The sequence below is a fragment of the Drosophila miranda genome (assembly GCF_003369915.1).
Source record: "Drosophila miranda strain MSH22 chromosome Y unlocalized genomic scaffold, D.miranda_PacBio2.1 Contig_Y2_pilon, whole genome shotgun sequence".
Taxonomy (NCBI): domain Eukaryota; kingdom Metazoa; phylum Arthropoda; class Insecta; order Diptera; family Drosophilidae; genus Drosophila; species Drosophila miranda.
The window spans coordinates 9,806,922-9,879,010 of record NW_022881614.1 but is presented as its reverse complement, the minus strand read 5'-3'; the positions used below and the strand labels follow the sequence as shown (position 1 = coordinate 9,879,010).

General features: G+C 44.8%; 3 pseudogenes; 1 reads left to right on the top strand and 2 right to left on the bottom strand.

The window, feature by feature from the left end:
* The first annotated feature begins 1,880 nt into the window (after nt 1-1,880).
* LOC117193339 lies at nt 1,881-3,484 on the top strand (annotated as a pseudogene).
* Nucleotides 3,485-15,592: 12,108 nt separating this feature from the next.
* Nucleotides 15,593-25,220, bottom strand: LOC117193008 (annotated as a pseudogene).
* A 20,815-nt stretch (nt 25,221-46,035) lies between these two features.
* On the bottom strand, nt 46,036-61,857 carry LOC117193005 (annotated as a pseudogene).
* Nucleotides 61,858-72,089: the final 10,232 nt, after the last annotated feature.

The following is a 72,089-nucleotide window of genomic DNA, read 5'->3' as shown; positions in this document are numbered from 1 at the left end:
ATATAACAAAAGGTTCATTAACTTAAGAATATAAAATACAATTCATAGCAAAACTGAGCATTTTTACTCACGAAGGTCAACATTTCCATTCAATACGAAATTAATGATCATTACCAAATTCAAACACTTTCCTTGACGAGCTCGTTGGGCCCAATGAACTGCTTCGGTAGCTGTGGAACAATATTTATTATATAAAAATAGTAAAGAATTAAAGAATGATATTTTGGCCGACATTGCCAGAGTGAATCAAGGCTTAACATTGAGTTGATTAGGAAAGGACTTAAGACATATGATAAAGAAATTAATTCTATAGGAAAGATATTCCTTAATATAACTGTATATTTTTATATGATTTTACATTTAAAGTCAAATTTAATTGAAGTGCAAACACAAGAATGCAAGCAAAAGAAAAGAACAAGACAAAGCAAAGAGAATGTCGATGATCAAATTAATGCACGTTTATATGTGTGTGCATACGCACGCATATGTCCGAATTCTCTTCGAACGAAAGCTCGCTCTTGGCGTGTGAGCTATCACGCTCTCCCTTTCATTACGCTGCACCGCTGCTATACCCTGCTATTTCGCGGGTATGTTCGTACTCACGAATCGATGATCACATGTTGTCCACGACCCAGGTCACCCTAAATTCCGATTCCTGATCTTGTATTCACATCTTCTGCACAATTTTAGCTGACATAAATTTTCACTTTAATTCCTAGGCGTTGTCGATTCCGCATCAAGGATGTTGAGTTGCATCCCGCAAGACACGCTTATAGGACATTCAAAGGTCGATACAGATCGTCCGTACAACGGAAACGCTGGTAATTCGAAGCGGCCAAAAATAAGACACTGGTGGTTGCGTGGGGGGGTTAGGCGTGAGAGCGCCAAAGCACGGCAGACCTCCAGTGACCAAGAGATTCTGTAATAGATTCGGAATTCAGTGAATGTACCAAACCTGCTTTCCTCTATAATCACCTTCTTTTTCTCTACGTAGCACTTTGCACTTTCACCACACAATATAGCTTGATCTTGCTTTTTAGTCGATTCTCCGCCGACTTGCAGTTATTTAATTTGGTATGTATTATGTAATACAGGGACACGTGAACTTCCACTAGAGTTTGGCACTATTGGCACAGGCACAACCGAAGTGTTTTGGGAGAAAAATTGAATTGATCCGCGTGTTCACCGTCGCTGTCGGCTTAAGCGGCATAGACGAGCTTTAACGGGACCCTTCCATGGAATTCGGTCTCGAGAGACGAAAAAGAACATTCGAGCAATTAAAGCTCCATATTCGAAGTAGCTGTTTTTAAAGCCTTGGTGTTCGAACTAATCAAGTTGGCGCGTCATTTGAATCTGCTTTATATCTGGGAAATTATTAGGGAATTTAATCTGGGTTTGCTTCACTGGCCACTACAACCTTTGCCATTAGCTTGGCCACTAACAATGCCCCTTGTAACTCTAAGCGTGGCAATGATGTTACCCTAACTTGGGCTACTTTGGACTTGGCCGTTACCAGTCGCACCGAAATTCCTCCCCCTTCATCCCTAACACGAGCATAAATTACGCCGCCGTAAGCTCTGTTGGATGTGTCAGAGAAACCAAACAGTTGCAAAGTGCATGGGTCGGCCGTAATTGGAATTGAGGATCGCGGAATTGAAAATTTGTCAATTAGTTTCAGTTCTTCTCTATATCGAAGCCATTGAGTTGCGTAGCTTGCTGGTAACTCCTCGTCCCAATCCTGCTTTAGAAGCCAAAGTTCCTGAACAAAGGTCTTGCCCAAGATCAGCAAGGGACTCAAGAACCCTAACGGATCAAACACCTGAGCCAATTCGGACAGCACTGATCGCTTCGTGGCGATTGCGGAGACCTTTATGTTAAATTAACCGTTAGAGTTGAATTAATTTTTAGCGTGGCTTTTTCACACTTGTTGTTCGTTTAATTGTTGCAGCGCCATGAATTGGTCGCTGATTATTTCCATTTTGATCAGTTGCCTGCAGGGCGGACAGAGTGCCTTCGACGCAGACTGTCCCACGCTGGCCGACGGCGACAGCCTGTCGCAGACACAGCTACTGGACCGCCTAACGCACGGCTGCCGATACGACCGTCTGGAGCGGCCAATCACCTACACGGAGACGGGCACACGCCTCCCGGTGGACGTCTACATGCGAGCCTACATCTACTTCATGCAGAACCTGGAGGCCCACGATCTGCAGTTCAAGATCTACGCCCTGCTGCAGTTGCGCTACCTGGACCCGCGGCTGAACTTCCGTAACGTCAGCCCCAAGCGGCGGCAGCCCATCCTGGGGGAGCAGCAGCTGCGCGACTCTCTCTGGATGCCGCACATCTTTCTGGCCAACGAGCGTGACTCCAGCATTCTGGGCACCACGGAGAAGGATATTCTCACTTCCATTTCGCCGGATGGGACTGTCATCGTCTCGAACCGCATCAAGGCCACGCTCTACTGCTGGCTGAACCTGAAGAAGTTCCCCTTTGACGAGCAGGACTGCTCTACTGTGCTCGAGAGCTGGATGTACGATACCTCGGAGCTGGTACTCCACTGGGAGCAGATAACGCTTGGAACAAGCACCATGCTGACCTTCATAACGCTGGCCTCGGCGCAGGGCAAAACGCTGCCCAAAGTGAGCTACATCAAGGTTTCGGAGGTGTGGTTCCTCGGCTGCACTATCTTTATTTTCGGCAGCATGGTGGAGTTTGCTTTTGTGAACACCATCTGGCGCCGCAAGCAGAATGTGCCCGTCAAGAAACTCAACAGCAAGCACATCCTTAAGTCTACTCTGTCGCCCCATCTACTGCGCCGCCGCAGTCACGCCCGGTCCCGCTCCTTCTCGGAAATGGCGCGCTAGCCGGACACCAGTTCGCTGGCCGGGGCTGGCTTCAACAACTATCTGACCGTAAATTTACCCATCACCACGATCACAGAGGGTCAGGTGTTGGGCCAAATGCGGGAGGGCTTTAAAAGCGAGAAGCGGAAGACCAGCGGCCAGGCAATGAGCGCCTCTGGCCAGAAATTGGATATATCCTTTGTGGAGAGCGCCTTTGCTCGACCACCACTAGGTGGTGGCCTTGCACCGGGGCAGTCAGCGGCGGCCGTCAGCGAAACGGCCAACTCTCAGATGTACAACAACAATCGATCCGAGGGGGTTGGCATGGGCGCTGGAGCGGAGGAGATGGATTTTACTGGCTGGACAACGCTGACATCTCAGGAGATTGCCATGTGGATCGATAGTCGTGCTCGTTTGGTATTCCCTGTGGCCTTCCTGGTGTTCAACATGTTCTTCTGGACGTTTGTCTACTGCATTTGATGGTTTAAATTTTTTTTAAATTTACCCTAAAAGTTCTGTTGGTTCCATAACATTTTTTGTTTTTTTATGTACTTTTCAAGTGTTTGTGTACTTAAAATACTTTATATTTGTGCTTCTTTGTGCCTTGATTATATCAATATATTTTGTATAATCGCTTCTTATTGCTAAAAAAAAAAAAAAAAAGCAAAATTGGAATTTGTCCTCTAGACTTGACCAATATATCCCCAAAGTTTTAGCTGCGTCCTCTGTTTTTAGCATCAGGGGCTCTAGGCTGGTGTTGTTGTCCATTCCTTGATAATTGCTGCGCCATTTGTGCAGCTCGAACTTTCCTAGCCCTAATAACTCGGTCACTTGTTCTTTCAACTTTGTCAGTTCCTCTTTTGATTCGGCTCCACACAGCATATCATCCATATAGAAACTTCGCTTAACTGCCTCTCTAGCTAACGGAAATTTTTCCGCGTACCTATCGACCAAGTAATAGAGGCAACGTACTGCCAGGAACGGCGCCGAATTTGTTCCATAAGTGACCGTGTTTAGGCGTAGCACCTGGATAGGATCCGAAACGTTGCATCGCCATAGAATGCATTGATAGTTTCTATGTGGTTCCGCAACCAATATTTGACGGTACATTTTCTTTATGTCGGCCGTAAGGGCGTATCTATAGAAACGGAACCTGGTCAAAGTCTCGAACAGATCAGGCTGCAACGTTGGACCAACCAAGGTTGCGTCGTTCACTGACCTGCCGTTGCTAGATCTACATGAGGCATCAAATACGACTCGTAACTTGGTCGTCAAATCACAACGGGCCGAAACCGGGCTAAGTGTGCTGGGCTCCGAGCGAGCTTGGCGGCCGTCTCTACCTAACCTAACCTACCTTGGTCGTCAAACTCTCTGGGCGAATAACCGGATGATGTGGCATGAAGTATTCGACCTTTTCTTGTCCGGCGGGCTCTATTGCCTTTAAATGCCATAACTGGCGATATTCTTCAATAAATTGAACATATTGTTCCTTCAGCGCTTGGCTACGATTTAACCTCTTCTCTAAATTCAAGAACCTGGTAAGTGCGATTTGATAAGTTTCGCCTAACTCAACTTTAGGATTCTTAAAGGGCAGAGCTACCACTAAATGTCCTGAGGCCTCCTGCTTAACATGCGTCACAAAACAATCTTCGCACTGTTTTTCTTCCTCAGTGAACTTATTTACTGTTTAAGGGACTTCTTCACACTTCCAAAACCTTTGTACGAGCTCTTGCAGCTGATCATTTTTCGACACCTTTCGTTCAATGTCAGTTGCTAACAGTGCAAGTATTCGACCTTTTCTTGTCCGGCGGGCTCTATTGCCTTTAAATGCCCTAACTGGCGATATTCTTCAATAAATTGAACATATTGTTCAATTTCGTGAAGATTTCGTGAATTCACCTACGACGACCCAGCCTAACAGAGACTTTTGAAGCCTTGGAAGGTGTGCTCCTAGTTTTATTTGCCCTGCTACAATTAGCTTGAAAAACAATGTGACTCCAACTAGCATGTCAATATCTTCCCCGGACTGAAATGTAGGGTCGGCCAGCGTAACTCCCTTGGGTGGAACCCACTCCGAACAAATTCCTGAGCTTGTTGGGTTATACTGAGTTATTTCCTTCAGCACACAGAAGTCCTCGGTAGTTATATATCTGGTGACTCTAGATTTAAAAGTCGCTTGCACCTCTCCCATAACTTGAGATGTTGCATTTCCAATACCCCTGAGTTGTATGACTGAGTCGCGCATTTCTAGACCCGAGCCGAGACTATCCTAGCCGTCAGAAAATTTAATTGACTACCGGAATCTAACACGCACCTGCAATTGCGATATGCTCCGTCTATAGCTTTGATTTGAACTACAGCGGTCGCAAGAAAGTTGGTGGATGATCTAGACAATAGGGACTTTGGCTCTTGCAACTCCTGCCCTTTGAGCCCCGGCTCATTGGCAACAATAGGTATCTCTCGATGCAGAAGTTCATGATGCGGCTTGCTGCAAATCCTACATCGCGGACCATTACAGTTTCTAGTTGTATGTCGCTTGCTAAAACAAATCAGGCACAGCGAATGCTTCTTCGCCTCATGGTAACGTTGTACTGGTGATCGTTCGTTAAACCTTTGACACCCTTTCAATCCATGGGTACCAGGACAACCGTAGCAGCCATTGCTGCCTATTGTTGCAGCTAAGGTCGCATTTTTCATCTCACCTTTACCACTGGGTCGGGCTCCATTGCCTCGCCGAACTTCCCTATTTGCCATATTGACTCCTCTGTTTATCAGAAACTGCGATAACAATGACCACGACGGTAACTTTTGGGAATCCCACTCAACTTCCCACCTATCCATTGTATCTTCATCAAGCTTTGTGCGAATCAGATGGAAAATTACTGCATCCAGAATCTCCTTATCGTCGCTTAACGACTTGAGTGCTACTAATTGGGCATTTACATTGTCTACCAGCACTCTCAGTCCCTCTGAGTCGGGTCTTTTTAGCCGCCTTAAGTTGAATAACTCCTGTACATGTGATTGCAGAATAACTGCCTTATTGTCATAGCGATCTTTCAATAATCGTAGTGCCTTGCGATAATTAGGCCCTGTTAATTCCAAACCCTCAATCGCACTTAACGGTCCAGCTCCTAACGATGATCTCAAATGAATAAATTTAGACAACTCATCCAATTCAGAGTCTGATTCTATTAGAGTAGCAAAGGTGTTGTACCAGCTGGTCCATTCCGTAAACTTTCCAGCGAACTCAGGCAGCTTTAGCTTGGGAAGTCTCGATGAACGAGACACCTGTGTGCTATTTAGAAGATCACCTACATTGGACTGCCGCCGTCCCCTATTTCCAAGACAGCTTAGTAACTTGGCCTTTAATTCGCAATAAACCTCCTCAGCTTCATAGCGGCTTTCATATTCGCTGGCGTCCTCGCTATCGTGTTCAATTTTAGCCTGAATGTTGCAGAACTGATTAAAGTTTGTCTCAATTAGACTTAACCTGGCTTCCAGCTCCGCAGCCGTCATGGAGTCGCTATTTTTTTCGATATAGACCTTGTTACGGACAAAGGAATTCATTAACGCCGTTCGAGAAGTGAGCACCTCCGCATCTTTACCCTTTCTAGGTGCCATTTGCACTGACTATTTACACCGGTGTTACCCTTGACAATTTAACAATAAAAAATACTCAATATTGGCATGAGTAAGTAACACGGTACCAAGTTTAGCCACTCTATTCAATAATCGGCTAACTTAAAATTCTCACTACACTGCCCAATTTAATAATTGATCAACAATTGACCACTGTGCGCCACTGTACCAAAACGACTACAAAGTTAAATCAATGTCAACTAGCAATTACTGTTCTTTAGGTGCCGGCTTGTAACTGCATATATATGCAAGTATGTATGTGCCTTGCTTCAACGTATAGCAGTGCACGCAATAGGCTGTATGTGTGTATGCAGATACCTAAGCGCTCAAGCTAACTGTAATTGTAATCTGCTTTCTACACGAGACCCCGCTTACAGAACAATTAAAGCGCAGAAGTCTCAAAGCCGCGACCACTTGACACTAAAACAATTGTATTGTTTTAAGATTATTCACACACATCGAATTGGAACTAAACATTCCTGCAAGAAATATTAGATGCTCAAAGCAGTTCACACTCACAATTCGATACCGAAGCCGCTGTCGCACTCGCCGTCAGCCAGACTCAGGGTGAAATATTTATTGAGTTCCAGTCGTGAACTCCATCCGGTAATTGAACCTTCTCCAAAGGTCCCTGCTCGGGCGCCAAATGTACGAGCTAAGTCCCTCCAACAGTTTTCCAGTGGAATCCGTCTACACAATTAAGACCTTCCTTAATTCGCTCGATGTAGTTCCTTGCTCGTTCGTTTTATTTCGTATGTCTCTTAAATCTAGTTATCATAATTCAGATCGTTTTGGCTCGATACTATGGATACTATCGATTGCGCTTCTTTATATGTACATAATGTAACGCGCCAACTTCAAATTAATTCACAATTTTAGTAATATTTACATATTAATTCAAATATTCAAATTGTTAACCTTTATAAAGTAATTTAATCCTATATTCTATTAAGGGACGTCAACAGGTTACTTCTGGGCACAATTACGTTTTCTTGAGACCACAACACAAAGACCAGATATGAGTTAAAGTTTTGAAACAACACCTCCATTTCTTCAGACTATAGGACTATAGTTCTATAGGATATGGGTGGTAGGTGGTAGTTTCTTCATATGTACATATGTATGCTCCAAACTGTTCCAAAATTATCCAAAAAATCATTGTCTAGGTTTTTTTTTACGATTAAGGAGCATTAAGGCTGTTCTAATACTCTCTGAACCGCTCCTGTTGAGGCCTGCTTCGTGTTAAATCTCCGCCTTCGCATTGCTTTTGACCTGAGCCGCTGACCGCTTTCAACGCCTGAACGTCGAGATTAAACAGAACTTCTTTAGGAATATTAAACAATGTTCATGTCTTAAATTATAAGCTACATTCAATTGGATGTACTAGCCAAAGCGATCCATTTGTCAGTACTCATATTCTGCCATTAAAGAATCATTTATGGCAACAAAAAATGCACGACGGAATTGTTGCACTTCTTCAGTGCATACACATATCTGCCACACATATTACATGCTTACATATACACACATATACGTATATATGTATGTATACTAAATATGTATATTTCTAGATTCCCTGGAATGGAGGCATCGAACAGGCGAACAGCAAGTGACGCTGTCAGCAACATTTGCGAGGCTGCTACCTCTCCGTGCTGCCTCTCATTTTCTCATTTCGTTTCGCAGCAGAATTCTAGCTGGCGGCAAGTTTGTGGCAGTTTCTGTTGTGGCACTTGAACCATGTCACACCCGCACATACACGCAGACATTGGCCACCATTTTTCACGTTGCAGGCACAAAAATTGACTTGTGACGACAACTTTATGAGGCACTGAGAAAACTGGAAAAAAAAACGAGGGGGAACGTTGTGAGTTGCTGCGGACACTGCAACTCTACGGTTATACCCGATACTAAGTCAGTATGGCTCTCCTCCGGCAGACGCCGCTAATATTAAACGACACGACAAAGAGTGCGTGCGAGAGAGACAGAAAATCAGTCTGAGCGTGACGTCGGGCGCTGCGTAGACACAGGAGTAACAGGAGTGCGGATACCAAATTTGGTTACTCTAGCCTTAATAGTCTCTGAGATTTTTGAATATCCCCAGATTTTCGTCCTTTGGGGGGCGGAAGGAGGTGTGGCGAAATTTTGAAACAAACTCGTCTCGGTCCGATATATTAGGAGTGTGGATACCAAATTTGGTTGCTCTAGCTTTTGTAGTCTCTGAGATCTAGGCGCTAATGTTTTACTCTAAGCAAAGCGGCTATGCTACGTGTGTGTTAGAGAGAGACAGGGCGAGAAAAAATGAAATTGTTTTCTTGATGCTGGCTATAATAATAATACGATCCAATTCAGATTACGCAGTCTTAAAGATATGGTCATTCTCTACAATTCTACGTTTTTGGGTTTCTCATATCTTTAAAATTGTGGATGCCACAGATTTTCGTCCTTTGTGGAGGCGGAAGTGTGCAAGGCGAAGTTTTAAAATATTTTTGTAGCAGTGACATATCACAGAAGTCTGGATCCAAAACATCGTTGCTCTAGCTCTTATAGTCTTTGAGCACTAGGCGCTGAAGGGGACGGACAGACGGACGGACGGACAGACAGACAGGGCTCAATCGACTCGGCTATTGATTCTGATCAAGAATATATATACTTTATGGGGTCGGAAACGATTCCTTCTGGACGTTACACACATCCACTTTTACCACGAATCTAATATGAGTATCGGGTATAAAAAATCAACTGCACATGCCCCATATACCATATATGTACATACATATGTACAAACGATATATAATTTTATGTGAACCTTAAACTTTTGACGCTTGCTGCAATAAAGAAATATTTAAATTTCCATTTTTACGACTACTCCCCCAATAACACTTATAGTTCGTTTTTTGATGGCCATTTCTAGAATTCTAGGCCATTTGGGATCCAAAATGACAAGGAAAGCTGCGGCAAATGAATTAGTATATAAAGTTTATACTCCATTAATGCTGAATATAAATGGAGCCAATAAACGTCTACAGTTTTATGAAGTGGATTGGATATTAATTTTTATAACAGGTTGAGTTCCACTGAAAATCTATGGGATCTATTGGAGAAAGCTACAACAAAATTGAAAAAAAAATAATCAGTCTATTTTCTATTTCCGCTAAATCTAAGCGAAGGTGCATCAATGTGTCAAATGGTTTGGCATTTATTATTATTATTATAGGGGAGGTTCAACCGATAAAAAGTAAAACATATATTGGAAATAAATAGGAACAACTTGAATGGTATTTTTGAAGATTCAAAAGTAGAACTACAACAAAATTTAGTAAAAATTAGTATAATCTTTACTATTCCTATGTTCACGTTTCTAAAAAATTATGGATTCTAAAGATTTTATTATATTTTTCTGGCATATTTGTCAGGTTAATTAAAATAATTGCTTGTAGGAGGGCGGATCACCGGAGCGGCTTTCCAGCGACGAGTGGGAAAATATCCAAAAGAAGAAGTCAGAGTTGTTCCAATAAATATGTTCCTTGTATTTCGGTATATATGTATGTGGACTGTAGGCGCGCGTATGTGCACGACGACAGCTTGTAGCGGGGTGGGAAACGTAACTAAAACTAGGCCTTACGATCTATGCTCCATGATGGCTTGAGCGCCGGGTGGATCGTGGGTCGTAAAGTCTCCCGAGCGCCCCTCCGAGCGCGCGAGAGCGAGTTGAGACCGGAGCGCACGAAGTTGGCACAGTGCGCGGCAATCGTCTGCTGCTGGCCTGGACAGTGTCGTTCACGGAAGATAATCAAAAAGTATTTTTAGCCGGCGGTAAATCACTTATTGCTGAAGGGCTTGGTAAAGTTCGGTGATAGATCCGTTACGCTGGAAAAGGTTATCTTGGTACCAGATTTGCAGTACAATTTTATATCGGTCACAAAACTATTAAAACATGGAAAAAAAGTTGTGTTTGAGAAAAATCAAGCGATGATTGTTGAAAACGGATAAATAGTTATAAAGGCACATCTGGAAAATGGATTGTTTATGGTTCGGGACAATCAGGAAAAGTGTATGAACATTGTAAATGTTGAGGCAGATGCATTCAAATGGCACAATAGGTTCGGCCATGTACATTTTGACGCATTAAAGGAAATGGTTAACAAGGAGATGGTAATAGGTCTCAAGGGCATATACAAGCCAAAACAAGTGTGTGCAACATGCGCAAAAAGTAAAATTTGCGTGCAACCATTTCAATTGAGCACAAACAGGTCAAAGGGCGTTCTAGACTTAATACATCATGATGTATGCGGTCCAATGCAAAAGCAGTCAATAGGAGGCAATCGATATTTCGCCACATTTATTGATGATTGTTCAAGATATGTATCAGTAAGTTTCCTAAAAACCAAAGATCAGGTTTTCGAGTCTTTTAAAGAATTTAAAAGTCAAGTTGAGTGCCAAACTGGGAGAAATGTCAAGGTTTTACGAAGCGACAATGGCCGAGAATACATATCAAACGTTTTTGATAATTACCTAAACCAAAATGGAATAAAGCGAAACTTAACAGTGCCATATACACCTCAACAAAACGGAGTTGCAGAAAGGGCCAACAGAACATTGGTAGAAATGGCAAGAAGTATGCTGCTGCATGCTGGGTTAAGTGAATGCTATTGGGCAGAAGCGATTCGAGCTGCCACGTATTTGCGAAATAGAGTGGCAAGCAGCTGCTTGAGCGGGGGGACACCTTTTGAAATATGGACATGTAGAAAGCCAGTGGTATCGCATTTCAGAGTTTTTGGCTCAGTAGCGATAGCTCTAGATAAAACAAAGAAATCAAAGTTCGCACAGAAAGGCTTAGAGTATATAATGGTGGGCTACTCGGATACGGCCAAAGCATACCGTTTGGTCAGTAAAGAAACCAGGAAACTCGTAGAGAGTAGGGATGTCATTTTTGTAGAACCTGAAGGGTGCATGTTCCAATGGCATGGCATCAATTGAGGTTCAACAAAACCAGGACTCTGAACCCGAAATGGATAGCGAGCAATTTAAAGATCCAGAAAAATGAGCCAGAAAATCAGGAGGAGATTAGGTCTAGTAATGACATTCTTGTAATTCCAGAACCAATAAGAGGACCAGGACGCCCAACCATAGTACGGACGGGCAAACCAGGACGACCAAGGAAGCAGTATCATATGCTCAATGCGATACTGGCAGCAGACGTACAAGTTCCACAAAACTACGCACAAGCTGAACGGTCTACTGAAGGCGAGATATGGAAAGCATCAATGAAGGACGAGTACGAATCTCTCGTGAAGAACGGCACGTGGTCACTTACTAAATTGCCTAGCGGGAAAAAGTCCGTTGGATGCAGATGGGTTTACGCAGTTAAGTCCAATCCGGATGGAAGCGTGAACAGGCTCAAATCACGTCTGGTGGCGAAAGGTTGTAGCCAACGCTACGGGATCGACTACAAGGAAACATTTGCACCAGTTGTACGCCACGCAACTATCAGGTTGATAATTGCACTTGCAGTCGAACATGGTCTCCACCTACATCAAATGGATGTTGTCACGGCGTATCTCAACGGCGAATTGGAAGATGAGGTTTTTATGAGACAACCTGAGGGCTTCATCAGCGAAGTTCACCCAAATCACGTTTTGAGGCTTCACAAAAGTATATATGGCCTAAAACAATCAGGAAGAGTGTGGAACTCTACGTTGGATGCAACGCTGAGACGCATTGGTTTTATACCGACTGTCAACGAACCCTGTCTGTATTGTAAGCCAGGTAAAAGTATGTGTCTAATAGCTGTCTACGTAGATAACATTATTTTGGCGTGTAAGGACCTAGATGATATATCTGATATCAAGATAAAGATCGCAGCAGAATTTGATGAGGTTGACATCGGGTCTATGCAATACTTTTTAGGTATTGAGGTGAAACGTGAAGGCAGTACAGGTGCGATTTCAATCAGCCAACGGAAGTATATTAGAGAGTTGCTCGAAGAGTACAATTTGAAAGATTGTCGACAGACGTCCACGCCTCTTGAAGCTGGTTACCAGGTGGCATGCAACAAAGAGGACTGCCGCAGGGTCGACATCACATCGTTCCAAAAGCTAATTGGAGAGTTATCTTATCTTGCTGTTATGACTCGTCCGGACATTGCGCATTCGGTGAACAAATTAGCACAACGTAACAAGGATCCTCATTCCGAGCATGAAGCGGCAGCCAAGCACATCCTTCGATATTTGGCAAAAACTATCGACTGGGAGATATGCTACACAAAGCAAGGAAAGGCAATTGAGTGTTTTGTTGATGCAGATTGGGCAAGTGATATGACGAACCGAAAGTCATTCACTGGCTATGTATGCATGTTGGCAGGAGGAGCGGTTTCTTGGGAGTCAAGAAAGCAATCGACGGTTGCCCTCAGTTCCACGGAGGCAGAGTACATAGCCTTATCATCTGCAGCAAAAGAGGCGATATACTTTCGCAGCCTACTGATTGACTTGAAGCTGATGTCCAAGGAGTCAGCTATTCAGATGTACGGCGACAACATTGGAGCACAGCAGCTTGCTAGAAACTCCATGTTTCATGCACGTACAAAGCACATCGACGTCAAGATACATCATATTCGAGAGGTTCTCAAGAGAGGTGAAGTCAACATTGCGTATCTGCCAACCGATGAGATGATAGCAGATGTCCTCACAAAGAACTTAGCCAAGGTTAAGCACCATAAATTTGTATTCGCATTTGGTTTAAAAGATCGTTTATAAGTGCTTGACATGTTATTGAATATTAGTTAAGTATATTTAAAGTTTGTAAACATGCGTTGTGTTGAGGAGGAGTGTTCAAAGTGACCGCCACGATAATTAGATATTGATCTCTAACAACACTGCGCATGTGCCCTGCTGCATATCGATGTTCTCATATCGATATTCTTCTTTCGGCGTCTGTCTCTTGCGTATGTTACTCGGAAGCACATATAATTCTGTATACTGATCTTCTGCTGTCTTACAAATAAAATAACTTAAACATCAATCCACAATCGCATAAAACTCAAGGTTTCGCCACCAATTAATCATTATTTCTTACCTCTTATAAGTACATCCGAATATGCACAAATATCAATTGCATTTTGAAGACGGCAGCTCTGAAAGAATGGAAAACGGCTTTCTCGATGCTACCTCTGTTTTCAGGATATTTAACCTATATATGTTTAGAGAAACTTTTCTTTGATATCTATTGTTTAGAGAAATGTTATATATCCCATGGTTTTAAACATTTTTGTTCTACTAACATCTCTATTTAAAGGTTGTTTGTAGGAGGGCGGATCACCCGAGCGGCTTTCCAGCGACGAGTGGGAAAATATCCATAAGAAGAAGTCAGAGTTGTTCCAATAAATATGTATGTTCCTTGTATTTCTGTATATATGTAGGTTGTAGGTGCGCGTATGTGCACGACGACAGCTTGTAGCGGGGTGGGAAACGTAACTAAACTAGGCCTTACGATCTATGCTCCCTGATGGCTTGAGCGCCGGGTGGATCGTGGGTCGTAAAGTCTCCCGAGCGCCCCTCCGAGCGCGCGAGAGCGAGTTGAGACCGGAGCGCACGAAGTTGGCACAGTGCGCGGCGATCATCTGCTGCTGGCCTGAACATCCTCCCCCCCCCCCTGCAGGATGCAAAGCCCAACCGGCGTCTATGGCTGTGTGCATGCACCGGATACGATCCATCCGAACACCGTGCTCTGGGCCACAGGAAGGCCGTCCTTGCGTGCCAGGAACCCGGGTTGGATCACTTTCGGGTAGACGTCGGCGCCTAAGACCAGAGAGATGGTGGCTGGTCGATGGAATTGCGCATCTGCGAGCTTCAGATCGTCAAATCGAGGTCGGATCGGCATGCGGATGCGCAAACGGGGCTCGACCTTCAGGATGGCTTCCAGTCGGAAGTCGCCCGTCTTGGTACGAATGACCGCGGTGCACACCTTCTCGTTGCCGACGCGCGTATTAGGTATCTTGAAGGCGGAGGCCAATGAGTCGTCAATGCAGCTCACCGGCGTGCATGGGTCGATGAGCGCGCCCGTTTCGAAATCCTTCGAGCCCGTATCCAGGACCACCAGAGCCGTCGGGAGGATATTGAGGCTCCTATGTTGTAGAAGGGAGCTTACGGAGGAGACTCGAAAACGATGAGGTCGCGGTTCCTACGACCGGTCGGCTGACGGGCCGACGAGGACGGCGCTCGGCGTGAGCCGGCGTAGATGGCGGCGGTGCAGCCGGGTCTGGACGGGCTGGGCGACGAGGGCGGCGTCCGGCGTGGGCCGATGTAGCTGTCGACTGTATTCGCGAGGCTGAGCGGGCTGGACAGCGAGGCGCGGATATGTGGAGTAGCGTGTGGTGGTTCTTGCCACACACCCTGCACAGCCCGCCACTGAGGCAGTCCTTCCCGGAGTGCTGGTGCGCCAGGCAGTTGGCGCAGTATTTGTTTCTCAGGACGGCTCGGAGCCTCTTCTCAGGGCTCAGGCGCAGAAACACATGGCAGGTCCGTAGCGGGTGTATTCCTGAGCAGACTCGGCAACGGTAGGTGCCTCTACCCCGTGGACGCCGGCTCTTCCCGGTGCGGTTGGCGCGTGAGCGTGGGGCCATGTCTGGATACGATGAACTAGGAGGAAGGAAAGTGGTCGAAGAAGTATTAGTAATGAAACTTGGAGCTTTGGAAGGTACATTCGCGTTATTGTTGGACGGAACTAGGGCGTTCTACTGGGAGGAGAACGACCTTTACAACAGGCCTTTTAAGGACCCCGCGGGCAGTAAGGATATCTACCACACGGACTCTGTCGTCAGCGCCGGGATACACGGACTGGACTCTCCCGAGCCGCCATTCATTGGAAGGCAGGTTGTCTTCTTTGACGACAACCATATCCCCAACCTGGAGGTTTGGCGTCGGCGCCTGCCACTTAGTGCGCTTTTGGAGCTCTTTGAGGTATTTCTCTTTCCACCGCTGGCCAACGTATTAGGGGAGCGCCTTTAAATGCTGCCATCGATTGATTATTGATTTAAGGTCACCCTTTATTTCGGGTTCGGCCGTGGACATCAAGGGTCCCCCGGTAAGGAAGTGCCCGGGAGTAAGGGGCAGCAACTCAGTTGGATCTTCGGACATCGGCGAGAGCGGCCTGGAATTAAGGCATGCTTCGATCTTTGCGAGAAGCGTGGAAAGCTCTTCGAAAGTGTACTTCCGAGTGGACGTGGCTTTGTAAAAGAGAGTTTTGAAACTCTTCACCCCGGCTTCCCACAGACCTCCCATGTGTGGAGCTCCTGGTGGGATAAAACGCCACGAAACCCGGTGATGGCTGTACGCATCAGTTATCGAGCCCTTGAATGCTTCTAGGAAGTCACGGGAAAGCACCTTGGCGGCACCAACGAAAGTTTTGCCATTGTCGGAGTGAATGCGCTGCGGACACCCTCGTCGTGCGACGAAACGAGCGAACGCTGCAAGAAATTTCTCGGTCGTGAGATCCGACGTGGGCTCCAAATGGATCGACTTCGTGGAAAAACACACGAACACACACACATACCCCTTGGTTATCAGGCACGCTCTGCCTGTGTAATTCCGTATTTCGAAGGGACCCGCGTAGTCAATTCCGGTGTGCGTGAACGGTCTGGAAAAGGACGTTCGTTCCGTAGGAAGATCACCCATCATTTGGGCTTGCAACTTCTGTCTGTGGATGACGCATACCTTGCAGGAGTTTACCACCCCCTTCATGAGTTTCTGAACCTTGGGAATCCAGAACTTGGATCGGATAAGTCGCACCATTAGTTGGTTCCCGCCATGAAGAGTTATCCGGTGGGTGAATTGCGCGAGAAGGCGGGATAGCCGGCAGCGGTACGGCAGAATAATGGGATGCCGTTCGTCGTACTTCAGAAAGGTAGAAGTTGCGATACGGCCGCATGCTCTTATGAGCCCATGTTGGTCTAGGAACGGGTTCAAATTCAGGATAGAAATTGACCTTGGCACTGGCCGCTTCTCGCTTAGGCAGTGATACTCTTGGGAGGATTCCCTGCGCTGAGTCTCTAGGATAAGAGTGCGCTCAGCTTCGGTAATGTCTTCGCTTGCAAGGTGGTCCTCTTGTCCGGTGACCAGCTTCCGGCAGCGTTTTGTGAAGCGAAGGACATAAGCACGGACTCGCAGGGCTCTCTCCAGATTGGAGAACCGATCGAGGAAGTCTTCGGATGGGCTCGGTGCACAATGAACCTTCAGAGCACGTTGCTCGAGGGTTATCACGGGATCGTCCCCGCCTTGGGCTGGCCATTGATGCCGGGGCCCTTGCAACCACGCTGGTCCGTGCCACCAGAGTTGGTTCTCGACGAGCTCCTGTAAGGATACGCCCCTGCTGGCGAGGTCGGCGGGATTTTGTGCGGACGGAACGTGACCCCAATTCTCGACCCCGGTGGGTTGCGAAATTCTGGTCACTCGGTTGGCCACGAAGGTAGTCCAGTGGCAAGCAGGCTTTTTCAGCCAGGACAGGACTATAGCGGAATCTGTCCAGAAGTAACAGGTTGTAGGTGCGCTTGGCATATTTGGCAGGATAGCCGTCGCCATTTCGGACAGCAGCACGGCGCCGCACAGCTCTAACCGGGGGAGTGATACAGTCTTAACGGGTGCGACTCGTGTTTTCGCGGTAAGCAACTGCACCTTGACCAGGTAATCAGTCTCGATGCGTACGTAGATCGCCGCACCGTACGCCTTTTCGGACGCATCGCAAAATCCGTGATGCTCGACACTTACAGCTGGTTCGGAGCCAATCCACCTTGGAATGCGGATCTGGTCGAGAGCGGAGTAGCTCCGCAGAAAACTCTGCCAGCACTGACGCATCTCGGTCGGAAGATCTTCGTCCTATCCCACTTCTTGCAACGAGATCTCTTGCATGAAGATCTTTGACCGGACAATGAAAGGCGCCAACCAGCCCGCAGGGTCGAACAACCTTGCTATCTGGGAAAGCACCGCTCGCTTGGTATTGGATGCCGTAGATGCCAGTTCTGGCGGAACGAAGAAGAAATCGTCTGTTGTCGCCTTCCAGCGAATTCCGAGAGTCTTGGCTGTGCGTTCTGCCTCGAGTTCAAGGAAGTCGGTGTGAAGGAGATGGTCATTCGGAATGGTTAGTCAGGATATCCTTGTGGTTGGACGTCCATTTTCTCAGTGGAAGCCCGGCAGAACTCAGGGCGGCCTGTAACTCGCGGATAGCTAGTTGAGCCTCAGTGGGAGAGTCTGCTCCCGCTAGGACGTCGTCGACATACATACAGGACCGAATGATGTGACTGGCTCTTGGGAATCGGGATTGGACATCGTCTGCAAGCTGTTGCAACACCCGGATGGGAGCACAATTGACTCCAAAGGTGACAGTTTGCAACTCATAGTCGCGTATCTCGCCCTCCTTGTTGCGAAACAAAATTCGATGGAAGGGGGTGTGCTTCGGATCTACCCAAATCTGCCGATACATCTTGGTGATGTCAGCATTGAAGACGTACCGGTAGTAGCGCCACTTCAGGATCTGAAGGGTTAAGTCGGACTGGAGAACAGGGCCGGGGTGCAGAAGGTCATTCAAGCTGATACCGTTAGTCGACGGGCTGGATGCGTTAAATACAACGCGGACTTTCGTGGTGGTGCAATCAGGCTTGAAGACAGCGTGGTGCGGCAGGTAGTAGGTTGAGGACCCATGAGTCGGAAGAACTTCTGTCATGTGTCCAAGCTCTAGGTATTCTTGGATCACGGTGTCGTACTGCTCTTGTAGGGGACCGTTTCTTTTCAAGCGATTTTCGTTTCTTAGGAACTGGGCCAGCGCGGTTGCCCTTGAATACCCCAGATCTGATCCGAGATGATCTGGGTCGCGAAACGGTAACGTGACGACGTATTTCCCGCTTGGCGTTCTTGACGTAGTTGGGAGGAAATTTCTTTCGCAGTACGAATCCGACTCGCTTTCTATTTTAGTAGGAATGTCCTCCACCTCCCAAAACTTTGTGAGGAGTTTGTCTAACGGAGTCTCTAGCTCGGTGGAAATTTGCGTGGAGAAGGATGCGACCCTGCCTTGTACCGTGTTTGGCACTGGGCCTGTAAGAACCCATCCGAAAATGGTCTCCTGTCCGAGGAGAGATCCACAGATGTTCGGCTGTGAGCCGCTCAAGAGGATGGATGGAAGGATGTCGGCACCAATCAGGACATCTTTTTGTGAGCTTGCGTAAAATGTCGGGTCTGCCCATGGCAGGTTCGGCAGGTCTCGCAACGAGTGTTGCGGGATCGGATGGGAGGGAAGGCTGCCTGATAGTTCCGGCAGGACATAGGCTGTGGCGTCCAAGTGTAAGCCCGGCTTAGTCGGGGAGCGGATGGAAAAATGGCAGAGCTTCTTGGACTGAGCGGATATGGTCTGATTGAGGCCCGAGACCTGTGCCTGGGCGAGTCGGAATGGCAACTTAATGATCTGGAAGAGACGTTCCGTAATGAACGTCGCCTCGGAGCCCGGGTCGATTAGAGCGCGGGCGCGAAAGTTTGTCCCCAAGTGGCAAATATTAATAATAGCCGTGCCCAGGAGTACCGCCCTCTTGCCGGAGGCGAAATAGTTCTGAACGCTAGGCTGAGCTTCGGCAGGAGTCGGAAGTGGTACGGAGTTGGGCACGGATTGGCTGGAAACTGGAGTGCCACGGTGCAGCAGCGCATGATGCCGGTCTCCACACGTGTTGCAGTTGTGGGCGCTTTGGCATTCACGAATGTGGTGACCTCTTGCGAAACAGTTTAAGCAAAGCATTTTTTGCTTAATATAGCTGGAGCGAGCATCAGCAGACTGAAAAGGATCTTCAGCTGGGCTTTGAGTATCAGCCTCTTGTTTTGGAAACGCTCACGGAGGGCGCTCCATGCGGACGCGAACCCTTCGTTCGTGAGTTGAGCCTGTGCCACTATGTCGTGGGCCTCACCGCTTGTTTTTTTGTTGAGGTGGAACAGTTTTTCTACTGGAGCCAACCTCGGGTTCTCTATATATATGGCGGTGAACAGGTCTCGGAACGTGGGCCACTGCTGGTAGTCCCCACTGAAAACATCAGTGTCACATGGAGGAAGACGGCAACCGCCGGAAGTCGGCACTTGAATGGCCAGTTGAGGCGTGTGAGGGACAGTCGGGGATTCGAGCTGATCGTTCAGTTCGGCAAGGCAGACCGTAGACCGCGTAGCAGTCATCGTACATCCCCTGGACGTCAGCTGCCCCCTCTGGATCTACTTTCGTTATCGCCTCCACACAGGCCTCGAACTCCGCGTCCACCTTCGCCCACAGGCTTCGGAGTTGATCTCGATGGACTTGGGAGAGCGAGCGGGTTGGTGTGCTAGCATCTGGAGCTCTGAGCTTCTGGTCGAAGCGTGTCAGTCTGCTTGCAGCCAAGGCAAACTTAGACCGTGCGGAACTGGCGACCGATTGGGCCATAGTCCATAGTCCAAGGCCAGAGTCGCAAAGCAGGTGAGCGGAAATGGAGAAGTGGAAGTTGTGAACGACGAACCGTGGTTATGTGGCCTTGGCGGGATTTATCGCGAGTATTTATATAGTAGAAGTCGGGCACCGTGGCCGGAATATATAAATATAAAATACTACGATCAAATAAAAAACAAAGGGCCAACCAAGAGCGACTAATAAGGATGAGCAATGATATTGATGCACAAGGTACCCCTATATAGAGTCGGTTGCAAACGAATGTTGAAAACAATATACCCTCGAAGTGCTGGGTAGCGCTACACTTGGCGTTCCGTTACGGTCAAGCGCGGCACCGAAAAATATTCTCCCACCAACAACAGCGCAAGCAACCGGTGGAGAAGCGAAAGCGAAAGGAAAAACGAAACGAATGCACCGCTGCTTCTGCTTGTATGTGTGTGCGTATGGATGTAAGTGCTATGTACCGTGGCTTGGGTTGACGACCCAACCTTTTGGCGAGATGTAAAACAACGGTTAAAACGGTGGATGACCGTTTTATATGCAATATGTATAATTTTAAAATGCGAACGTATGTATGTAGGTTAGGTTAGGTTGACCCGGACGGCCCTCAGAGGGGCCCCACATAGGCCAGTATGGCCCTTAGTTGTCCGGATAGGGGGGGTATGAACCGTCGCGGCAGTGTTTAGTGGGTTTTGAAGTCCTCGAGGATCGAGGTATTTTTCGCATAGGCCAGTAGTTGCTGTGGCGTCCTCTTGGAGGCATCTTCCAGTGATGCCAGCACTGGGGCGCCCAGGTACTTCCTCCTTGCCCTTAAGAGAGCAGGACAGTTGCAGATGAGATGTTCCAGTGTTTCGGTTGCCCCAGGTTCGTCACATTTCCTACAACTGTCTCTGTTTGTGATGCCTAGCTTTGTTGCATGCGCCGCAGCCAGGCAATGGCCCGTTAATATTCCCACTAATAATCTGCAGTCCTTCCGTGGTAGGTGCAGCAGGTAGTGGCTGAGTTTGTCATTGCGTTCCTTGCACATGATTTTCGAGGTTCTGCAGGCGGTGGTACTCCTCCACCTACATTCGGTTTGTGATCCGGCCTGCTTTTCTAGATCGCTTTGCAGCGTTCTGAGGGAGACAGGCACGTTCTCGGTTCTCGTATTCGCCAGCCCGACGCCTTCCTTAGCTAGTACGTCCGCCGTCTCGTTCCCTTCGATGCCCTGGTGGCTGGGAATCCAGTAGATCCGCACTGACTTTGTCGTGCTTAGGGTATCTAGTGCCTCCCTGCTCGCCAAGACATTTCTGGAACTGACTGCGGACGACTGCATGGATCTTATCGCCGCTTGGCTGTCGACGAATAGGTTGACCGCATCGTGTGCTCTTTCAGTGAGAAGAGCGACTTCCGCTGCTTTCCTGATGGCAAAAACCTCTGCCTGGAATATGCTACAATGGTCCGGTAGCTTATATGACAGCCTTATCTCAGGGTCTGTACAGTATAGGCCCGCTCCTACTCCTCCGTCCATCTTGGAGCCGTCCGTATATATATTGAGGTGCTCCGTTTGGTCTCTTCCGATTTTCCAGTCTTCAGGTCCCAAGGATGCAGTTGTTTTTACGTCGAGGCATGTTTGGGGGTCATGTAATCAGTTGATCTGTTCATTTCCCTTCCAATTGAACTATGCCCGTATTCTTGTGGCGACATATTTCCTGAAGCGATGAGGCGTTGTGCTGCCTTTCCTGCAGTCAGACGGGCGTGGATGTCTAGGGGTTCGATTCCAAGTAGGGTTTCGAGTGCTTTTGTTGGGGTTGACCTCAGCGCCCCTGTAATACAGAGCAAAGCCTGTCGCTGAGTCCTTTCCATAAGCTTATGATACGTTTTCTTTCCAGTAGCTTGCCACCACACTAAGACTCCATACAGCAGAGTTGGTCGCACCACCGAGATGTAAATCCAATGCATCAGAGCCGGAGATAGGCCCCATGTGCTGCTGAGCATCTTCTTGGATGCATAAAGCGCAATGGTGGCCTTCTTCACCCTTTCCAATACATTGGGTTTCCATGCCAGTTTACTATCCAGTACTGTGCCCAGGTATTTGACTTGTGTTTTTGGGGTTAGCCTAGTTTGATTGATCTTCGGGGGGTCCATATCGGTACCTTGTACCTCTTGGTAAAGAGGATGAGGTCCGTCTTGTCCGCGTTGATACTGAGTCCTACTTCTTCCGCCCACTCGCGTATCTCCCTGAGTGTTCGTTGCATTAGTGAGCTGAGGGTCGATGGGCAAACACCCGTAATAAGTATGCTTATGTCGTCCGCATAAGCTGTTATTATTGGGGCCTTCCTTTCGTATCTCTTGATGAGGTCGTCGACCACCAGATTCCACAGGAGGGGCGACAGGACTCCACCCTGGGGTGTGCCTCTGTGTGCCTCTTTCACCATGGAAGCGGTGCCCCACTCTGATTGCACCCGTCTGCAACCTAGGAGGTTCCTTATCCACAGGTTGATTGCTGGGTGTGTATTAGTTGCTACCAGGCAATTTGTTATTGCTTCCGTAGCCACGTTGTTGAATGCTCCGGAGATGTCCACGAATACTCCCAGTGCATACTCTTTATTGTGAAGGGCTTTCTCAATGGTAGCTACTACCGAATGTAGTGCGGTCTCCACCGATTTCCCTTTAGTATAGGCATGCTGGTTGGTTGACATCAGTCCCCCTACCTCATTTCTGATGTGTAAGTCCAGCAGCTTTTCTAGCGTTTTTAATATAAAGGAGGTAAGGCTTATCGGTCTATAGTCCTTGGGACTCGCATGGCTGCACTTTCCTGCCTTTGGGAGGAAGACAACTCTCGAGGTTCTCCATTGGATAGGGATATAGCCAGTACTTATACAAGCTGTGAATATTGCGGAGAGCCATGGGGTAATCGCCTCTTTGGTCACCTGCATCATGGCTGGGAATATCCCGTCAAGTCCTGGTGCTTTTGTGCCCGCAAAGGAGTCTATTGCCCAGTGGATTCGCTTGGTGGTTAACAAATCTGTTGGGGGTGTTGTTCCTCGGTTGCTAGGTCCTGGTGCTCTTTGGCATCAGCGACCTCGGTGCAACCAGGGAAATGTTCCTCCATTAGTGCTGTTAGGGCTTCGTCACTGCCCTCTGTCCACTGTCCGTCATCTAGCTTTAATTGGCTTTGTATGGTAGGCTGCTTAGAGAGCAGCTTCCGTAGCCGTGCGGTTTCTGGTACATTCTCGATGTTGGAGCAGAAGGTCCTCCGCGAGTTCCGTTGTGCTTTACGTATTTCCTTCTTGTAGCTCCTGAGTAGGAGTCTGTATTCCTCATAGACGATCCCTTCGTTCGCTTGTTTGGCGATCTTAAAGAATTCCTTGAGGTTGTCCCTTTGAAGAGAGAGATCCCGGCTCCACCAGAGTGGCTTGGACCTCTTCTTCGTCCTCGAGGGTTTGCACGATGTGTGGTAGGCGTCCAGCAACGCGTTGGATAGGGTCTCTAGAGACTTTTCTATGTCCTCCGCGGATTTCACTGTGCCCGGACTCGCGAGCTTCGAAGTAACTGTCTTTTTAAACTTTTCCCAGTTTTTATTCCGGGGGTTTCTATAGACTATTACCTTCGAAGAATGTTTGAAGTCGCACTTAAACTGAATGTACTTGTGATCTGAGAAGGAGGGGCTTTCAAGGACCCTCCAGCTAGATACCGTAGTACTGTTTCCCGTTGCTAGTGTTAGGTCTAGCACGTTGGATGAAGTCGGACCCACGAAGGTGTGCTCCTCCCCGACGTTTGCTATATATAGATAAGTATAAAGTATAAAGTCTAAGAGTGACTCACCTCTATCATTGATGTCGGTGCTTCCCCACACATTGTGGTGGGCATTGGCATCCGTCCCGATGACGAGTTGATAGTTTTTGGTGCCGGCTTCTGTCACCAGGCTCCTGAGTTCGTCGGGTGGTGCGGGTCTGTCGTGAGCCATGTAGCAGGAAGCCACCAGAAGGCGCTTTTCATCGCTTTCGTATGTATGTATATGTAAGATAAATATATATGTGGTGCCGTATGTGTGGATCGTGTCTTATTTTTGTTGGCAATATAATTAGTTAAATACGGAGACGCAGTGATTTATTTTCTTTATTTATAAAACCGAAAACCGATGAAACGTTGAGCATGGAAAAAAAAAACAACAAACTAATTGCAAGCATATGAATTTATGATTGTTGTCAGCCGCTTGGATTGCGTTGCGATGTGTACATGTGCTTGTATGCATGTGCATATGTCAGCAACCAAAGCTCAGCTGGTAGCTGGGAGAGGTAGGAATATATACACTGGATCGGAGGTTGACCGCAGGAGCTTGCTCGGATCAAATTAAACCTTTGGAGAAGTAGGTGGCCACAACCGTTGGCAGAACGAAGTATGGTTTAATTTGGAGCTAGAGCGAGAAATGAATACCTATGTATGTACATATGTATGCCACGGGTACGCGGACTGGGATGGAAAACTCGCACAAAATCACTGCCCTGGTGTTGGGCTTACTTATCTTGAACTTAGAGCGATCCGCCGATGCTGGCTGGGGTAAGCTTCTCCTTATGGGGAAGGCGAAGATCCGGCTCGAAGGACCAATGCTTGTAGGAGGGCGGATCACCGGAGCGGCTTTCCAGCGACGAGTGGGAAAATATCCAAAAGAAGAAGTCAGATTTGTTCCAATAAATATGTTCCTTGTATTTCGGTATATATGTATGTGGACTGTAGGTGCGCGTATGTGCACGACGACAGCTTGTAGCGGGGTGGGAAACGTAACTAAAACTAGGCCTTACGATCTATGCTCCATGATGGCTTGAGCGCCGGGTGGATCGTGGGTCGTAAAGTCTCCCGAGCGCCCCTCCGAGCGCGCGAGAGCGAGTTGAGACCGGAGCGCACGAAGTTGGCACAGTGCGCGGCAATCGTCTGCTGCTGGCCTGAACAATAATAATGATCTCTAAATGGACCTCCTGTATTCAGGCCGTTATATAAGCCCCCGCCAACCGATGAACCGTCAAAGGGCCCTTCCGTATGGCCAACGCTTCCAAAGGGTCCTCCTCCCGTATGTGTTCCGCTTAAGAGGTCCGAGTTTTGGCTCTTACTCCCAAAAGGTCCGCCCGTGTGGCTGCCAATTATCAAGCCGCCGCTTTTCTGTGCGTTTTGGAAGTGTCCGCCACTCGTACCCCCCAAAATCAGTCCAGCATTCAGGTAATTTGTGGCAAAGGGACCGCCGGTCTTAGTTCCAATGATCAAACTATTTCCGGACGCCAAAGCCAGCAGCAGCAGTATCTCAACAGCGACAACCGATCCCATCTTGATCTCTAGAAATACGCGACTGATGACCGAGCGAATATGTCATCGATGAGACGAATCTCATATCAGAAATACATGAACAACAAAGCCCCTGGCGAAGCTTTTTCGATCGGAGAATGAGCAAACCTGTACCCCATTGAGCTTTAAGCTTGACAAAGTGAATTTTGAAGCCCGTATCGGGATGAGACCTCCACCCATAAATTGCCATCAAAATAAACAAAAAGAAAGTGTAACTTTTGCCATGAATATAAATACGTGTCCGGACACGTTCCGGACGCTAGAACTATCCCAAGAACCCGCGGGCGGGCATCCGTTAATGGCAAAAATATGAAGCCTGAACTCTGGTCGGGGTACGCGTTTTTGAAGGAAGGAATGCGCCGCCGAGCTGCATATTAATTATAAAAGATTCCGCTGCCAGAAAGTTAAATATTTTTGCCTCACCTTCAGCTTCAAAGTGTGGGCGTGTAGGGGCGGAAAATAAGTTGCCAGCAACTTGACGCACATTTGTCACATGCCACCGTGAAAAGGGGTTCCTTCTACAGGTGTCTTGCCACACACCCTCCCCTTTCTTGCTCTCTTGTGCTCTTGGCTGCCACTGATATATGGCTTTTTAAAATTAGTCCAAGTGCGGAATGTCTGAACGGTGTAAAAATTGGCAAGAAATTGCGAAAAAGTGGGAGGGTTGGGTTGGGGCCTTAGGCTTTGAATTTTGAAGTTAATCGAAAATCACTTCATCTAAAGGTTTGGTAGAGTTTTGGGAATAAGCATTCTTGAATATAAAACTTTTACTCGAATCACCCGTACAATATGTACATATATATGTACATACATATATGTATGTATGTACCCGGGCATAGTATATCAGAAAGGGGTCTTTCTTCGTAGGATAATGATAAAAACTTCAATCAATTATATTTTTATACCCGATACTCAAAATGAGTATTGGGGTATATTAGATTTGTGGTAAAAGTGGATGTGTGTAGAAGGAATCGTTTCCGACCCCATAAAGTATATATATTCTTGATCAGCATCAATAGCCGAGTCGATGGAGCCCTGTCTGTCTGTCTGTCTGTCCGTCTGTCCGTCCCCTTCAGCGCCTAGTGCTCAAAGACTATAAGAGCTAGAGCAACGATGTTTTGGATCCAGACTTCTGTGATATGTCACTGCTACAAAAATATTTCAAAACTTCGCCCCGCCCACTTCCGCAACCACAAAGGACGAAAATCTGTGGAATCACATTTTTAAAGATATGTAAACTTTATAGCACGGTTTTATTATATGTTCTTCTTTCTTGATCGGCGTATTCGAATGAATGTGTGTTGGCATATCGATACTTGTCCAATGTCATCGATAGTATTATAAGAAATACCAATGTACTCGATATATCGATACTTGTCCTCGACAGTACTTGTCCTCGATGAGTAAATCTTAAACTAATATTTAAATCTTATAAACTAATATTCATATCTTACATTCGGGCAACCTGACTACAGATCGCCCACGATCTACACACTAAGGCATACAGTTGGTTAAACATTTCTTATTCGGTATTGTCTTACTTAACATACTATTTCATCGATTAACAACATGAGACCATGGTTTTATCCTTACACTTTACCCAGGGTTTGAGCCTTGCTGGTTCTAATATACTTCGGAATGGCATTTGCGTCAACTGACAGTCCTCAATGTCGACAACCTCATAACGATCATTATCCAATACTCTATTGATTCTGCACGGTCCTCGATACTTTGGAGCGAACTTCTTATTGATCCCCGGTGTTGTGTCCACATGCCGGACTGCTACATAGTCACCAGGTTCATACTTTAATGGGGCTCTATGTTTATGGGCATACATCTTCTCATTTCTTTTCTGCGACAACCGTATGTTCTCACTTGCTATTTCTCTTATAGTTTCCAACTCTCTAAGTTCTGACGCTAACTTCTCCTCTAGGTATTCGGTTAATTCATCTACAACGGGTCCTTTCTGGGGTATTCCAAATAACAATGTGCTAGGTGTCTTTTTCGTACTGCTGTTAACGGAGTTATTAATGGCGTGCTCTACCTTGCTCATCAACCTATACCAATCGGCTTGCTCAAGGGGCTCTGACAGTTTTCCTAACATAGGAGTAAGAACACGATTCACCCGCTCCACTTGGCCATTCGCCTGCGGTGCACCTGTAGCTACCTTAATGTGCTCTATCCCTCTCTCCTGCAGAAAACTAGAGAACTCTAACGAGGTGAAACAGGTCCCACGATCTGATATTATCCTAGTAGGGCGACTATAGAAATCAAAATATTTACTTAAGGCATCCTTCGCTTCCCGCGTGCTGGTACTATTAACCGGGAACAATTTGACAAACTTAGTGAATGCATCTATTACCACAAGGAGGTGTTTTCGCTTAGATCTAATACTCGGCAACGGACCCAAATGATCAACATGTAGGGTATGAAAAGGAACACACGACTTTGGGATACTATGGAGCGTTCTGGTATGGATTGTTTTAGGCATCGAGTGTAGTATACACGGTAGACAGTTTCTGATGAACCTTGCCACTTTACTTCTCATTGACGGAAACCAGTAGGTCCTTAAAAGGTCACTCACGCACTTCTCTGCGGCCAGATGTCCTAGTTTTTCGTGTGACCGCCTTATCAACTGCTCTTCCATACACATTGGTACATAGAAACATAGTTTGTTTTCACAACTCCTCTTGTAAACAATACCATCTATCGTTTCAAAATCTACTTCAATTCCATCCTCTAGCATCCTAACTACTTCCTTGTCTCGCATCTGTTCTGTTTGCAATATCAAATCAACATCTTCTGGCGTTGCACCTACTACCCCAACTATCAATGATTTTAGTAATCTTTCCTCCTGAAACTCTAACTTGTCCCTCTCTTCTGTATCCTCCACACATTTTTTCTCTTTATCTGAATTCCTACTACTAATGTACTTTACTCCCCCCACCACATCGTTAACGCTTCCGCTACATTGGCTCAAATCTCTAATTTCAATCTTCCATCCATCCTCTTCCCTATATTCACTATTCTCTATGTTATCTCTACAATCACCACCAAGGTTCTCTCTATCATCAGACTTCCCCCTATTTCCCAATCTACTTCCTACTGCACTTGCAGGGTTCTGTACGGTACTACTACGCTCTCTACTCTACGCTCTCTACTAATTCTCTACACTTAATCACAGGGTTCTCTACGGTACCTCTATGCTCACAACCAGTGTTGTCTCTACTTACACTATTCCTTGTATATTGCTTTCTACTCTCATCTTTTTCTAAATTAGACTTTTCTAAATCGTATTTGACTCTATAACCATCCTCTAACATTTTCGTCACTTGATCTTGTCTGCTCAGCGCATCAACGTGCGCCATACTGGCCCCAGGTCTGTGCATAATGGAGTAATCATAGTTCTCTAACTCTAGGGACCACCGTGCTATCTTAGGACTAATTGACTTTCTGGTTAACGTCTGTACTAACGAATTACAATCCGTGATTATTTTGAGGGACCTATGCTCCAAATATGCTCTAAAACGCCTCAATGCATAAATTATAGCCAATGTCTCTAGTTCGAAACTATGATAACGTGATTCTCTTTCTGTTGTTTTGCCGGAATAATAGGACACAGGGTGCATCTTCCCATCATCTTGTCTTTGCATCAGTATTGCGCCATAACCGTATGAACTTGCGTCTGTATGTAATTCCGTTTCTCTATTTGGGCTAAAAATGGCTAATACCGGAGGATTTGCCAACGCATTCTTAAGAGTTTCAAACGTCTTCACCTGTTCTCTATTCATGGGAAACGGACCAGCTTCTTTTAACAACTGCACCAAGGGCTTAGCTGTCGTCGCAAATGACAACATGAAACGTCGAAAATACGAAAAGAATCCCAAGCATGAGTGCAGTGCTTTTACATTTTGAGGGACTGGGTATTTTTTCAAGGCCTCAATATGGGAATCACTAGGAACTATTCCGTTTTGATTAACTTTATACCCCAGGAAATCGATGTTTCGATTGACAAACCTACACTTTTTTAGATTTATCTCTAAATTTTGCTCGCTAAACCGAATGCATAGTCTTTTTAATATATCCATGTGTTCTTTAACTGTTTTAGTCGCTACTAATATATCATCCATGTACACTACAATGCTTTTGTTCCTAATAAAGTCTCTCAAGAGCTCCGAAATAAATCTCTGAAAAATAGCGGATCCATTTTTCAACCCAAAGGGCATTCTCAAGTTCTAATACTGTCCTTGCGGTGTCACAAACGATGTATACGGAACTGATTTTTCTTCTACGCCTATTTGATGATACCCACTTTTCAAATCTATAATGGAAAAACAGCACTTGTTTTCTAAAAACTCAAGACAGTCCTCAATAAGGGGCAATGGGAAATTATCTTTAACAATTCGTTTGTTCAGACCACGATAATCGACACACATTCGAAGTTCTCCTGATTTTTTTTTTTTAGGACCAACGGGGAAGCATAAGGAGACTCGCTATGACGGATTACTTTCTTTTCTAACAGATCATCTACTATTTCAGCTACTTTCTCTCTCTCATGGTAGGATAAACGACGCGGAGTACAATGAAATGGTGTTGTTTCTGTTACACGAATCTGCATCTGATATTCTTTGTGTAAATAGTATGTCTTAATAACTTCCCTACACTTTTCTGCAAGAGTGGGGCCAAATTCGAAACCTACGTTAATATGTTCCTCTTCATCAATCTCTACCGCCGCACAAAAGTTACTGAACTCGTCGCCTTGATTCATATTCTCGATGGCCATTTTGTCATTCCTTGAGTTTTCTTGTGTCTGATTTTTAAATGGATTAGAACGTTTGATTAGCTCGCTTCTTTCTGATTGATTACCATCTAACTTATCATATAGACTTATGTTAATATTATTTTTACGTTCGGTGAATAAAGACGCGCAGGTTAAACTAATAGCTTTTTGCTTTAACGAACTTAATGATGTGTGTTGCTTCGCATTGATATTTTTCTTATGAACTAATTTTACTTCAATAACTTTAAGGGCATCGCGTCCCAACAATACCGGCAAAGGCAGCATGTTATCATCTACGATGTTTAATAAAACGATATATTTCTTTGTGCAAAATTCAATATGGCACTTAAATTTTCCCCATATGGGAATTGGTTGTCCTCCTAGTCCATAGTATTTCCTAACTTCATTATAGGCTTTAAGTATAGCCGACTTCGGTATCAAAGACTTATGAATAAAACTTACAGGGCTACCTGTATCAAATAGACTAAAAATACTGACGCCTCTTTGTTCACCAAACGGAAGTCATAAAGTGATTAACTGGACAGCCGCTAAATCGTCGTTGTTTTTTTCTCCTGGTCGCTCCTCATCTTGAACTGCAGCTACCCTAGTGGCCATCTTTCGTTTCGGGCACTGCGAATATAGGTGGCTGGTACTCCAACAGTTGAAACATGCCCCATCCGGTCTCTTTGGCTGACTGCATTCCTTCATAACGTGCCCAAATTGCCGACAGCTGTAGCAACGCATTGCGCCACCACCTTGCTGCTGCCCAACTGACATACTCACATTTAGTTTTCCCTTTGTCATACCTTCGCTACGAATTGCTACGACGCCAGGAGCTCTTCTGACCTTATCATAGGTGACCATCTTGTCACGCAACTCGTTGAGTGTGCTGCAATATAGCATGGATGCTGCCATGTCCGTCTTGTCCTGCAGTCCCTCTACGATGAATTTGACCACATCGCTCGTGGCCATGTCTGCTTGCGACGCTATGCTGCACATTGCGACGAAATATTGCAATGCGCTTTCATTATTTGCAATTTTCCGTGCCTCCAGTCGCTTTCCAATGTCCCACGCTGTCACTTTCTGCTCAAAGACGTTGAGCAATTCTGCTCGCATCAATTGCCTGCACAGTCTCGTCTGCGCTTGGCGCCGTATTTCCTAGCTCATGCGTGTCTTCCATGATTTTTTTCACTGCTGTACGTAATTGGTGTATGTTGGCATCTTGATCAAAATATACGTTATGTCGCTACGCAATATGTCGCTAAGTTCACTTTTGGTTTTCGCTCTTATGTCTGCATTGTTCATCGCAGAGTTTTTTTTTTTTTTTGGGCAAACCCCACACCTGATATGAAAACTTTTAATAGCACGGTTTTATTATATGTTCTTCTTTCTTGATCGGCGTATTCGAATGAATGTGTGTTGGCATATCGATACTTGTCGAGGACAAGTATCGATATATCGAGTACATTGGTATTTCTTATAATACTATCGATGAGTAAATCTTAAACTAATATTCAAATCTTATAAACTAATATTCATATCTTACAGATACGATAAAACCAAAAACGCAGAATCGTAGAGGATGACTATATGTTCTAGAGTGTAAAATCTCAACCAGATCGTATAATTATTATAGCAAGAATCAAGAAAACAATTTCATTTCTTTCTCGCTCTGTCTCTCTCTAACGCACAGGTTTCATGGTCGGTTTTGCCAATTGCAAACTATGAGTTCAAGGATCTCAGAACCTATAAGAGCCAGAGCAACCAAATTTGGTATCCACACTCCTGTGATATCGGACTTTGACCGTTTCGTGTGCAAATTTCGCCACACCCCCTTTCGCCCCCGCAAAGGACGAAAATCTGTTGCATCCACAATATTGCAGATTCGAGAAAACTAAGAACGCAGAATCAGGGGCATCCACAAATCTCAGAGACTATTAAGGCTAGAGTAATCAAATGTGGTATCCGCATTTCTGTTAGATCTCACTATAAAACGTATATCTCAGAATTTCGCCCCACCCCCTTCCGCCCCCACAAACGACGAAAATCTGTTGCATCCACAATATTGCAGATTCGAGAAAACTAGAAACGCAGATTCTTAGATAATGACCATATCTATCAGATTGCTGAATCTGGATCAGATCGGATCATTTTTGTAGCCAAAAGCAAGAAATCAATTTGCAGTGGCTACGCTGCGCCCAACGTCACGCTCAGACTGATTTTCTGTCTCTCTCGCACGCACTCTTTGTCGTGTCGTTTAATATTCTCGGCGTCTGCCGGAGGAGAGCTATACTGACTAAGTATCGGGTATAAATGTAGAGTTGCGGTCTCCGCAGCAACTCACAACGACGGGACGATCTTGACGCCGTGATCGCCGAACAGAAGACAATCAAAGTTCCTGCAAGTGCACAGACGGTGTGGGTATGTATGTAGTAGTTTAAGTTGCTTGATGGCAACGAGTAACATTTATTTGATAAGTATGTTGGACTTAAAATTATAACAGCTCCAAGTTTTACAAGTATGTTTGTGACTAATTATATGCGTGTACGTCTGATGCGTGGCTGAACTGACAACTGACTCATCTCTCTCTCTTGCTATCGGCTCTCTCAGAGCCGATTACTGCTCTATCCCGACGACACGACGAAAACACGACCGCTTCGTGTCTCTCTCTTTCCTTCGTTTCCTACATTCGGCTGTCCTGACGGACCATTCGCCTCGGATGGGTCTAGCCAAGGTTTCATATATTCTGAAACTGTAGAGGTCTTATAGGGACCCTCAGTATCCCCAATCTTCTCGACTTCGTACCTTCCATGATTCTTTACCCTAACCACCTTATACGGCCCTAGATACTTTCCTTTTAGCTTTAATCCAGTACCATACTGAGTACGCTTGATAGCTACTAGCTCATTAACCTCATACTGTCTATCTAGTTTCCTTTTTAAGTCAAAACTCTTCTTGTTTTCCTGCTGTAACCGTGCAATGTTTTCAACTACTTCCTTTCTAATTTTTTCGTGGTCCTTGTTCAACTCTTCGATAAGTGATTCTTCCAATATTTCTTTTATTTTTGGATCCATTCCTATACGCATGTCTAGCCCAGTCAATATCTTGAAAGGTGTTACCTTGGTACTTCGCGGCTCAACACTGTTGATCATTTGCTGTACTTTTCCTAGATGCTTATACCAACTACCGGAATTACCCTGACACAATTTCGACAACATAGGCACCACTATCTTGTGCATCCTTTCGACTTGACCATTCCCACGGGGAGCCCCTGTGGCAATCATTAAATGCTGTATTTTCTCTCCCCCACAATATTCACGAAACAAATTGGACATAAACGCTGCACCCCTATCCGTCACTATTCTGTTCATATTACCAAAACTAGTCCCCTGAATTTCCAAAACACTTAACGACCTCTTCAACGCCTGTACTACGTGTAGAATATAAGCAAACAAACTTAGAAAATCCATCAACGACAACCAGTATATAATTGTACTGTTTTTTAGTCATTTCCATTGGTCCAACGTGATCAATGTGATACGTTTGTAACGGCCTATCACCCTTGTCTATTGGTTGCAAATAACCCTCACGTTTTCCTGTCTTTTCATTGACAATGATACACTCGACACAACTATTTATTACGCGCCATACTTTGTCTTTTAACTTCGGAATATAATACGACTTTTCAATGATATCTTGTGTCTTTTTAACTGAAAAATGTCCTTGCTTATGTGCTATTGATATAATCTCATTTTCCAACTGAGCTGGTACTACGATAAGCTCCTTATCCGGATCCTTAAACAAAATCTGATTCTGAATATAATAATCCTCATATTCCTTGTCCTCCACAATACTTTTAACAGCCTTAACCCAATCGTCGGTTAGCTGAGCTTCTTTCAAACGATGAGCTATACTTTCGGTCACCATAAAACAAGATACACGACTCAACGCGTCAACGTGCCTCATCTTCGTTCCTGAGCGATGTTCTATAACATAATTAAAATCTTGTTGGAACATGGCCCAACGAGCTACTCTCAAAGGAACGTCTTTCTTTTTGATCGTCATTGTAAATGCATTACAATCTGTGACAATTTTGAACTTTATACCCAAAACGTATACACGCCATTTTGCTAAAGCTTCGATAATTGCCAGAACCTCAAGGTCATAAGTAGGATATTTCTCTTCACATGGCTTAGTCCTACGGCTCATATATTGAACTGGATGGAATTGGCTGTCTTCCAAACTCTTTTGCAGTAACACGGCTCCATACCCCCATTTTGATGCATCAGTATGGATTTCTGTCTCCAACTTCGGGTTTTACATTTCTAAAACAGGTCTACTAATCAATGCTACCTTTAGTTGTTCAAACGCAACCTGATGTATCTCCTTAAATTGAAATTTAACATCCTTCCACAGCAGATCTGTCAATGGTTTTGCAATAACAGCATAACCCTCAACAAACTTTCGGAAATAAGAAGTCAATCCTATGAAACGCTGCACTGCTTTTTTATCAACTGGCACTGGGAACTTTTCGACTGCCCTCGTCTTCTCATCACTTGGTCTTATCGTATTCTTTTCTATTATATACCCCAGAAAATTAACCTTTTGTCTTAACAGCTGACACTTTCTCCAATTTATACGTAGCCCATTCATTTCCGCTATCTTCAGTACTTTTCTCAACTTTAGCAAACCCTCTTCTATATCTTGACTACAAATAATAACGTCATCCATATAGACTGCTGCTTCATTATTCTTTACCAAATCTCTCAACACAGCCATTATAAATCTGGTAAACACCGCTGGAGAATTTGAAATTCCAAATGGTACATATAAAAATTCGAACTGACCATTCTGAGTCACAAAAGACGTATATTTTTGAGACTCGACTTGTACAGGCACATGGAAAAAAACATTCGTTAAATTCAACGTGGTGAAATACTTTGCACCCTGCAGTTTCTACAACACTGTATCCATATGTGACATTGGAAAGTTATCGCGAACTATTTTCTCATTCAGCTTTCGGTAATCACAGCATAGTCTCTTGCTACCGTTCTTTTTGGGTACCAACACTACTGGTGATGCATACTCCGATGTACTTGGCTTTATAATCTTCTGAGCCAGCCACTCTTCCACTTGCTTGTCCACGATTTCCTGTTCACACAACGGTAATCGTCTCAGATGCTGGAAAACTGGTATCTCATCCACTAATACAATTTTCATTTTTATCGGCGCATCTACATTTCTCTGATGTTGGTACTTTCCTACCATACCCCTAACCTCTCTAGCATGTGCTTCACTGAGATGACCAACATCAATTGAAAACTCCTTCTCAACTTCGTCAATACTCGACATGCAAATGCCTTTATATTCATTAAACAATTCCACGCATGAGTACGATGCTACCTGATCAAGTTTCTTATCTTTATCCTCGCCACAAACTCTACGAACAAATCTTGTTCCTGTCTTAGAAACTTGCATGTCAGCATGATCCAGAATAGTCCTTCCTAAAATGGCTTCAAAACCAATATCCTCGTCTGGAATGACATGAAATTCTACCTCCATTTCAATCTCATCGATTTTCACTGGTATCGAAAAGCTACCAAAAGTTACAACTTGACTATCTCCAATACCTGTTTAACATTTCTCCTGGTCGATCAGTTCAAGATTTCCAAATTTCAAAAATATGCTCCTGCGAATTAAACACAAATCTGCTCCAGTATCAATCAAACCTTGGAATACCAAATTCGCGTACTTAATATCCTTTAATTCCAAACCTGATGGAGTGAAAATACCTGACGGCTTATCAACGACTTCCTTATCTCGAATAATGTTCGTATTCGATCTCTTTTCTTGTCTGGTTTCGACCTTGACATTACAGCTTGCAGCACGGTGTCCTGGTTGGCCACATTTGAAAAAACAAAAATCATTTTTGGGACAATCTTTCCTCAAATGCGATTTGTCTCCACACTTAAAACATTTCCTATAATTCTTTTATTACTCAGCGGCCAATTCTTACTCATCGGCTTGGATCCGCCTCTAGCTTTCTGGTAAACATCGATCTGAAATTTAAGCTCCTTTAAGTTTCTAGCTTGGTACAGCATTGCCTTACTTGCCCTAGCGTCTGGTATACCATCCACAAAATATTCGATTAAACTCTCATCATCTAGTTTAATTGGCTTGGCTATCTCCGTTAACGCATACAAAAACTCTTGCAACGACTCTCCTTTTTTCTGCTGGCGCTTTTGCAACATTCTATGTACTTCTACGGACGACAGTTTAACACTAAACTCATCCAACAGAGCTGCCTTCAACGAATTCCAGTTACGAATATCACGCAAACTACGAGCGAAAGATTTTGCTGCACCAACTAACAACTGCTTGGCATAAATGAATAATTGTAATTGACTCCATTGAACAGTAGCTGCGAATTCTTCTAATTCCTCTATCCATTGATTGATGTCGGGGTTATTAGAACCAGAAAATTGTGACACACTACCTTCCACGTCTTTTAGCGTAAACCAAGATTTATACTCTGCCTGTCGCGTACCTGGTTGAACTGCTACGGTATCATCCACTGCTGTTACTACGGACTCATTCTCTGACTCTTCTTCATCCTCAACTGGAAAGCCGTGATGTATTAATAGTCTATCTTGCTCTCTTAACTTCTCTCGCAAATTTGCGACTCTCAGTGTCATTATCTCTTCAACTTGCATCGTGACGATTTAAATACAAAATAATTGATATTAGCTTATATCTAAGAAAATGTAATTAAATAAACTTAAACAACCTTATTACTCCTTATTAACATCGACTCCGAAAACGCCTTTAAAGTCGTCACTGTTAACGATCGCTTCTCTGTTAACGCTCACCTTACTATGGGTTTACCCTGGTTAACTCTCGCTTCTGCGCATAACTTTCCAGACTCCAAATTTGACGCACACACACCACCACATCCAGATCTCGCTTGCCTGTCGATGTCGCTGTTGCCGTCCTCTCTTTGTTGCCTTGCCTTGCTCTCGCTGTTCGCCGTTAACTCGTTGTCGCTTCCCGAATCGTCGCTGCTTCTGCTGTTACAAAATGGTCGTCTCCTTGCTGCTTGTCTCTTCTTGTAGTTGTACGAACGCACTCAGATTGTCGTCTCTGTGCCGCTTGTCTCCTTGTAGCTCTAGCCTCTCAGACGCAATGCACAACAACAACAACGAAGGTTTTGATTCTTGCTGTGTTTGCTGCCGTCTGCCGTCGTTTTGTCGCTTCTGCTCTCTTTGGAACGAACGCGCTCAGATTGTCGTCTCTGTGCCGCTTGTCTCCTTGTAGCTCTAGCCTCTCAGACGCAATGCACAACAACAACAACGAAGGTTTTGGTTCTTGCTGTGTTTGCTGCCGTCTGCCGTCGTTTTGTCGCTTCTGCTCTCTTTGGAACGAACGCGCTCAGATTGTCGTCTCTGTGCCGCTTGTCTCCTTGTAGCTCTAGCCTCTCAGACGCAATGCACAACAACAACAACGAAGGTTTTGATTCTTGCTGTGTTTGCTGCCGTCTGCCGTAGTTTTGTCGCTTCTGCTCTCTTTGGAACGAACGCGCTCAGATTGTCGTCTCTGTGCCGCTTGTCTCCTTGTAGCTCTAGCCTCTCAGACGCAATGCACAACAACAACAACGAAGGTTTTGATTCTTGCTGTGTTTGCTGCCGTCTGTCGTCGTTTTGTCGGTCCAGCTCTCTTGAATGTCTGCTCACACTAATGCACCTTCTTCGACAAGTGTCTCTCTCGCACTTATAGGCCAGACTGCAATTCAATTTCGCACCGCGACCGATCTCTTGTGTCACCAGTCTCGTGTTCGCCAAAATTTCCAAATACACGCACAAATCTCACTTGCAAATGTTGTTGTCTTGGGCTTCTCCCGGACGAGCCCCCAATTTGTAGTAGTTTAAGTTGCTTGATGGCAACGAGTAACATTTATTTGATAAGTATGTTGGACTTAAAATTATAGCAGCTCCAAGTTTTACAAGTATGTTAGTGACTAATTATATGCGTGTACGTCTGATGCGTGGCTGAACTGACAACTGACTGATCTCTCTCTCTTGCTATCGGCTCTCTCAGAGCCGATTACTGCTCTATCCCGACGACACGACGGAAACACGACCGCTTCGTGTCTCTCTCTTTCCTTCGTTTCCTACATATATATACTTTATGGGGTCGGAAACGATTCCTTCTGGACGTTACACACATCCAGAGAACTTATAAATTTGTTTTCAGTGATAGATTCAGATGAAGATTTAAAGAGGTTCTTAGAGATTTAATTTATGCGATGCCTCTCTCAGAGACTTACACTTACACTTACACAATAATATATCAATATCCTTCTATTTCTCTATTTATGGATAGTATATGCTGGATTCTGTTTGGCGGATGTCATTGGCGCGCGTCAAACTCGTTGCGTCGTTGCTTTGTTCTATTTATGTAGGAAACAAAGGAAAGAGAGAGACACGAAGCGGTCGTGTTTTCGTCGTGTCGTCGGGATAGAGCAGTAATCGGCTCTGAGAGAGCCGATAGCAAGAGAGAGAGATAGTCAGTTGTCAGTTCAGCCACGCATCAGACGTACACGCATATAATTATTCACAAACATACTTGTAAAACTTGGAGCTGTTATAATTTTAAGTCCAACATACTTATCAAATAAATGTTACTCGTTGCCATCAAGCAACTTAAACTACTACAAATTGGGGGCTCGTCCGAAAATAAGCCCAAGACAACAACATTTGCAAGTGAGATTTGTGCGTGTATTTGGAAATTTTGGCGAACACGAGGCTAGAGCTACAAGGAGACAAGCGGCACAGAGACGACAATCTGAGCGCGTTCGTTCCAAAGAGAGCAGAAGCGACAAAACTACGGCAGACGGCAGCAAACACAGCAAGAATCAAAACCTTCGTTGTTGTTGTTGTGCATTGCGTCTGAGAGGCTAGAGCTACAAGGAGACAAGCGGCACAGAGACGACAATCTGAGCGCGTTCGTTCCAAAGAGAGCAGAAGCGACAAAACGACGGCAGACGGCAGCAAACACAGCAAGAATCAAAACCTTCGTTGTTGTTGTTGTGCATTGCGTCTGAGAGGCTAGAGCTACAAGGAGACAAGCGGCACAGAGACGACAATCTGAGCGCGTTCGTTCCAAAGAGAGCAGAAGCGACAAAACGACGGCAGACGGCAGCAAACACAGCAAGAATCAAAACCTTCGTTGTTGTTGTTGTGCATTGCGTCTGAGAGGCTAGAGCTACAAGGAGACAAGCGGCACAGAGACGACAATCTGAGTGCGTTCGTTCCAAAGGAAGCAGAAGCGACAAAACGACGGCAGCAAACAGCAAGAATCAAAGAACATTGATTGTTGTTGTGTTGCACTGCGTCGGACGGAGACTACAACTACAAGAAAAGACAAGCAGCAGTTCATTTTGTAACAGCAGAAGCAGCGACGATTCGGGAAGCGACAACGAGTTATCGGCGAACGGCGAGAGCAAGGCAAGGCAACAAAGAGAGGACGGCAACAGCGACATCGACAGGCAAGCGAGATCTGGATGTGGTGGTGTGTGTGCGTCAAATTTGGAGTCTGGAAAGTTCTGCGCAGAAGCGAGAGTTAACAAGGGTAAACCCATAGTAAGGTGAGCGTTAACAGAGAAGCGATCGTTAACAGTGACGACTTTAAAGGCGTTTTCGAAATCGATGTTAACTGGAAAATTGTTAACAGGCCAGCAGTAATAAGGTTGTTTAAGTTGATTTAATTACATTTTCTTAGATATAAGCTAATATCAATTATTTTGTATTTAAATCGTCACGATGCAAGTTGAAGAGATAATGACACTGAGAGTCGCAGATTTGCGAGAGAAGTTAAGAGAGCTTGCGTTGCAGACGACGGGACGAAAGCGCGATTTGCAAGATAGACTATTAATACATCACGGCTTTCCAGTTGAGGATGAAGAAGAGTCAGAGGATGAGTCCGTAGTAACAGCAGAGGATGATACCGTAGCAGTTCAACCAGGTACGCGACAGGCAGAGTATAAATCTTGGTTTACGCTTAAAGACGTGGAAGGTAGTGTGTCACAATTTTCTGGTTCTAATAACCCCGACATCAATCAATGGATAGAGGAATTAGAAGAATGCGCAGCTACTGTTCAATGGAGTCAATTACAATTATTCATTTATGCCAAGCAGTTGTTAGTTGGTGCAGCAAAATCTTTCGTTCGTAGTTTGCGTGATATTCGTAACTGGAATTCGTTGAAGGCAACTCTGTTGGATGAGTTTAGTGTTAAACTGTCGTCCGTAGAAGTACATAGAATGTTGCAAAAGCGCCAGCAGAAAAAAGGAGAGTCGTTGCATGAGTTTTTGTATGCGTTAATGGAGATAGCCAAGCCAATTAAACTAGATGATGAGAGTTTAATCGAATATTTTGTGGATGGTATACCAGACGCTAGGGCAAGTAAGGCAATGCTGTACCAAGCTAGAAACTTAAAGGAGCTTAAATTTCAGATCGATGTTTACCAGAAAGCTAGAGGCGGATCCAAGCCGATGAGTAAGAATTGGCCGCTGAGTAATAAAAGTGAGAGTTCGGTGAAAGGGTCGATGGCAGAGAATTTTAGGAAATGTTTTAAGTGTGGAGACAAATCGCATTTGAGGAAAGATTGTCCAAATTTGTTGTTTCAAATGTGGCCAACCAGGACACCGTGCTGCAAGCTGTAATGTCAAGGTCGAAACCAGACAAGAAAAGAGATCGAATACGAACATTATTCGAGATAAGAAAGTCGTCAATAAGCCGTCAGGTATTTTCACTCCATCAGGTTTGGAATTAAAGGATATTAAGTACGCGAATTTGGTATTCCAAGGTTTGATTGATACTGGAGCAGATTTGTGTTTAATTCGCAGGAGGGTATTTTTGAAATTTGGAAATCTTGAACTGATCGGCCAGGAGAAATGTTTAACAGGTATTGGAGATAGTCAAGTTGTAACTTTTGGTAGCTTTTCGATACCAGTGAAAATCGATGAGATTGGAATGGAGGTAGAATTTCATGTCATTCCAGACGAGGATATTGGTTTTGAAGCCATTTTAGGAAGGACTATTCTGGATCATGTGGACATGCAAGTTTCTAAGACAGGAACAAGATTTGTTCGTAGAGTTTGTGGCGAGGATAAAGATAAGAAACTTGATCAGGTAGCATCGTCCTCATGCGTGGAATTGTTTAATGAATATAAAGGCATTTGCATGTCAAGTATTGACGAAGTTGAGAAGGAGTTTTCAATTGATGTTGGTCATCTCAGTGAAGTACATGCTAGAGAGGTTAGGGGTATGGTAGGAAAGTACCAACCTCAGAGAAATGTAGATGCGCCGATAAAAATGAAAATTGTGTTAGTGGATGAGATACCAGTTTTCCAGCATCCGAGACGATTACCGTTGTGTGAACAGGAAATCGTGGACAAGCAAGTGGAAGAGTGGCTGGCTCAGAAGATTATAAAGCCAAGTACATCGGAGTATGCATCACCAGTAGTGTTGGTACCCAAAAAGAACGGTAGCAAGAGACTATGCTGTGATTACCGAAAGCTGAATGAGAAAATAGTTCGCGATAACTTTCCAATGTCACATATGGATACAGTGTTGGAGAAACTGCAGGGTGCAAAGTATTTCACCACGTTGGATTTAACGAATGGTTTTTTCCATGTGCCTGTAGAAGTCGAGTCTCAAAAATATACGTCTTTTGTGACTCAGAATGGTCAGTTCGAATTTTTATATGTACCATTTGGAATTTCAAATTCTCCAGCGGTGTTTACCAGATTTATAATGGCTGTGTTGAGAGATTTGGTAAAGAATAATGAAGCAGCAGTCTATATGGATGACGTTATTATTTGTAGTCAAGATATAGAAGAGGGTTTGTTAAAGTTGAGAAAAGTACTGAAGATAGCGGAAATGAATGGGCTACGTATAAATTGGAGAAAGTGTCAGCTGTTACGACAAAAGGTTAATTTTCTGGGGTATATAATAGAAAAGAATACGATAAGACCAAGTGATGAGAAGATGAGGGCAGTCGAAAAGTTCCCAGTGCCAGTTGATAAAAAAACAGTGCAGCGTTTCATAGGATTGACTTCTTATTTCCGAAAGTTTATTGAGGGTTATGCTGTCATTGCAAAACCATTGACAGATCTGCTGCGGAAGGATGTTAAATTTGAATTTAAGGAGATACATCAGGTTGCGTTTGAACAACTAAAGGTAGCATTGATTAGTAGACCTGTTTTAGAAATGTACAACCCGAAGTTGGAGACAGAAATCCATACTGATGCATCAAAATGGGGGTATGGAGCCGTGTTACTGCAAAAGAGTTTGGAAGACAGCCAATTCCATCCAGTTCAATATATGAGCCGTAGGACTAAGCCATGTGAAGAGAAATATCCTACTTATGACCTTGAGGTTCTGGCAATTATCGAAGCTTTAGCAAAATGGCGTGTATACGTTTTGGGTATAAAGTTCAAAATTGTCACAGATTGTAATGCATTTACAATGACGATCAAAAAGAAAGACGTTCCTTTGAGAGTAGCTCGTTGGGCCATGTTCCAACAAGATTTTAATTATGTTATAGAACATCGCTCAGGAACGAAGATGAGGCACGTTGACGCGTTGAGTCGTGTATCTTGTTTTATGGTGACCGAAAGTATAGCTCATCGTTTGAAAGAAGCTCAGCTAACCGACGATTGGGTTAAGGCTGTTAAAAGTATTGTGGAGGACAAGGAATATGAGGATTATTATATTCAGAATCAGATTTTGTTTAAGGATCCGGATAAGGAGCTTATCGTAGTACCAGCTCAGTTGGAAAATGAGATTATATCAATAGCACATAAGCAAGGACATTTTTCAGTTAAAAAGACACAAGATATCATTGAAAAGTCGTATTATATTCCGAAGTTAAAAGACAAAGTATGGCGCGTAATAAATAGTTGTGTCGAGTGTATCATTGTCAATGAAAAGACAGGAAAACGTGAGGGTTATTTGCAACCAATAGACAAGGGTGATAGGCCGTTACAAACGTATCACATTGATCACGTTGGACCAATGGAAATGACTAAAAAACAGTACAATTATATACTGGTTGTCGTTGATGGATTTTCTAAGTTTGTTTGCTTATATTCTACACGTAGTACAGGCGTTGAAGAGGTCGTTAAGTGTTTTGGAAATTCAGGGGACTAGTTTTGGTAATATGAACAGAATAGTGACGGATAGGGGTGCAGCGTTTATGTCCAATTTGTTTCGTGAATATTGTGAGAGAGAGAAAATACAGCATTTAATGATTGCCACAGGCGCTCCACGTGGGAATGGTCAAGTCGAAAGGATGCACAAGATAGTGGTGCCTATGTTGTCGAAATTGTGTCAGGGTAATTCCGGTAGTTGGTATAAGCATCTAGTAAAAGTACAGCAAATGATCAACAGTGTTGAGCCGCGAAGTACCAAGGTAACACCTTTCAAGATATTGACTGGGCTAGACATGCGTATAGGAATGGATCCAAAAATAAAAGAAATATTGGAAGAATCACTTATCGAAGAGTTGAACAAGGACCACGAAAAAATTAGAAAGGAAGTAGTTGAAAACATTGCACGGTTACAGCAGGAAAACAAGAAGAGTTTTGACTTAAAAAGGAAACTAGATAGACAGTATGAGGTTAATGAGCTAGTAGCTATCAAGCGTACTCAGTATGGTACTGGATTAAAGCTAAAAGGAAAGTATCTAGGGCCGTATAAGGTGGTTAGGGTAAAGAATCATGGAAGGTACGAAGTCGAGAAGATTGGGGATACTGAGGGTCCCTATAAGACCTCTACAGTTTCAGAATATATGAAACCTTGGCTAGACCCATCCGAGGCGAATGGTCCGTCAGGACAGCCGAATGTAGGAAACGAAGGAAAGAGAGAGACACGAAGCGGTCGTGTTTTCGTCGTGTCGTCGGGATAGAGCAGTAATCGGCTCTGAGAGAGCCGATAGCAAGAGAGAGAGATAGTCAGTTGTCAGTTCAGCCACGCATCAGACGTACACGCATATAATTATTCACAAACATACTTGTAAAACTTGGAGCTGTTATAATTTTAAGTCCAACATACTTATCAAATAAATGTTACTCGTTGCCATCAAGCAACTTAAACTACTACATTTATACCCGATACTCAAAATGAGTATTGTGGTATATTAGATTTGTGGTAAAAGTGGATGTGTGTAACGTCCAGAAGGAACCGTTTCCGACCCCATAAAGTATATATATTCTTGATCAGCATCAATAGCCGAGTCGATTGAGCCCTGTCTGTCTGTCCGTCCGTCCGTCTGTCCGTCCCCTTCAGCGCCTAGTGCTCAAAGACTATAAGAAAAAATGAAATTGTTTTCTTGATGCTGGCTATAATAATAATTCATAATCTTATTCAAATTCTGCAGTCTAAAAGATATGGTCATTCTCTACGATTCTACGTTTTTGGTTTTCTAATATCTTTAAAATTGTGGATGCCACAGATTTTCGTCCTTTGTGGGGGCGGAAGTGGGCGGGGCGAAGTTTTGAAATATTTTTGTAGCAGTGACATATCACAGAAGTCTGGATCCAAAACATCGTTGCTCTAGCTCTTATAGTCTTTGAGCACTAGGCGCTGAAGGGGACGGACAGACAGACAGGGCTCAATCGACTCGGCTATTGATGCTGATCAAGAATATATATACTTTATGGGGTCGGAAACGATTCCTCCTTGACGTTACACACATCCACTTTTACCACAAATCTAATATACCCCAATACTCATTTTGAGTATCGGGTATAAAAACAAAGAAGAACCAAACATAAAACTAGCAACAGGAATTGGTTATGGGACTAACAAGTTGGTTGTGGAAAGTGTGGACATACTTATCAATTACTCTACTCAAATGATGAGAAACTCCGGTGTTAGTGAGAATCTCTATCTACTCTACCCTCCCAACCTATGCTATACAGGTAACCTGACCGTATAGACCCTTGAATAACGTTAAACAGTTATCATCCCACCACTTCGATTATGCCTTTCTGAGAACGGACTCCTGAATTTAGAACATATTATGATTGTACTTCAAAATCAATATCATTATATATATATTTTAATAAATCCCTAATCATATAATTAAATTCTTGGAGAGGGGGTTTCTTAACTTCTAATTAAATTCATTTTTTTGCTGTGTCTCGATAGCTTAATATATATGTAAAGAATTGAGAAGAAATATTAGGAAAAATAAAGATTTAAAAATGACCATCATATATGGGTAACAGATTCTAAAGGGGTGAGAGGTACCAATACATTATGGTTACGGATATATAAAGGTGATATCAATAGAAAACGAGGGGGAACGTTGTGAGTTGCTGCGGAGACCGCAACTCTACAGTTATACCCGAAAGGAGTATACACGAAAAGGAGTGCGTGCGAGAGAGACAAAATCAGTCTGAGCGTGACGTCGGGTGCTGCGTAGCCAGTGCAAATTGATTTGTTTCTTTTGGCTATAAAAATGTTCTGATCTGATCCAGATTCAGCAATCTGATATATATGATCATTATCTATGATTCTGCGTTTTTAGTTTTCTCGTATCCTCAATATTGTGAATGCAACAGATTTTCGTCTTTTGTGGGGGCGGAAGGGGGTGGGGCGAAATTTTGAGATATACGTTATATAGTGAGATCTAACAGGAGTGCGGATACAAAATTTGGTTACTCTAGCCATAATAGTCTCTGAGATTTTTGAATATCCCCAGATTTTCGTCCTTTGGGGGGCGGAAGGAGGTGTGGTGAAATTTTGAAACAAACTCGTCTCGGTCCGATATATTAGGAGTGTGGATACCAAATTTGGTATCAGACTGATTTTCTGTCTCTCTCGCATGCACTCTTCATCGTGTCGCTTAATATTAGCGGCGTCTGCCGGAGGAGAGCCATACAGACTTAGTATCGGGTATAACCGTAGAGTTGCGGTGTCCGCAGCAACTCACAACGTTCCCCCTCGTTTTTATTTAATTTATGCCACATATATATTGATAGTCGGCTGGCCATTGACTACAATCGGCTGATGGCCACCGCCAGAACCTCGCGCATCGATGCGCTGCGTGTTCGCTCCTTGACCTCCTCCGACCACATCCCGTTGGTTGTAGTTGTGGTAGTCCAGTAGTAGAGCACATCTCCTTGCTGCAGTTTGTGGCTGCGGTTGCGGTACGTCCAGCGTCCGTTCCGTGCTGTGACGACGTCGGTGGCCCAGGTCTGATCCGAGAGATCGTCTATCTCCTCGTTGACCTTTCCGTGGAAGGCGAAGAGGCTGATTCCAGGCTCGTCCGGAATGGAGACCTCGAAGCCCTTTGGCGAGTTGACATTGACGGTGGCCTTGGGCACACTGTACGCCCCACTGCGACCCAGCCAGAGGGCCACGCTGAGAAGTAGAAGCAGATGCTGATAACTGGATTCCGTCTAGCGCTGATACGCGGCTTTTGTACGGAGAGCCCTAGTGCTTATCTCGTTTTAGTTTTGGGTTTTCCATCAAGAAAAAGCGGTGTATAACCCGCAGGATGCATTTGCATCCCCCTCGTTCCAAAAGAGAGATACTTTCGTGTGCGCCCCAAAGTATGCGATACAAATATTTGCACAGTAATATTTCTTGGGCCCTGATCACGCTCCTGTCTCCTCTCGGCTGCGGTTGGCGTTTGCAAGTGAAGTCCTTTGTGCGATAATATGGGAGTACTCACAAGAATCTATGCGGCTAAGTTCGGTTCTGCTGTTCTGCTGGCAGTCCGGCCACCGGCCACAGTATTTTCAGCTGCAAATATGCTGTCGGCATTCCTGTGGCCTGCGTCGCATGAAGCAGACAAAGGCATGAGGTGGGGCATCATACTTAAATGACTATTAAATGATCTTCCATTGAACGACAGTCCCAAGAATATACTAGAATTATTATATGATAAATTATCTATATATTAGGTTTAGTATTTTCGTCCCCTCTTCTCTTTCTCCTTGGTTATCCTCCACTGACCCACACTGACTCGTAGCTAAAGCGGCTTAGACCCCATCTCCATCTGTCCCTCCCCCCTCCCACTGTCCGATAACCAGATGCTAGTTAATTCGTAATTGCTCTGCCATTTGTCAGGCCAAAAACCACTCCGCGGGGTCCCCGAAACAACATTAAAAGCGGGAAAAAGCACAATATCAACTTTTCCCATTTTCCCACAGGGAGAGAGTGAGTGGAGAGCGGGTGCTGGTGTGAGTGGGGGGAAAAACAAGCAAAGTCAAGCCACAGCAAACCGAAACTAAATAGCTGGACATTTATACGAGCCATCCATCTATCCGGGATTCCCCGCTCAATCTATTCATTCAGTCATTCGGTCATTCATTCACTCACTCACTCATCCATCCATCCATCCATCCACCCATTGCTATGCGGGTCCATCCATTCATCGCCCATCGCCCATTCCATCGCCATTCCATTCCCGAAATGTTTTTAGAGGCACTGTTTCTCTGCCTCTGATTTATAAGCTGTATGCCGCTGACCACTTGATTGCGTAGTCTCTTCTTCTCCTTCTATCTAGTGTGTGTGTGTGTATGTGTGTTTGTAATTTATTTACGTTAACACGCGCACTGGCCCAAGAGCACCTAAAACTACTACAATCCGCCGGCCCAGAGCCGGGCAAGGCTCAAAAGAAGAGCTTTTCCCATTTTCATTTATTTTAAATGGCATAGAAAATTGCAAGCTGACATTTCTGTAGTGCCTGCCCAAAGTGTCCGACCGTCCGGAGAATCTCTATTGCTATGTGGCATGTGCACACAGCCGGAAATTCATTCGGGAAACGTCGTATCTGGTGGGTACGGGTACGGTAGAACGCAGTAAGGGTATGGTCTACTGATTACCATGAAATTACATTGTTTCGCACTTAAAAACGTGTTGGTCAGTGTACATTTTCGGCGGTCCAATCGGAGGCCAGGACTTTACCTCGCTTTCCCTTTTTGCTTAATTAAGTGGCCTTCCTTCATTTTTTTCGTATGCCCTTTTTAAAAATCGCCCTCTTGGGCAAGCCTCAACGGAAGAGTGATGTTTCTATGCAAACAAGTCTTTCAATGCTAACTATATCCGGATGAAACTTAGCATAGACCATAGACTAGGATATAATCCCTACATCACATTAGTCTTTGGAGGAAAAACTTGTTTATTTCCAAGGATAAACGAATCGCAACCATGGAAGCTTTAAATATATGTCGGAGATTATGAAATAATTCCAGTATTTTTAAATAAAATAAGTAATCGACTTACAATAAAATTAGTTACTACGATAGCTGTATCGATATATTCAATGATATACAATGTTGCTGAGAGCATAGTCTGAGCGAGAGAGAGAGCGTCTCAGATGAGCATGTTGCTAGTGTTGTTGTGGAGAGTCAGTCGAGATTGGACTACGAAAAGAACGCGACGCAAGTGACTTGCTGTGCTACAGCGGTGATACAAAATGGCGGATGAAAATCAAGAGAACGATGTGCCGCATCAGGGTCTTCATGTTCCGACATCAGAAGTGGGATCGGCCTCGCCATCAGACCACTCTGACAAATACTGGCGTACACTTCTCGAGGCCCAGAACCGAAATTTCATGGAGCTTATTAAATCAATGCAGGCATCAAAAAATTCGGATGAAAAAGCCAAAGTTGTAACCTTGCCAAAGTACAACCCCGACGCTGTAGGTGCAGATGCCGCTGCTTGGTGCAAAACGGTGGATATAATCATGGCAGAGAATCCGCTAGAGGGCAGCGCACTTGTGATGGCACTCAGTGACTCGCTGGAGGGAGGAGTATCACAGTGGCTATCACAGATCTGTTACACAGGAATCAAATGGCCTGCGTTTCGAGATCTATTTGTTCAGCGCTACGAAGGAATAGAGACGCCGGCAGCCATTTTGCTAAACATCTTCAATGGCAGCCCGAAGCCGAGCGAGTGTTTGTCGGTATATGGCAGCCGCTTGGTGACGTCACTGCTATCAAAATGGAAAATGATGACTCTGGAGGAAATGGCAGTGTCTGTTGTGCTTGCTCATACGTCTAAAATAGACAACAGACTGCAGCGCTTGATATTCACCACCAATATCAAAACACGTAGCGAATTGGAGCAGCAGTTGCGAGCGTTTGCGTTGGGTAAACGGAGTGATCAGTATACGGCAGATCAAGGTCATGGCACTGAACGAAAGAAGCAAAAATTGACATCGCATATACGGTGCCATTCTTGTGGCAAAGTTGGAAACAAAATTGCAGAGTGCCGAAACAGGAGAGCTGGAGAGTGGAATGCGTTCAAGGGTCATCAGACGCACGGCAACACGTCACAGGGCAAGGAACGAGCAGCAGTGACATGTTTTAAGTGTGGCAGCCCTGGACATATTGCGTCTGTATGTACGAAAGGTACCTCAGCGTCAAGTAATAGCAGCACATACGAGAAGCGGGTAGATGTCTGTACCGTGATGGAGCCGAGAGGAACCCTGTATCAGTTTGGTGAGCCCGTTCCATTCTTCTTTGACTCAGGTGCTCATTATTGAAAGAAAAACTGGCTGAAAAGTTTGCAGGCAAGAGATTGAACAATAAGTTAGTTTTAAAAGGAATTGGGGAAAATTCTATATCATGTAATTTGCAAATCTTATCAACAGTCAAAATTTGTGAATATTCCGTAGAAATCTTATTTCACGTGATAATGAATGAATGTATAAAGCATGATGTGTTAATCGGCCGCGAATTTCTGAGTCAGGGTTTTAATGTTTCCATAGATGCCAACAAATTTGAGATATATAAGATCAAAACTGTCAACACGCTGTCCGACATTGCCAACGTGGATTTTGCAATGCTCATAAATAATGATCCAGAGTTGCATGACTCAGACAAGGCCAAACTAGTCAAATTATTGGAGCCATACGCGCACAGATTCATAAAGGGTATCCCAAATTGTCGAGTAACAACTGGTGAGCTAGAAATCCGTTTGATGGATGCAAATAAAACTGTAATGAGGCGTCCGTATAGACTTAGCTCAGAAGAGAAAACATTAGTGAGAGGCAAAATACAGGAACTCATAGCGACTGATGTCATCCGCCCGAGCTGTTCCCCATTCGCCAGTCCAATGCTGCTAGTAAAGAAGAAAGACGGAAATGACCGACTGTGTGTAGATTATAGAGAATTGAACGCGAATACGATTGCGGATAAGTACCCGCTGCCCTTGATATCTGACGACCAGATCAACAGACTGCGTGGCAGCAAATTCTTTTCAAGCTTGGATATGGCGAGTGGTTTCTATCAGGTACCCATACATTCGGACTCGATAGAACGCACAGCATTTGTAACACCTGAGGGTCAGTACGAGTTTCTGTCCATGCCGTTTGGCCTGAAAAACGCATCATCTGTTTTTCAACGAGCAATAACACGAGCTTTGGGAGAACTGGCCTATTCGTATGCCATAGTTTACATCGATGATGTTCTGGTTGTTGCTGGCACGAGGGAGGAGGCGTATGAAAGACTTGAAAAGGTGTTGAACGTACTAATTGAGGCCGGATTCTCATTTAATATAGCCAAGTGTACATTTCTGAAACCAAGCGTAGAATATCTGTGGTTCAAAGTTGAAAATGGCGAATTAAGGCCGAATCCGCGTAAGATAGAAGCGTTGGCTGCTATGTCGCCACCACAATCTGTGACCCAACTGAGACAGTTTATAGGGTTGTCATCCTACTTTCGGCAATTTGTTCCCAGATTCTCCGAGGAAATTAAGCCATTATATTTTCTTACCTCTAAGAACAGCAAATTTGAGTGGGAACCAAAACATGAACAGGTGCGACAGAAAATTATATCAACGCTAGTTAGCGACTCCGTTCTGATAATCTTCGATCCACAATACCCTGTTGAGTTGCATACCGATGCTAGTTCGATTGGCTATGGCGCCATATTGATGCACAAGGTAAATGGCAAACTGAGAGTGATTGAATATTACAGCAAATGCACTACAGCAGCCGAATCAAAATACCACTCGTATGAGCTGGAAACACTAGCCGTGTTTAATGCCGTTAAACATTTTCGCCATTTCCTGCATGGCCGTGCTTTTGTAGTGTACACCGATTGCAATTCCTTAAAAGCTAGCCGCCATAAGATAGATTTGTCGCCTCGGGTACATCGCTGGTGGGCTTATCTGCAATCATTTGATTTTAATGTGGAGTATAGAAAAGGAAATCATATGGCACATGTTGACTTTCTTTCACGCAATCCATTGTCGGTTGAAAAACGTGCGAGTGCTGCGAATATAAATGAATTTCGTGTAGAACTAGCGGAAATAACGGATAATTGGCTCCTAGCAGAACAGCAGCGAGATCAAGAGTTAGCAGACGTAGTTTCGAAATTGCAAAATAATGAATTACAGGATGAGATTGCAAGGACATATGAATTGAGAGCGGGTATGCTGTATAGGAAAATACAAAGAGATGGTCGAACCAGGTGCCTACCTGTAATACCTAGGGCGTTCAGATGGTCAGTCATCAATCACGTACATTTATAATGCATTTGGGCTGGGAGAAGACTTTAGATAAGGTTTACACACAGTATTGGTTTGAAAATATGTCAAAATATGTGAGAAAGTTTGTGGAAAATTGCATTACATGTAAATTGGCAAAGCCGGCCACGGGCAAAACACAAATAGAACTGCATTCCATACCTAAGATCGATATACCATGGCATACGGTACACATCGATAGCAGCGGCAAGCTCAGTGGCAAGAATGACCTCAAAGAATACGTGATAGTGCAAGTCGATGCATTCACCAAGTACGTGTATCCTTATCACACTTTGAATCTCGATACAGACAGCTGCATTGAGGCAGTGAAATCTGCCATATCCTTATTTGGTGTTCCCAATCGGATAATCGCAGATCAGGGCCTTAGTTTTGCGAGTAGTGATTTCCGACAGTTTTGCTCTGCACAAAAGATTGATTTTCATCTAATAGCAACTGGCGCTAGTCGTGCGAATGGACAGGTAGAGCGCGTTATGAGTACCATGAAGGCAATGTTGACGGCTGTGGAAACAAGTAAACGATCTTGGCAGGATGCGTTGAAAGATGTTCAGTTGGCTTTGAATTGTACAACGAATCGAGTCACTAAGGCTAGTCCATTGGAAATGTTGATTGGGAAAGAGGCAAGGCCATTGGGTATGATGCCATTGATAGAAGAAGAAAAGGTAGATGTAGAAGGTGTCAGAACTCGAGCGCGACGAAACATGATAGAAAATGCAGAATATGACAAACAAAGATTTGATAAAAATAAGGCCAAAATTGTGAGATTTGGCGTAGGCGACCATGTCTTGCTCAAGTGTGAGGAACGTCACCAAACGAAGTTGGATCCTAAATTTAAAGGTCCATTTGCGATAATTGAAGTTCTTGAAGGTGATCGATAAATGTTAAAATCTTTATCAAGTAAGAGAACATTTAAGTATGCTCATGAACAATTACGAGCTATGCCAAGTGAGCTAGTTGCGGCTGAAGTGGTTCACCTGCTAGAGGGCATGGATGATGAAGAAGTACCGGCACCAGTGGGTGTGTTGAGATGAATCATACACGAAGGCTACGACTGCACCACGATGGTCAACCGATGGCACAAGTGTGGGCTAAGAGAGTCCAACATGGCGTGCGGCGCGGTTGATGTCGCGTGGCAGGGGTCATGAGGGTCTAGAGAGAGACCAGGACGCAAAATGTGCGTGAGAGCGTTGTATTGAGACAGCAAGAGCCTGAGAACGTGGTATGAAGGATATGTGAGTGACAATCATGACAGAAGAGTGAGAGTGTGATGGTGCGATGGTACAATGGTACTATAGATGTAAACGAAACAAGAATTTAAGAGCACCATTGAAAAGAAGAGAATGTGGCTTTGGTATATTGTAAGAATTAAAAGATAAATATTGAAGAATAAGTTTAAATTGAAATGAGCAATTGAAAATTGGAATTGATTGGAAAATAAGTTTAAGTTGAAATAAGCAATTGATTAAAAACAAATGAAAGCGAATGTAAATAAAATGTTAAGTTACTTGAGCAAGGGATGGACTACTATGTATTTTGTCGTTAATTGGTATGGCCTGGCCCACGAGGACGTGTGAGCGTCAGGAAGGCCGTGTCGGAGATTAGGAAATAATTCCTGTATTTTTAAATAAAATAAGTAATCGACTTACAATAAAATTAGTTACTACGATAGCTGTATCGATATATTCAATGATATACAATGTTGCTGAGAGCATAGTCTGAGCGAGAGAGAGAGCGTCTCAGATGAGCATGCTGCTAGTGTTGTTGTGGAGAGTCAGTCGAGATTGGACTACGAAAAGAACGCGACGCCAGTGACTTGCTGTGCTACAGCGGTGATACAAAATGGCGGATGAAAATCAAGAGAACGATGTGCCGCATCAGGGTCTTCATGTTCCGACATATACATATATGTATATACCCTTGTTCAGGCCAGCCGTAAACAATTTCCGCGCACTGTGCCAACTCCGTGCGCCCCGGTCCCAACTCGCTCTCGCGCGCTCGGAGGGGCGCTCGGATCCACAATCCACGATCCACACGGCGCTCACGGCAGAAAAAGCACCATAAGGCAGAGAGTTAAGCAGTTACGATTTCACCCCCGCTTCAGACGGCCGATCTACCGCGCGACCGTCCAACCAAATACACACACATAATTATATATATACCACTAAACATAACGGTTTTCATTTCTTATGACGGCTACAGCAATTGCGTTGTGGGAGAGTTGAGCTTCGATGCGCCCCACTACAAACATTGGTCCTTCGAGCCGGATCTTCGCCTTCCCCATAAGGAGAAGCTCACCCCAGCCAGCATCGGCGGATCGCTCCAAGTTCAAGATAAGTACTCTTCGATTGTGCCTAACAACAGTGCAGTGATTTTGTGCGAGTTTTCCATCCCAGTCCGAGTTCCCGTGGCATATGTACATGCATGTGTATGTATTTATTTCTCGCTCTAGCTCCAAATTAAACCATACTTCGTTCTGCCAACGGTTGTGGCTTCCTACTTCTCCAAAGGTTTAATTTGATCCGAGCTAACTCCTGCGTTCAGCTTCCGATCCAGTGTAAATAATATTTTTACCTCTCCAGCTACCAGCTGAGCTTTCGTTGCTAACATACATACATACATACATGTATTTACACATCGCAACGCAATCCAATCGGCTGGCAACAAACATAAAGGCATATTCTTGCAATTATTTTTGTGGTTTATTCCGTGCATGCTCAACGTTCCATAGTTTGTCGGTTTTATAAGGAAATAAAATAACAAATCACTGCGCCTCCTTATTTAACTAATTATACTACCAACAAAATAACGATCCATATATACTGCACATACATATGTACATATGTATTTATCTTACATATCTATACGTACGCATTTTAAATTAGCATATTCTTGCACATCTATGTATATAACATACATATTGTATATAAAACGGTTATCCACCGTTTTACCCGTTGTTTGACATCTCTTCAACCCAAGACGCGGTACATAGCACTTACAGCCATACATACACACATACAAGCAGCAGCAGCGGTGCATTCTTTTCGTTTTTCTTTTCGCTTTCGCTTCTCCACCGTTTGCCTGCGTTGTAGTTGTTGGGAGAATATTTTTCGGTGCCGCGCTTGACTGTAACGGAACGCCAAGTGACGCGCTACCCTGCATTTCGAGAGTATATTGTTTTCAACCGTAGTTCAATCGTAGTATTTATATCTATATATTCCGGCCACGGTGTACTTTTTTCATAATTTAAATACTCGCAATAAATTCCACCAAAACCACATATCCACGGTTCGTAGTTCTGAAATTCCACGTCGCCTTTTCCGCTCACCTACCTTTGCGACTCTACTACGCGTTATCGCAGATCCATCAGCAAAACATGCCCACTGTTGAGAAGAAACCTCGCAAGAAGTTTAAGCGGGTGAGTTCGCTGAGTTTGACCCATCCACCCAGCTCCAACGGCTCAGCCACTACGCCCACATCTTCCCGTCCGGCCCCAGCTGAGCGAGGTCCGACCACGTCCAGGGCTCACGCACCACATGCCTTCGAGGATTTGTTGCTCCCCTCGGGAGTCCCTCTCACGGCTCCTAGCACTATGGCCGCCAGTTCCGCACGGTCTAAGTTTGCCTTGGCCGCAAGCAGACTGACCCGCTTCGACCAGAAGCTCAGTGCTCCAGATGCTAGCACACCAACCCGCTCGCTCTCCCAAGTCCATCGAGAACAACTCCGAAGCCTGTGGGCAAAGGTGGACGCGGAGTTCGCGGCCTGTTCGGTGACGATGGCGGAAGAGGATCCAGAGGGTGTAGCTTATGTCCAAGAGATGTACGATGACTGCTACGCGGTCTTCGCGCAATGCCTGGCCGAACTGAACGATCAGCTCGAGCCCCCGACTATCCCTCACACGCCGCAACTGGCCGTTCAAGTGCCGACTTCCGGCGGTTGCCGCCTCCCTCCATGTGACACTGAAGTTTTCAGTGGGGTATCCCACAGCAGTATCCCACGTTCCGAGACCTGTTCACCGCCATCTACATAGAAAACCCAAGGTTGGCTCCAGTGGAAAAACTGTTCCACCTCAACAAAAAGACCAGCGGTGAAGCCCACGACATAGTGGCACAGGCTCCACTTACGAACGAGGGTTTCGCGTCCGCATGGAACGCCCTTCGTGAGCGTTTCCAAAACAAGAGGCTGATACTCAAGGCCCAGCTGAAGATCCTTTTCAGTCTGCCCCAAATCCGTACCGAGTCAGCAGCAGCGCTAAAAGAGCTCACGACACTCACCCATTCCGAGGTCTCAACAGACAGCGTTTTCGCTGACGGAGTTTTAGTGTACCTCATTTCTGCTAAGCTGCCAAAGACGCCCTTAGAGCTTTGGGAGCAATCCGTGACGCACAAGTCCGAAATTCCTACCTGGCACGCCATGGACAAGTTCCTGGCGGAGCGGTACCTGTCTCTCGAAGTGACCGAGGACGACCATCCAGGCATGGAGACTCAGGCCCACTCCAGGGCTAGCATACGCACTGCAGACAATTCGAGAAGCAATCCGTTTCGGTCTCAAGGAAGTCCTTATCCTAGGAGTGCCCACTCGTTCGAGATCACAGTGAATCAAACGAGGAGCACGTGTGATCTCTGCTCCAAAGAGTATCATCCAATCCGGTTATGCCCTTACTTCCTTCAAATGCCCGCTGGCGCCCGCTCCGACTACATTAAGCAAAAGCAGCTTTGTTTGAACTGCTTTGCAAGGGGCCACCAGATACGAGCATGCCAAAGCGCCCACAATTGCATAATTTGTGGAGACCGGCACCATACGCTTCTGCACCGTAGCAATCCAGCAAACTCCAGCGAGGCGATTTCCACAAGGGCACAAAATTCCTCAGCGTGGCCCGAGCTACATCTACGAGTACCAAGGGTACAAAATCCAAGTTCGTCCGAAGCCCAGCCAAACGTTCAGTCAGATTTCGCCTCCGGCACGAGACGGCTGTCCTCCTAGGCACGGCCATCGTTAATATTTGCCACCTGGGAAAAACTTTCCACGCCCGCGCTCTGATCGACTCTGGCTCAGAGGCGACGTTCATTACAGAACGTCTTGTGGACATGATCAAATTGCCATTCCAACGTATCCAGGCACAGGTCTCCGGCCTAAATAATGCCGTATCCGCTCAGTCAAAGAAGCTCTGCAGTTTTTCCATCCGTTCTCCGACTAAGCCGGGCTTACAACTAAATGCCACAGCCTACGTTATTCCGGAATTGGCCGCGAATATTCCATCGCATCCGATCTCGCAAGGGTTCTTGAGAGACCTGCCGAACCTCTCATGGGCGGATCCGACCTTCTATGAGAGTTCACAAATAGATATCCTGATTCGAGCGGATATCCTTCTGTCCATTCAGTTAAGTGGCTCACTGACCAACATCTGTGGCTCTCTCCTCGGGCAGGAGACCATTTTCGGCTGGGTACTCACAGGTCCTGTGCCTCAGGTGATGAATCAAATCTCATCGTTCTCGAGTCAAATTTCCAGACGACCTATCACACTGGTAGAAGACTCGGGGTCTTTTTACGACAGCAATTTCCTTCCAGCTCGAACGGTCTCCTGACCGACGGAAATATTTCCAAAATATGCACTGTATGAAAGCACCTGAACTCGAAGGTGAATCCGTCCTTAGATCAACATAGCCTCACCAGACTATGTAACCGGGCGGCAATTTGCAATGTCTTAAATGTGCCTCTCACCCGTTCCAAGATCGTTACTAATGTGTCTTCGACGCCTTTATTTCAATTTAGTTCTCCGCACCCAGATATGGCCCCACGTCCCCGCGCCAACCGCACCAGGGAGAACCGACGTGCTCGGGAAATTGGCTCCTACCGTTGCCGGATCTGCCAAGGAGTCCATCCGCTACGGACCTACCACCAATTTCTTCTCCTGAGCCCCGAAGAGAAACTCCGAGCTGTCCTTATCAACCAGTATTGCGGGAACTGCCTGGCTCACCAACACTCCGGCAAAAACAACCACACGCTACTCCACGTACCCACGTCTCGTCGTCCGGCCCGCTCAGCCTCGGGAGCATCGTCGCCATCTAAATCGAACCATGCAAAACGCCGCCCTCGTCGTCCAGCCCGCTCAGCCGCGACTGTACCGTCGCCATCTACATCGGCTCACGACGAACGACACACTCGTCTCCCCGCGAGCCACCCCGTCGTAGGAACCACGGCGCCATCTGCAATCATTTGATTTTAGTGTGGAGTATAGAAAAGGAAATCATATGGCACATGTTGACTTTCTTTCACGCAGTCCATTGTCTGTTGAAAAACGTGCGAATGCTGTGAATATAAATGAATTTCGTGTAGAACTAGCGGAAATAACGGATAATTGGCTCCTAGCAGAACAGCAGCGAGATCAAGAGTTAGCAGACGTAGTTTCGAAATTGCAAAATAATGAATTACAGGATGAGATTGCAAGGACATATGAATTGAGAGCGGGTATGCTGTATAGGAAAATACAAAGAGATGGTCGAACCAGGTGCCTACCTGTAATACCTAGGGCGTTCAGATGGTCAGTCATCAATCACGTACACGTACACAGTATTGGTTTGAAAATATGTCAAAATATGTGAGAAAGTTTGTGGAAAATTGCATTACATGTAAATTGGCAAAACCGGCCACGGGCAAAACACAAATAGAACTGCATTCCATACCTAAGATCGATATACCATGGCATACGGTACACATCGATATCAGCGGCAAGCTCAGTGGCAAGAATGACCTCAAAGAATACGTGATAGTGCAAGTCGATGCATTCACCAAGTACGTGTATCCTTATCACACTTTGAATCTCGATACAGACAGCTGCATTGAGGCAGTGAAATCTGCCATATCCTTATTTGGTGTTCCCAATCGGATAATCGCAGATCAGGGCCGTAGTTTTGCGAGTAGTGATTTCCGACAGTTTTGCTCTGCACAAAAGATTGATTTTCATCTAATAGCAACTGGCGCTAGTCGTGCGAATGGACAGGTAGAGCGCGTTATGAGTACCATGAAGGCAATGTTGACGGCTGTGGAAACAAGTAAACGATCTTGGCAGGATGCGTTGAAAGATGTTCAGTTGGCTTTGAAATGTACAACGAATCGAGTCACTAAGGCTAGTCCATTGGAAATGTTGATTGGGAAAGAGGCAAGGCCATTGGGTATGATGCCATTGATAGAAGAAGAAAAGGTAGATGTAGAAGGTGTCAGAACTCGAGCGCGACGAAACATGATAGAAAATGCAGAATATGACAAGCAAAGATTTGATAAAAATAAGGCCAAAATTGTGAGATTTGGCGTAGGCGACCATGTCTTGCTCAAGTGTGAGGAACGTCACCAAACGAAGTTGGATCTTAAATTTAAAGGTCCATTTGCGATAATTGAAGTTCTTGAAGGTGATCGATATATGTTAAAATCTTTATCAAGTAAGAGAACATTTAAGTATGCTCATGAACAATTACGAGCTATGCCAAGTGAGCTAGTTGCGGCTGAAGTGGATCACCTGCTAGAGGGCATGGATGATGAAGAAGTACCGGCACCAGTGGGTGTGTTGAGATGAATCATACACGAAGGCTACGACTGCACCACGATGGTCAACCGATGGCACAAGTGTGGGCTAAGAGAGTTCAACATGGCGTGCGGCGCGGTTGATGTCGCGTGGCAGGGGTCATGAGGGTCTAGAGAGAGACCAGGACGCAAAATGTGCGTGAGAGCGTTGTATTGAGACAGCAAGAGCCTGAGAACGTGGTATGAAGGATATGTGAGTGACAATCATGACAGAAGAGTGAGAGTGTGATGGTGCGATGGTACAATGGTACTATAGATGTAAACGAAACAAGAATTTAAGAGCACCATTGAAAAGAAGAGAATGTGGCTTTGGTATATTGTAAGAATTAAAAGATAAATATTGAAGAATAAGTTTAAATTGAAATGAGCAATTGAAAATTGGAGTTGATTGGAAAATAAGTTTAAGTTGAAATAAGCAATTGATTAAAAACAAATGAAAGCGAATGTAAATAAAATGTTAAGTTACTTGAGCAAGGGATGGACTACTATGTATTTTGTCGTTAATTGGTATGGCCTGGCCCACGAGGACGTGTGAGCGTCAGGAAGGCCGTGTCGGAGATTATGAAATAATTCCTGTATTTTTAAATAAAATAAGTAATCGACTTACAATAAAATTAGTTACTACGATAGCTGTATCGATATATTCAATGATATACAATGTTGCTGAGAGCATAGTCTGAGCGAGAGAGAGAGAGCGTCTCAGATGAGCATGTTGCTAGTGTTGTTGTGGAGAGTCAGTCGAGATTGGACTACGAAAAGAACGCGACGCCAGTGACTTGCTGTGCTACAGCGGTGATACAAAATGGCGGATGAAAATCAAGAGAACGATGTGCCGCATCAGGGTCTTCATGTTCCGACATATACATATATGTATATACCCTTAAAGATCTACATAAATGCATGAACATTTAAATACATATATACATTTATATATATTATATGTAGATATTAGCCAAAAAAGATCGGAAATCAAAGAATCAAAAAATACTAGAGAGTATCCCAACGTTCGTCGCCTGAAACTATCGCATTTATCTCTTTTTATACCCGATACCGATACCCGTCCGTCCGTCTGTCCGTCTGTCCGTCCCCTTCAGCGCCTAGTGCTCAAAGACTATAAGAGCTAGAGCAACGATGTTTTGGATCCAGACTTCTGTGATATGTCACTGCTTTAAAAATATTTCAAAACTTCGCCCCGCCCACTTCCGCCCCCACAAAGGACGAAAATCTATGCATCCACATTTTTAAAGATACGATAAAACCAAAAACGCAGAATCGTAGAAGATGACAATATCTCCTAAAGTGCAAAATCTGAACCAGATCGTATAATTATTATAGCCAGATTCAAGAAAACAATTTAATTCTTTCTCGCTCTGTCTCTCTCTAACGCACAGGTTTCATGGTCGGTTTTGCCAATTGCAAAATATGAGTTCAAGGATCTCAGAACCCATAAGAGCTAGAGCAACCAAATTTGGTATCCACACTCCTGTGATATCTGACCTTGACCGTTTTGTGTGAAAATATTGCAGATTCGAGAAAACTGAAAACGCAGAATCATAGATAACGACCATATCTATCAGATTGCTGAATCTGGATCAGATCAGACAATTTTTATAGCCAAAACCAACAAATCAATTTGCACTGGCTACGCAGCGCCCGACGTCACGCTCAGACTGATTTTCTGTCTCTCTCGTACGCACTCTTTGTCGTGTATTAGCGGCGTCTGCCGGAGGAGAGCCATACTGACTAAGTATCGGGTATAAATGTAGAGTTGCGGTGTCCGCAGCAACTCACAACGTTCCCCCTCGTTTTATTTGTATTAACAGATAAAAATGCAAAAAAGGACAAAAATATCAGTTTTTGACCTTTTTCCCTTTTCAGATCCATTAAGCTACGGTTGCTCTATGATTTCGTCGGGAAATCACACTGGAAAAGTCCAATATATTCCTGTAAAGTGTCAAAACACTTTATATATTATATTATAACACGGACAGAGAAAGTTCTCTTTAAGGCTATACAATAAATAAGTTGAATCAGAGAACAAAAGTTGCATTTCAGTCCTTAAACTTGCAGATATCCGTTCAATTATGCTTGAAATTGTTAAATAAATTGTATTTATATTCTTTTTTACTCTTATTTGACAATTAAAAGCCGATTAAACGTATGAAGGAGCCTAACAACTTACTTGCAATTGAATTTTACAAAATAATCTGCGCTAATGGGATTTTAATTTTGTAAAATATTTAATTATAATCTGTCTTCTAGAATTCCATTAATAGCATAATTTTTTGAAAAAATATCATTATGCACAGCCTGCTTCTTTGTAGGAAGGGGATGGGGATGTGGTTGGGGCTGTGGATGGAGTGTGGGTGTGGGTCTGGATATCCTTCAGACACAGTCTCTGCTTACCCATCTCCATTTCTCTATAATCAATTTTACTTTGGCGCTGAAAATGCAAACAACTAGACAGCCGCCTGCCACATCCCATCCTGCCACGCAGACACACAGACACATCACGCAGACACACATCTCTGTTGACGGGTGGAAGTGTAAGGAGGAGAGTAAGCAATAAGCCAAGCCAGGATCTATCCAAGCATGGGTACTCCTGTCATGGCTTACACATACGAAGCCACTGAGAGGACTCTTCTCCGGCTCCGTCTCCTGCTCATGGACTAGAATATTGGAACCGCAACCATTTCGCATGTAGCGGAATCCTCGTAGCACATAAACCCGGAGCCAGTCCTCCGTGCTTCTTTGGTAGCACCGACAGCGCACATATTTAAAGAGCAAACGTTTATCTAAGTTGTACCGTTGCGGTTTCCGTTGACATTCAAATGCGGAAGCACCTGTCGCCCCGCAGCCACAGGGGTAGCTTCACAGACAGGCGAATGCAAAATGGGGAATGGGGAATGGCGACTGGCGGCTGTAAGATGTTCGTGGCAGGATGGATGGGGAGGCAGTCGGCATTCACTTCCGATTTCACACGCACACGAGCAGTCACTGAATGTACAATCACATAGAGTATGGCAATAGAGGGCTGACAGTAGAATACCTCCTGCCACATACGAACCACTTCCTCGAACCCTCCTCTAAACCCGCGCTGGTGCGTGCAATGGGTGTCTCTTGGTCTCTGGCCGGATACAAGCTTCTCGAGGAGGCAGAAGGACGTGGGGAAGAGGCGTAGAACACGACAAGTTTCTCTTGGAATCGTTCTCTTGCCACCCCTTCAGACGACTTAGGGGACTCTTGAAAGACTTTACCACTTTGTAGTTACTTGACAACTTTACAAGCATCCTCTTTACCGAAGGAACAGCAGAAGCAGGACCTGGAGTAGGAGTCTGTGGATCAGCCCGCAGAATTGTGGTTCCATTCTGTTTGAGAGGCTGCTCATTAGAGTGTCCTACGTAGGAACATCTACGCAGCATCCCCACCAAAAACGTACATTACTTCCCCAAAAAGAGGGGATGGGCGATGGGCGATGCATACGCATCCTGATTCCTGATGATTTCTGGGCTCATTAATAACGTGGCTCTTACTGATGCGATTCTGTCCGCTGGCTGTAGCTCTGTGGTTTGTGAGTTATGCGTGTGTGTTAGTGCATGTTTAAGTGTGTGAGTGTATGTGTCGGCCATTGTCGAACAAAGTAGCTAAACGGCCAAAACGGAACGTCATAGCGATGGCCCAAAATTACACAAGATACGATGGATTATAGGCCTCCATCTGAATTAAAGCTAAAATATTCAGATATCTTGAAGATAGACAAATAGATAGTTGGTTGTGGATCGTAATATAAAGAATCATCGGATATAGCTTTGTAAACTGCAGAGCATTGTTTATTATTGTAAGAAAAATAGCACGTGAAAATGCATTACGCAAGTGATTTTCTGCTCACGAGATGAACGAATATATATTTTAAGGCTTTCTCCTATGGATATCTTAATAGCTTCATGAGCTTCATTTACATGTTCTTCCACGCTTCCCTTTGGGCACCAAATTGCAGCACAAATGACGCATACACGCCACCATCTCTAGCGGCAATACAATGGGCCAGCCACCATACGTTCTGTTCTGGTTCTGGATTCTGTTTCTTGGGCAAGCAGCAGCCTTTTTATACCCGATACTCAAAATGAGTATTTGGGTATATTAGATTTGTGGTAAAAGTGGATGTGTGTAACGTCCAGAAGGAATCGTTTCCGACCCCATAAAGTATATATATTCCTGATCAGCATCAATAGCCGAGTCGATTAAGCCATGTCTGTCTGTCCGTCTGTCCGTAGCTAGTAGCTAGTAGCTGCAACTCTAGTTTCAACACTTTCTCGTTCTTCTCTGTCTGGTTTTCTGGTCGTTTTTCAATAAACGGCTCCCAAAAGCAAACAGACAACAACTACAGCGGAACAGCGAGGCGAGACGGCCAAGTTAATAAAAACCCGCGACACGCAGAGGCCCCTTCAAACCCCACATCCCCCGCCAGACAAAATTTCAGACGTCATTTAGCATCAAGCAGCTAGGGATACCCTTCTTGCAGAGTCAGATCTTTATTCTTGGGCGACCAAGAATTCAATTCCGATTTAATTCGTACTGATATTTGCGGCATTCCACATCGAATAAATATCTCTTTTTCTCTGACAAAAATATGTATACCCGCCGAAAGGGTATGACGACATGTAGATACAAGTACGAGTGTATATTGGAGCTTTTGGTAAATGTTTTTTGCTCTTTATGATGGGATTTTCGGGACGGGTTTAATTTTTACCTCCACAAGGGGCTTCTACCATATGTCCATGCCCACATGCCATCGATAGGCGATTGCTTCGATTAAATAATTTATCAAAATAAAGACAGCCTGACCGGACAGCCACAGCCACATTCGGCATCCTCTTTCTTTTATCTCATGTGTTTACTGTGTTTTGTGTTTTGTGCCACTTGACAGCGGAGTTAATTAATTTTTGGTTGCACACCGTCGCAACTTCTTTTTTCTTTCTCTTTCCACATTGTCTTTTAACTCTTTGAGGCATGCCACACAGACACCCAGCCACTTGCATTCTCTCCCTTTGGCTTTTCATCTTATCCTCGAGGCTTGTATTTTTATACCCGATACTCAAAATGAGTATTGGGGTATATTAGATTTGTGGTAAAAGTGGATGTGTGTAACGTCCAGAAGGAATCGTTTCCGACCCCATAAAGTATATATATTCTTGATCAGCATCAATAGCCGAGTCGATTGAGCCATGTCTGTCTGTCCGTCTGTCCGTCCGTCCGTCTGTCCGTCCCTATTAGCGCCAAGTGCTCAAAGACTATAAGAGCTAGAGCAACGATGTTTTGGATCCAGACTTCTGTGATATGTCACTGCTACAAAAATATTTCAAAACTTCGCCCCGCCCACTTCCGCCCCCACAAAGGACGAAAATCTGTGGCATCCACAATTTTAAAGATACGAGAAAACCAAAAACGCAGAATCGTAGAGAATGGCCATATCTTTTAGACTGCACAATTTAAATAAGATCGTATTATTATTATAGCCAGCATCAAGAAAACAATTTCATTTTTTCTCGCCCTGTCTCTCTCTAACACACACGTAGCATAGTTGGCTTTGCTTAGAGTAAAACATTAGCGCCTAGATCTCAGAGACTATAAAAGCTAGAGCAACCAAATTTGGTATCCACACTCCTTATATTTTGGACCGAGACGAGTTTGTTTCAAAATTTCGCCACACCCGCTTCCGCCCCTGCAAAGGATGAAAATCTGGGGATATTCAAAAATCTCAGAGACTTTTAAGGCTAGAGTAACCAAATTTGGTACTCACACTCCTTTAAGATGTCACTATAAAACGTATATCTCAGAATTTCGCTCCACCCCCGCCCCTACAAAGGACGAAAATCTGTTTCATTGCAGATTCGAAAAAACTGAAAACGCAGAATCATAGATAATGACCATATCTATCAGATTGCTGAATCTGGATCAGATCAGATCATTTTTATAGCCAAAAGGCACAAATCAATTTGCACTGGCTACGCAGCCCCCGACGTCACGCTCAGACTGATTTTCTGTCTCTCTCACACGCACTCTTTGTCGTGTCGTTCAATATTAGCGGCGTCTGCCGGAGGAGAGCCATACTGACTTAGTATCGGGTATAACTGTAGAGTTGCGGTGTCCGCTGCAACTCACAACGTTCCCCCTCGTTTTTCATTGGTCTCTCATTCTCTCATTTCAGATTGCGGCTTTTCTTTACGCTCGTGAAAATTCCTACGTTTCCGTATTCTTCTTAGTTGCACCATTTTCCGTTCAATTTTTCCTCTCATTTCTTTGGGTTCTTATTCTGTTTAAAGCTGCGGACGAATGCGTGTGTGTGGGGGCCGTGTGGGGTGTCGGGGTCTAAGCGGCTTAGCTCCTGCCTGGCCCCTGGGCCTCCATTTACACGTGACAGTGATTGGGTGCCAGTGTCGGGGATTTATTTATCTTTTAAAAGTGTATTTATTGCCGCACAAGCCACAGGACCCTCCCCAGGAAAAGGTGAGAGCAAAATCCAAAACAGAAATTTAAGCAAAAAACAAATAAAAAGGAAACTAATGGAAGGGAGATTTGAAAGGAGGGGGGAAAGGATCACTATTTCTGGTCTACGCATTTCATTTTACTTCACGGGGAAGGATATCCTATACCCTCTACAATTTATTTCACTTTTATCGGACATCAAGATGTATTGATTTTTGTTGCAGAGAAAAATCACCCGCACTCGCACCCGCACATGCCGATAATCTGGACATAAACTTTAGGCCTGAAACAAGAGCAAGACGAAAAAAAGATTGGATCCTGCTGCTTATGAGGGTCATGCACTCATCTATACCATCTCCCGCCTTGAGGATCTAATCAAAGTTGATTGAGTACGTGAGCCAGCGGGGAGAGAGTAGCAGCAGCAGCCCCACATCCTCGATGTCCAGTTGATGACATTCCCAGGGGAGCAACCAACTCATTCCTTCCTTCCTTCCTCTTGGCTGCCTTTATTTCTAGCTAATTTGTAATCATCATATTATATTTTTTTGTGTGCTGATGACCGCAAATTAGGGCTGACAATTTGATGGTTTCTTTGTGATGTGGGTGCCAAAAATATTTTAATTAATTTTGCCCGCGTCCCAGGTACAAAATCGGCTTATTAATAGAAGGGCCACCCTTTCTAGAAAGGATACTCCGTGTCATAGGAGAAAGGAGGTCTGGTTATAAAACGATTGAAGGGTGGAAAGTGTATGAAATATGGGAGAGGAGAAAATTCTGCTTCTAATTCAATTGAATGATGCTCCTTTGTGGGTTTCTTTCAATCAAAGGGAAACTATACTTTAATTTTACATTTAAATAATATTGTGGAGATAATGTTTTTTATCCCCAATCGGCCGACTAATTATTTCGAATTAAATAAAACTCGGCGCAGAAATAAAATTACGATATGTCCTTTAATGCGTGACATCCAAATTGCAAGTGTGGCTTGCCTGCCCTTTACATTGCCGCTCCGATCGCTAAGCGCAGCTTCGCTCGGCCGACGTCGGTAGGCAGACGCAAAGCGGAGATAGCGAAGAGCGAGCTGGCAGAGAGCGTTTAGCAGGGCAAGCAAGCGCAAAGCTTTAACAAACAAATGAGTGACATAGACATAAGTAACAAACAAAATAAGCGGCTGAGGGCCAAGAATTAGGTGCTATTTGGCAAGCAGCTAATCGGCTGGGTTCGTAATTTTATCCCCAATCGGCCGACTAATTATTTCGAATTAAATAAAACTCGGCGCAGAAATAAAATTACGATATGTTCTTTAATGCGTGACATCCAAATTGCAAGTGTGGCTTGCCTGCCCTTTACATTGCCGCTCCGATCGCTAAGCGCAGCTTCGCTCGGCCGACGTCGGTAGGCAGACGCAAAGCGGAGATAGCGAAGAGCGAGCTGGCAGAGAGCGTTTAGCAGGGCAAGCAAGCGCAAAGCTTTAACAAACAAATGAGTGACATAGACATAAGTAACAAACAAAATAAGCGGCTGAGGGCCAAGAATTAGGTGCTATTTGGCAAGCAGCTAATCGGCTGGGTTCGTAATTTTATCCCCAATCGGCCGACTAATTATTTCGAATTAAATAAAACTCGGCGCAGAAATAAAATTACGATATGTTCTTTAATGCGTGACATCCAAATTGCAAGTGTGGCTTGCCTGCCCTTTACATTGCCGCTCCGATCGCTAAGCGCAGCTTCGCTCGGCCGACGTCGGTAGGCAGACGCAAAGCGGAGATAGCGAAGAGCGAGCTGGCAGAGAGCGTTTAGCAGGGCAAGCAAGCGCAAAGCTTTAACAAACAAATGAGTGACATAGACATAAGTAACAAACAAAATAAGCGGCTGAGGGCCAAGAATTAGGTGCTATTTGGAAAGCAGCTAATCGGCTGGGTTCTGCTCCGAACATTCACCCCCCGTTGGAAGGCAAAGGCTTTCAACAGATCCATCCTGAAGGGGCAGAACCGCTATTTTTCCAACGGCCCTCTTGAAGATGCTTGCTTGGGCGCAGCTGGCGGCTACGCTGGGATGATCGTCGAACGCAGCAATCGGCGCTTCTTTACGAAGGCGGCTTGTCGTGATTACGTCTTGATCATCGGGAACCTCTGTAATTGCATAGAATGGCAGGAAATTTGGCAATGTAGAAACTGTTGAAATTTGAATTTCATTTGGCGTGGATATGTAGGTTTTTAATATATGGAAAAGTTCGCGCTGCAGTTCCTGATTCTCCGATCGCAGTTTTTCCACTTGCACCTGGCACTCGAGCAGCTGCTTCCTGCATTGCTGCTCTAAGCTTTGGTACTCCAGCGTTGTGGGTCGAAAATCGTCAATAGAGATGCACGAGGAATTTTCAAAAGCGGCTAAAGCTGCACGCTTATTCTCCGAGCTATCAATGCTTCCTGATACTATCCAACCAAGTTTTGTCTCCTGCAATGTTGGCAATTGGGCTGATAGTCGAATCTGTCCGACGCACATTAAATCGAAGAACAAACCAGAACCTATCAACAGATCGATACGTTGGGGCTTGAAGAAATTAGGATCAGCTAGTTTTAGATTATTCGGCATTGGCCAATCCTTTGCGTCTACGCCGAAGTTAGGCTGCATTTCCGTAATTGAGTTGGTGACAATTGCAGCGAAGGAAGCTCGATAGCTTGCGTCCTGGGATTGTACAACTATATGTACAGACTTGCTCGAAGGTAGAATGGAATCTCCGATTCCAGAGATGTGAACATAAGACGAGCGATGATCCAACTGCAACTGATCAGAAAGTCTAGATGTTACAAAGTTTGCCTGTGATGCAGAATCCAAAATGGCACGACATGGGATAAGTGCTCCATAACGATCTGTTACATGGACGAGGGCAGTAGGTAGCAACACGTTCTGGCTAGGCTGAGATTTCTGGATCGAGGGGGAGGGCTAGAACACCCGCTTGCTAGAAGCACAGTCGCGGCCTCTTGCTGGATCGATTCCTCGGCCGGTGAAGAGGAAGATGAAGCACCAGTTCCCGATGGAATGTGGAGTAGCGTGTGATGTTTGGCCTGGCAATGCCTGCAAAGTCCTGACCTGCACCTCTGCAATTCATGGCCTTTGTTGAGGCAGTTCAAACACAAGCGGCTCTTCTTTGCTTCTTTGTATCGTTCAAACGCAGAGAGATTCAGGAATTCCTGACATCTAGATATGTAATGCTCGGAGGAATTGCAATGGTTACATATGGGGTTAGGATGGTCGTTACTGGAGGTGACAGGTTTGTCTTCTCCCACCTGTTGACTAGGACTTGTTGCCATGGCTGATCCCAAATTCTCCAGCATCCGACATCTCGCTTCCAAAAATGAGGCCATGCTTGACCACCGAGGCAATCCTGACGTCGGCAAGTTCTCTTCCCATTTCTCCTTTGTTTTGTGGTCCAGTTTCGTGCCTATGATGAAGATCAGCAACCCATCCGAAATCTCCTGCGGGGTCGCCAAGGTCTGAAGTGCACGCAAGTGCGAATTGATTTTGTCGCTGAGCGCGCGCAAGCCGATAGCTGAGCCCTTCTCCACCCCTTGCAGCCCGAAAATAGCCTTGACGTGTGCCTGAAAATGTAACAGTTTATTATCGAATCGCAACATTAGTAAATTCAACGCCTTGTCGTAATTCTCCTCAGAAAGTTCCAAGGAACGAATCGTATCCAGCGCAGCACCATCTAGACATCCACGAAGATATTGGAATTTTTCGATGATTGGTATACGATGGTCTTTGTGCACCATTGTCGAAAACATCGCGTGGAATTCTGGCCAATCCATGTAGCTCCCACCGAATCGCGGAAGCTGCAACTCGGGCATTCGAGAACGGCCTATACTATTATAGGCGAACAACGACGAATTTCCCTCGAGAGTATGCCGAGCCGTTGAATTGGCAACATTTACCGTGCGAGCAGCCATCAACTCCCGCGACAGCCTGGACCTAACCTTGACATAAACATTCGAAAAGTCCAGCCGGGCATCATGGGCTAACTGCAGGAAATCCAGCCTTTCAAGGCTCGTTTGAGCGGCATCGAAATCCGCATTCATTCGCTCGATCTGCTCTAAGCGAGCTTGAAGTTCTGCCTCATCTAACTCGGCAAGCTCTTCCTTGGTGAGAAAGCGATCCATGGCCTTTAGTTGGCGCGCGATGGACTCGGCCTTGTGCTTGTAGAAATCTACATCACTCGGCATTGCTGCGTTCGCGACATTGGTAGGCTCAGGTGCTGCCATGTTGAGGTTTTAAAAGAGTCACTCAGCACGACCGAAAAAGACACCCTGTATACGTATAAACGTGGGAACCGAAAGCAAAGGGATTACAGCTAATGCCTTTAGCTGTGCGGCTGTGCGAGCTGTCCGATTCCGCTTTGTACTCCGCTTGTGTGTATTAGTGAGTTCGCTGCACTGCCTACCGCACTGCACTGACCGAATTGTCGCGACAGAGAAATTAATAGCCAGCAATGCGTGTATGTAGGTGTATGTAAGTGTGTTTTAGCACCGAATTGTGCTTAACCGCCAAAAATTTGCTAGGGCTAACGAATGTCGATCGCGAATGATTATTAATTGACACTGCAACTCAGAGATCACGTCGGGGTCACCAAATTTTATGTGGAGATAATGTTTTTTATCCCCAATCGGCCGACTAATTATTTCGAATTAAATAAAACTCGGCACAGAAATAAAATTACGATATGTTCTTTAATGCGTGACATCCAAATTGCAAGTGTGGCTTGCCTGCCCTTTACATTGCCGCTCCGATCGCTAAGCGCAGCTTCGCTCGGCCGACGTCGGTAGGCAGACGCAAAGCGGAGATAGCGAAGAGCGAGCTGGCAGAGAGCGTTTAGCAGGGCAAGCAAGCGCAAAGCTTTAACAAACAAATGAGTGACATAGACATAAGTAACAAACAAAATAAGCGGCTGAGGGCCAAGAATTAGGTGCTATTTGGCAAGCAGCTAATCGGCTGGGTTCTGCTCCGAACAAATATTATAATCCCGTTCATACATTTTCAATGCAAATCGAAGGGACAGACAACCCTTTTGGCCTAAACACTTTCCTGACACCAAAAACCACATTTTCATCACGAAAAAACTGTATAATGGATGAAATTGTTTCGAACTAAATCTGTTTATTAACTTGCTGAAGAGGTACTCCCATTTGTGGGAGGAGCAGGATTGTAATACGATTAAAGGGACTCCGATAAAGAATGGAAAGGATTGGACTCTATCTACAATTCAATAGAAAGATGGAAGAAAGATCTCTGTTTCTGCTTTTAGTCTTAACTATTGTTTAAAATTTACGCGTTGAATTTAATTATAATTTTTCGACATATATATTATACTAATCATTTTCCTAACACTAAAAGCTACATTTTCCTCTGGAATAAAAGTGTGCAACGGTGGCAGGAGACAGGATGCAGGAGGCAGGAGGCTGTTGTAATCGCACTTGACCTGAAAACCAATTGCAATCAAAACAGGAAGCGGCCTGCTGCTATTGCTGCTTTTTCTGTATTTTCCTCTTTCGGGGCCAAAAGCACAAACTCCGCAAAGGGCTGTAGCATGACAAACTAATTTCATTACAAGCAGATGGTGCTATCCAGTGGGGCATGGGGCATTGTCTATACACTCCCTTCAGTCGAGTTAAGTTTGGACATAATGCCTGTAATAATAATCAACAGCAGCCCCAGACTCCAACTCCGACTCAGCTCTGAATTTAAGGACGGGAACGGGGAATGGGACTCTGGAATGAGACCGAAGACCAAGACCTAGATCCAGACCGAGGAGACCATCAGGCTCTGAAATCCAAGAGATATCCGAGAGGAAAATGATAAGTAGACATGGGCACCGACACGGACATGCAGCTCTCATTTGCCTTTCTTTGCCCTGAATCTGAAACAATTCTCTCTTGGGACAAAAATAGAACAATTACACTAAAAATAAAAACAAAAGCCGGATAAGTGGGGCATTGGCGTGGCGTGTGGCAAGCTGTGTGTAATATGTGCAAAAATTGAAAATAAAGTTTTGTAACAAAATGTCGCACCGGAAATGAAACTCGCAGCTCGAGACTTGGCTCTCTCTCTTTCCCCATCTCGTTCTATCTCTGTTTTTGTGTGTGTGTAGCGAGGCGTATAAAAGCAGAGCAGTCGCTGATGGGGGGCGTGGTCGAGGACAAGTATTGCTTGCCCCTCTATTCGTGTGACAGTGGCACGAAGGTCTGGCCTGGTCTATGGGATCTCTGTCTCAGTCTAGGCGCAGTCTGCGCCATTTGAGCCTTTTGCCATAATAAAAGATGACATTTTATAGCAGTCATAGCCATGTTAAGAGGCGGAGAAGCCTTTGCCTCAGAGCTACTCTTACACTATAAGCTTTTCAGCGAAATTATCAATCAGAATCAGAAATCTGATGAAATGCAACATACGTTGCTT